The sequence below is a fragment of the Mercenaria mercenaria genome, chromosome 4 (genome assembly GCF_021730395.1).
Source record: "Mercenaria mercenaria strain notata chromosome 4, MADL_Memer_1, whole genome shotgun sequence".
NCBI classification, from domain to species: Eukaryota; Metazoa; Mollusca; class Bivalvia; order Venerida; family Veneridae; genus Mercenaria; species Mercenaria mercenaria.
The window spans coordinates 18,459,290-18,531,378 of NC_069364.1; the positions used below are offsets into that span (position 1 = coordinate 18,459,290).

Here is a 72,089-nt window from a genome sequence, read left to right on the forward strand (position 1 = left end):
TATTCAGAGTTTTCAGAAAGCACATATACTACACCATACAAAATGTCACCTATTTCAGAAAGTCTATTTGATTAGTTGAACCATAGTACATACGCACTATTTCCATCTATGACATTTATATACAGGTTTAATCTAGATTTTATTACTAAACCACTGCCACCTGATTTCTTATTTTTAAAATATTTTTTTTCTATGTTAAAAAATGGTGTCATAATATTTCGGAAATGGCGTTATCTAAACTATCCTTGTTTCTTGAAAACATATAACATGAAACCTTTGCAAATTCTCTCAGATTTTCCGAACTATTTGTTTTGATACTAGACTAATACATTTAAAGACAAAAAAAAGCCTGATTCGTTTTGATTTTTCAACGTATTTATCACTACTTATATTGGGGTCGAAACATATTTCAATACAACTCCGTGTCGTTGAGGGATTATAACGGTAAAATTTTGATTTCAATAGGAGTATAGTAGTCGCAACTTGACCGCGATGGTTGACCTTAGGCTGATTATTCATATCGATTATTTCATTGTAGAAATCAAGGGTGCTTAGGGTAGCCGTGTATATTTATATGGAATTAGTTTGTATACAGTTCAGTATCAAAGTATATAATACTTACATTTGATCAGTTAAAACTTTCCAATACACTGACTTATAATTACACAAATTTATATTTCCTTTTTCTCGTGCAGCTCGTGTTTTACGTACACTCCTTTTCAATAATAGGTTGTGCCTCATTATGTATTATAATACAAAGGTCAACCATCGGGGTCAAGTTGCGTCCACTTTTTTTTTTATACCATGTCAAATAAAAATGTCTGTCCCTATCTGGCCTATTGTCTGCTGTCTGGGCCTGACTGCACGGCCGGCTGCACTACGCTTTTCCCACGTATAGGTTGACAGTCTCTCGAGTTTTCATTCTGAAGTTCTGCCTCTATTTGAACACGTGCAGATACAGAGTTGTCACGCGATCTTTTACTGAAAATATCTTAAGTGTGTTTGTTCCTCACTGGTGATTGTTCGCGTGAATTATTGTTCAGCAATGAAGCAAACCTATTTGGGGTTGCAAAGTTAATATCTCCCTTCGCTTGCTTAACAAACAATCCTCCATGGTGCGATACGAAATATATTCTTAGACTTAAGTCGTCGACACCGAGTTCAATGTTGTATGGTGAGACAGGTGTTAAAAAATTCAGTATAGATATTGAATCCAGAATTATCACACACTGAGAGTATTTGGTTAAACCTGTTTTTCCAAACTTATCTAGCTTTTTATATAATATTATGCACTAGTGAAAATCAATTTATGTATACAAATCTTGTACTAAAACACATGTTTGAATAGATTAAAAATGTAAGAAATACTTTCATAAAATGTGGAATATACAACATAACATAGGATACTCATTATTTTGTAAATTACAGCTGGTTATCAGCCACCATTTAAGAAAAAAATTGTCAGATTTGTTTTTAATCGAGTAGTACACCAATGTTTATAAATTATTTTAAAGTGGACTTAAATTCGAATAAATTCAAAGAATATTTGTTAAAAACACAGTCAAAACTATTTAGTATGATACAATTTAGAACTAGAAGTCATAAGATGCTAGTGAAACTGGAAGCTGGAATGCTGCTGATTAAAATTTGAGAATATGTAATTGATGTAACACCAGTATTAGAGATGAGTTTCATTTTTTTTATCAGAATGCCATTTTTTTATGTTAAAAAGGAGACATTTTCTTAAATCCTAATATTTTAATCGACCAAATTAAATAAGATTTAAGTTTAATGAATATTGTACAGATCAATATGTCTGATTCCCAAAAGCTGTGTCTCTTTGTAAAAGAAATTAAATATTATTACTAGGTTTATGTAGATGTTAAAGTATGTAATTTAGTCTCCTATAATTCTATAATAGAATGGTCTTGCATATGATTTTATGTTTTTATTATAATGTAATTGTATGGAGTGCATGTATGCAAGAATGAGACGTAAATAAATAAATAAATATATATATAAAGTGAGTATATTTATGCCACATTTATGTACTCCATACGTTACTTATAGGATAGACTTAAGTAAAATGTTGTTTTCTTTCGATATGCATAATAATATCAGCTGTATTATAAATTACCATGTTTTTTCTCGTCTACGTTTGTATACGACAAGGATTATTTGTTTCTATGCCTTTTTATTGCCTGACTTATTGAAGAAATATCTGTTATACCTCGCGTTGTCATGCATCATGACCTGAGAGAAATAAATAAATTGAACTGAAAAAGGTATAATTTTGATCTAATCAAATATGATAATGCTTTTTGTGAATGGGAATTTGAACCGCAGTGTCCTTTGAAAATATAAAGGTAGTAAATGGTAAATGGCTTATACTCAATACTTTGGAAATAAAATTGATATTGAATTTGTAATTACTTTTGAGTGTCATATTAAATTGAGAAGTTGTATTTTTCATATTCATTGCTGAAAAAATAAAGGAGAAGGAAAGTGTAAATATTAAAAAACCATAGGAAAACCATTACCTTCCCCTCTAGAGAACTGCTGCAAATTACTGAAATTGGCCTCAAAACGGTAATATTCTTATGTATTTAGAGAGTTAGGATTCGATTCAATATTATCGAAAGGGATCCTGAGTAAGCGGCTTTAAAAGAATTAACAAAATCATAATAATGATTATTGTTTAAAGAAATAGTTTTTATTATTTTGAATTTGTCCTTTATGTCTGTTGTTTTGTTAGATACTGTCATAAATTTCCTAATTGTAGTTAAGAAATAATAAATCTGTTCCTATATTTTATCAGTTAATAAAATTTGGGCAGGAGTTTGGATCCGTAATAATTAAATCACGAGTGCGTAGCACGAGTGATTTAATTATTCGCATCCAAACGACTGCCCATGTTTTATTAATTGATAAAATTATTGGAACATATTTATTATTTCGATTCTTACAACGCAAATAATTCGCACTTTACAGTACTACATTTTCAGCGTAATACGTCATTCGGGTCATATGCTGTTACAATTTACCCCTTATGGTTAGAAAGTGTTGCATAGCCAGTGGAACGTATAGATATTTGTTTCCTTTTTATTAGAATTTTGAGAAGTATTCATAAATTAGTAATCTAACAGCTCGCAAACTAATTATGACCAGAATCATCAAATTAGGCGAGTTCACTCTGTGTTACGAGTGACGAGCTTAACTTTTATATGACGTCACATCATTATGACGTCATACTTTATGTCATACATTTATGACGTCACCGCTGAATCATAATTGAGTTAATTGAATTCGCTCGTAGAGATCAGAACGTGTTTTACGGACCTACACATATGACTTTTTATTATATTTATGTTTTTGAAATGCTGTTTTCAACCGTTTGGCCCTGAAATAATTCGTATGTAATGGAACTGAAGTAGAATCTCTTATGTTACAACCATAGGGGGTGAAATGTAACATCTAACCATATTTTATCGTAGATTCATGTATAGGCGATTTCGCTATATGTTTATATAGCAATTGCTGCGGATCGTGTTAGAATATTCAATAACTTTTACATTTTTCACCTTTCTTTTAAGGATCAAATCATATACATGTATGATTTTGTGATTAGTTATAGACTGTAAATGTTTCGTTTTGAATATAGCTATACCTGATGTTTAGGCTATAAATGTATGCTTTAATGCTATAAAATCTTTTTTCTTCCATTACAACAATCAATAACCAAAATATATATACATTACGCCCAACTCCCTCATCCATTATATAGCATTACGTCTAATTACGTAACATTTTGCATCATTACTTACATAAATATACATAATATACATAAGCAATTCCAGTCGGTTCACTCCAAAATCACCTCTAAACTTACCATCCTACTGCAAGACATATCTGATAAAAAACAAAACTCACCACCTGAAGACAGTCGAAACTGCCAAAGAATGCCAAATATCCATGTAAATGCCAATGGCATTGAATAGCTCAAATCAAATCTTAACTGGGCCAGACAAGATCAATCTCATCGTTCTCAAAACACTTTCAAGGAACTGTCAAGTCACCAATCCTTGAAATTATCTTTCAGAAATCCATTGATGATGGATCTATACCTTCTCAGTCGAAAAATGCAAATGTAACCCCAATCTACAAGAAGGGCGACAGGTCAGACCCAGCCAACTACAGGCCCGTATCCCTTACATGCGTACTTTGCAAAACCCTGGAACATAATTTTATAGTGTCCTTCTCAATTACAAAACACTTTACAAACCTTGGCATTCTGTACCACCTCCAACATGATTTCCGAGAAAAAAGATCCTGTGTGATACAACTAATTATGCTTTTAAATAACCTTGTCAAATCAGTGTACAACAAAAAGGTTGACCTGATACTATTAGATTTTAGCAAAGCATTTGATAAAGTGAGCCATGAGAACTCCTGTTCAAAATCCGCAACTACGATATACGTGGCGAAATCCTGAAATGGGTTAAAAGCTTCCCCGATAACCATCCTAAACGATACGAGCTCAGAACCAATACCTGTCCCTTCTGGTTTTCATCAGGGATCCGTGCTTGGGTCCCTGCTTTTTTGTGCATACATAAATGACCTCCCACAAAATGTTCAGTCTAAAGTGCGTCTATTTGCAAATGACACTGCAATATACATGTCACTTACCTCTGTCAGACAATCAAATACCCTCCAAAACGACCTTAAAACACTAGAAAAGTGGGAGCTGGATTGGGATATGAAATTCAGTCCCTCCAAGTGTCAAGTTATCCACGTTACAAGAAGGAAACATCCTATTCCGTCAAAGTACCTGCATAATACACTACTAGACTCTGTCACCTCAGCAAAATTCCTTGGCGTGGATATCTCAAACGATCTCTCGTAGGACGCCCACATAAAGGTCAACCAAAATGGCAAATTAAACACTAGGTTTCCTTCGCAGAAATATAAAGGTCAACTCAAAACCCGTAAAGTCCATGGCATACCAGAACCTCGTCGATTAGACTACAGCTTGAATATAGCTCCGAAGTCCGGTCTCCATACACACAAACCCGTTGGTCACACTTCCATTGTCACTGACATGCTACACAGTCAAAATGGCGCAGGCTAGATCTCCGGCGCATTGACTCCCGGCTCTTGTGTTTAAAATCTCAAATCAACTTTTTGCCATCCCAAAGGAAGATAATCTCACCCTCCCCTCTAACAAAGCAATGACACCATTATCATCTGCTGTCTTACAGGTTAATCTCTACAGTCACTGACTACTACAAGTACTCCTTTTCCACCAGGACCATAATCCTATGGAATAATCTTCTACCTAACATATTCTCTTTCTTCCAACCCTTGAGCAGTTCAGTGCCGCTGTTTGCAACATTGAACATACTTCACCATAACCTTGCTCTTCACCCTTGTTTTATCGTTTAAATTCTTATTAAATGTTCTTTTACATATTATTTGGCTCGCATCAAAATTGGCCGAGAGGGCTACTTTAAGACGCTTTCCTGCCGAGGTGAAGGCTCCGGGTTCGATTCCTGGCTACTCCCATTGCGGTGTGTCCTTGCGCAATGCATTTTATCACGATTGCCTCAGTCGACCCAGCTGTAAATGGGTACCAGCAAATTGCTGGGGGTAAGGTATAATTGGTTTTAACTGTTCTTAAAATTGGGTCGCTCAAAGGCTCTGCAGAGCTTATGTTCAGTGTTTCACAAAGCGACGTACGTTAAATAAAATTTACCTTTATACCTTTACCAGATTTTCGTTTATTTTCTTATAACAATCTTTGTGGCTAGACGCTCACGAATGTGTCTTAACATAACGTCACTGTAAAGGGTTAGACAGTAACGGAAGATTACTTTATTAATTATGTTCATGTAGAATTGAAGCCTGAACATCATCTAGATGCTAATTAAGCGTTGCCGCTTCTTTGGCCCATTTGTATTTTGTTTTCACAATTTGGCATTAGTCAGTTGTTGTACACAGGACACACTGAGCTAGATACACCGTTTTCCTGTTATTCTTCTATAGAAGAAATGGGTTATCGTTCTTTATTTGAATATATATCTCTGGAAACCTTATATTCCAAAATAAGTTCGAAATAACGAACAGCCTGATTTAGTGGTGTTCAGTCTTTTAGTCCGCACAAAAATGATTGTAGTCGAACGTTAAACTTTACCGGCGAAACGGTGTTGACTTACTTTTTGCTCGTTAGAAAAGTTCATTGGGCGTCCCAGATTACAAATCCAAAAATAACCAAGATAAGACGGATCCATCTCATTATGACAGAGCCTGCGCAGAAGAAAACAGCAATGTCATCTCTTGATCAGCTGAAGTCGTGCACGACAGTTGTCGCAGATTCTGGTGACATCGATGGTAAGTTAAAACTTATCGTATAGCTAAATCATACAATATTTTACATAATCAATTTGTCTTTATCGGCATTAGTGATACTGATAGTATCGTACAACTCGGCGATTTATTATGTCAGATTATTTCACTTCAAGAGGCCATAGAATGAAAGTTGATAAAAGAGAGTTAGAACAGGGTTAAGGTTTGTTCCCCAACTTCCAAAAGGGTTGTGGACATTAGTCCAAATAACAGGATGTTTCAGGCCAGCATGATGACTTGATGGAAGTGGCTAGGGGTCCTGTAACATGACCTCAAGACACAGAGTCTAGGGGTCCAGTAACATGACCTCAAGACACAGAGTCTAGAGGTCCGGTAATCAATAGAGCAAAGGAGGCAATTATCGACCCCTTAAGACCATAATCTACCGTACATATTCTTACTTTCACTTTCGGAGACAAAGTGACACATATATTTGAGACAAACTATCATTGGTCGATTTCAACCAATGAAAACACTTGTTACATTACAGAATAAGGTATGGTCTAGTATTCTGTCTCGTGACATGTGTCTGCCATTATCGACCCACTTCTGCTATTATCGACCCCCTAGTTTGTTTTTTTTAACTTTGAAAACACTGAAAATCAAGCATAATATTATTATTAACTTAATATTAAGTTAATTTTTATTTGTTCTTTATTGTCATAATTGCAATTTGAAATTATGCAACTGAGCATATAAACAAAGCATAACTTTGCTACGATTTCATGGAAAATATTATTTCATGTGTGTTTTTTTATTTATAAATTTGGTCTTTCATACTATCGCAGTTTCATATTTGGTCTTTTGACTGACAAATTGTAAATATTAGATAATAGTTATTTGTAATATAACATTAGCCACACACTAGAGATAAATAGTTCAAACATTCAAACAAAGTTGATTATCCATTATTATTTACAGCCTTAACAACATATTTTAGCATTCAATTTTTATACATTTAAAATTAACTTTTTGTAAGTCTTCTGGAGTCAGCAAGTGAAGTTCTGGTTGCTTAGTACATTTAATGTGCCACCATCCAGCGCATTCATCACAGCCTTTTCACTCATTTGGCTTCCCATTAGACTGACCACACCCCTGACATTGGTCTAAGCTGTCTGCACTGTCCATTATCATTTTGTCCATCAGAGGAATCGTAAAAATCGTCATAACTGTCAATATCATCATAAATGATAGAAACATCAGACTATGACGAACTTTCAGAGACTCTGCGCTTTTTTTCTTTTTATTTTAGGAGATTTTTAATCCTTGTGATCAACTAAAAATGTGCATTCATAACTTTATCATGAGTCATCACAGAACATTAGGGTTTCTAACTGACCAATCAGAGAGCTGCATTTTAGAGTACCTGCCAGTTTCCACTTGAGTTTAACAAAGTATATTTACAATGAACATAATAGTGACTTTAGAAATAAATATCACACTGTTTTAGAAATAAAATCAAGATTTTTCACTGCACATGCTTCAGATGATGCTACAAACAACAAAACTTTGAAGTTTCATTGAAATGTTATATTGATTTAATACCTTTATTTTAGTTAAAAGTTTGAGATTTTACACAGAGAGTCTATGATAAAGTCCGAGTAAAATGTAATCAATACCCAAGTTAAATAAGTATCATTCCACGATGTTTTGGACATGTTAAAGTTATGAATTAAGTGCTTTTCTCAAAACAACAAGAAATTATATAAATTTAATTAGTTGGGGGTCGATAATAGCAGAAGGTCATATTTTCAATCTGCTATTATCGACCCCCACATAATCTTTCCAGAAGTTGCAAGAGACTACAAAAATGGCTGATAGAAATGGGTTCTATATGTGTATAGTAGAATTAAATACAAAATTAAACTGATTCGATCCATAAAAACGGTAAATTTGATTTAACAGCAAGATACCTTCCTTAACGGACGATGTAGTGGTTGGCACTGAAATTTATCTCATGCAGTCACACTGTATGTAAACATTCAAAATGGCGCATGAAGAAAATTTGTGATGTAAAAATGACTGTGAATGACATGATCACATGATTTCTATTAATAAATGTGATTAAGTATCAATTAAGGGTGGGGGGTCGATAATAGAAGAGGGTCGATATTAGACTCATTTGCTCTATATATGGAAACAGTCGGACCATGTTCAGTAAAACAACAATTATTAAAAGTGGTCATTCATTGATCGTATACCTTTCGGATGTTTATGCAAGTACATGCATATGTGGATAGTGTTATTTATTGTGTATTGAAATTGTGCATTATTTTGACATAATTTTTTTAAATGTTCAGGAAATAATGTTGATTAATTAAGGATTTAACTCGATATAAGGATACTAAGTATACACCGTACAAACAGGTAAGTAGTTCGTTTTGTTAAGCGAAAATGCAACATTTATTTATTTAAATACGCTCTTAAGTTGGGTAAATATACACATTCTTGGCATCAGAAATTATTCGTAATATGCATAAATGTTGTTATGTCGCATACTAGTTTTCAACTGTCCGTCCGTTAGTTCGTTCGTTCGTTCGTCACAACGTTAACTTTTTGCATGAAGGCACTTTACTCGTGAACCACTGCACCCAGGACCTTCAAACTTCACATGCTGATATGCTGATAGTACTTATTGAGTAAACGACCCCTATTGACTTTGGGGTCACCAGGTCAAAGGTCAACAGATCAAAGGTCAAGGCGCTGCGGGGGCATTTGTCACCATTAGTGACAGCTCTGGTTTTTACACATGATTTTATTGTCAGAAAAACTTAAACAATTTTGGCCGAATATGCCAAATCATATATTGTCTCCCGGTTTTAATGATAAAATATAGTCTCTTCTTTGTAAATACCGTTGTCAGTATTCATATTGATTACCGGACCTTTAGTCAGCCCTGTCTGTCAACCAAATTCTGACCATTTTTTAACATAATTTGTGATCAAACAAGTATGTATTTTTTACATCTTAAGCGGCGACATAAGTCTAAATTTAATAAGTCCAAACGGCAATCCAATAATTGAAATATTTGAATTTGGTCATTTTTGCATGATTCTTAAGGCCTAAAAAATAATTCTTTGTTTCCGGTAACATGCTCAAAAAAAGTAGGGTAGGTAAGTCAGAAATGTTTTTTTCTTTTTTTTTTATTTTTTTTTTATTAAGGGAGACTTTTTGGAAATTTTTTGTGTGTCAAAAAATGAATACAAATAAGGGGGTTATGCCTTTAGAGCATTAGTAAGTTGATTTCTAACATCACTGGCCATGTTTAAATTATAAAAAGTGCAGTTTTGCAACTTTTTGTTAAAAAGTTGAAAAAAATATTCTCAAAGGCCATAAAAGCATTTAGGGTCGGGATACCAGAAACAACCAATTTTTTTTACGCCTAAGGGTAAATGGGATAGTAGTATATGTATATAGGGCAATTTTTTTCCTATGGGCAGTATTTCTTCTAACTTTGTGTACTGCAGAAAGCAGAAGGATGAAAAGACAGTTTAGGGAAACTTCGGTTTCCTGGCACACGCAGTCTTGAGTATTGAAATAGCATAAATAAAATTTGCCACAATTGTTGCTGAGTTCCATTTATGATTTCAATGGCTAGTACCACTTTTTCTTTAATAAGTGTCTATTGGTACTGGTGCATATAATCATGGGAGAGCACTGCATAGCACTGAAACAATGGTGCAATTCTGTTCTGATTGGTTTTAATTGTTTCAAATTGTTTTATTACTGAATGTTTAATACAGTTATGTCTTGTATTACCAGCAGTCATCAGTTATCAACACCTTAATTGTAAGTGTCTGTTGGTATTGCTGCCATAGTCTTAAAGCCCCAACTTTTACCACCCTGGCAGTTACTTACAGGAGAATACTATCAAATAATCACACTACTCTACTGTCTAGGCTGTCTGTCAGCTAAAAATAGCTTGCTTTCATTTATTTGCTAGCAAATGGAAACAAGGGGCAGTGTGAGAAGAAATATGAACTTTCATTTTATTGATGGTTATAAATAAATGTTATCCATATTTTGGGCAACAATAATCAAATAAATGTCACAAAAAACTCTAAATTGAGACTAGCTTTTCTCATGTAAATCAAAATTAAAATTTCATTTGACTCTTCTGTGATATAACATAGATAATCTAGAAATCAATGTAGAAATAATAAACTAATAAAGTGTTGGATGTAGAAGAATACAAACAAATTAATAGCAAGTGTCATAGCACTTGAGCACTCTACCTAGTTTCTTAAAAGAAGTGTAAAAAATTCTTGTCCATCTGTTTAGTAAATTAAAATGCTGATGTCTTACTTCTTAAATAAATAAATGTTAATACAGTCCTATCAGTTTTTCAAGCGTGGGTACAATAGTAACAAAATTTAAGTTTCGCTATTTCAGGATATGGTTAGGGTTTTCAACCAGGATATGAAGTGTAACCTGATATTTATAATGAGAAACTGTCATGAATTAGAACATATCAGTTTATCATTAAAGGATGTAAAATAATTTAAGGATGTAAAATAATTTATGAATCAGTTCACTTTTGTTGTGCAGTCAACCATCCAGGCAGGTAAAACACAAAAAATATGTTATTTCATTCAATCATGAAACACTTGATTTTTTTTTTAAACCTGTATTGGGTGATGTTACATAATGTACTGACATTCATACAGTCTTCGAATTTGGCCACTAGTCCGAAGCCCGAGGCTAGTAAAAACCTAGATCGGACTAGTATTTGTCTCTAGGTGACTAGTCCGAGAGGCTAGTAAAAAAAATCGAGAGAATACATATAAAATTACCCAAAAAAATCCATAGCGTGAATTTTCTACTAGCGCACCGTATTTGACGAGTGTAGATATTACGCGCACCAGCGGAAATAGACTGGTTAAGCGTTCCTTGCGCTGAATTATCCATAGCGAGAAGCAGAAGGAAAACCAGTCTGTTTAACCTAGCATGACCTTTACTAAAAAAGAAAAGTAAAGTAAACAAATGTTTCACCTAAAATATACACATCTATCTAATTATATATAAAAGGGGTCAGATAAAAAAAAAACTTACAAATGTATGTTTAATCAAATATCATGGGTAAGTAATAACATTTCATGAATAAAACTTTTACCATCAGATGAGTCAGAGTGTGACATGAGTGAGGATTATATCAACTCGATGCTTGAAATGTTCTCTTGTGAATAAAATGTATAATGAACCAAAATAAAAAGAAAAGAAGCTTGTTTTGCAGTTATGTTCATATATTTGCATATGTATGATAAAAATGCAATAAGCAATATCAAACAATATCACACAGAGTTTAAAAATGACACCAAACAAATAAAAAATACACCTTTAATAATTTACTGTTCGGACTACCAAAATTCCTTTCGAGCTAGTAATTTCTGCTATGTTGGTAGTCCGGCTGGCTAGTACTTTGAAAAGTTTTTCGTGAAGACTGTTCATAGATAATCTAAATTCATACTAGCAATGGCCCGATTATTATTTATACAGTCAAAGATATTTTTGATCAGTAAAATTCAAAGGACAGTACATAAATGTACATAATTTTGGTTTAAAGGTAAAGGCGACGTTGTTTCAGTGTTAGTTCCTGCTGAACGGACCTCTTAAAGTTCTTAGGGCTGTGAAAGAATTTTCAAAATTGGTTAAGAAATAAGAATGTTATGAACATTTTAATAGTTTATCAGAGTCAGTCATTTTGTTTCGATGGCAACATATGGAACATATTTTAACAGTACATGTATTTCCTTATTTCTGTAAAAACTTTTTTTAGTTTTGCTGGTCCATCAGTAGACCATTTGGTTTCCAATTAATAACTACATAATGCTTGGTCTTACAATGCTCCAACTTGATTGCCTGTGTCTAGTACATAAACACTTTTGTTCTGGTGTTTCATTAGGTCAAAGGTTAAGGTCACAGTGACCTTGAAACTGAAAACTATTTCTGCTCAAAACTACAGAATGCGTTTTTTAGTCCTCAGTCGTAATACTTCTTGGGATGATAGCCTGTGCCTGTCATTTTGTGGGTCAGAGGTCAAGGCCACTGTCACCTCACAACTGAAAATGGATTCCGATCAGTAACTATGGAATGCTTCAGCCTTTAGTCTTTCATAGGATGTCTTTCTTTATAGGATTGTTGCCTGTAGTCAGTAGATGACCCATGTTGTTTTTTTTATGTCATTTGGTCAAAGATCAAGGTTACAGCATACACAGTTACATACCCATTTGTTTGGGACAGGCCATCCTTAGTGGGGGATGGCATAATTATGTGTTTTACAAACAGCTCTGGTATTTGACAATTTACCAAGATTTCTTTGAAAGCCATGGGGACAGTGTCCGACACATAACTGTACATTACTTAGATTAAGTGACTCTATACTTGTATATTTTCAGTAATTGGACAATACAAGCCAACAGATGCCACAACAAACCCTTCTCTTATCCTGGCAGCAGCCAAGATGCCACAATACAAACATCTCATTGAAGATGCCATCACACATGCCAAGTCTGCCAGCGAGTAAGTGTTTTATATATAACCTATTGCATTGTCACAACTACAAAATTACAAATGGCAAACTTGGACTAGAAATTTGGTAACTTTAGAAATTCTGATTGAACTTTAAGTTTTTCCTGCACTTTTGACATGACATTATTTATATATACAGTCTTTTTTGTTTTTGAAAAAAAAAAACCAACAAGAGAATGAATACTCAAAAATAATTAATGTGGTATGATAATGCAATGCTGATAATTGTTATGATTTTATACCATAGGCCTAGGGGGTGGGAGATTTCAAAAAATAGTGTGTCCTTTATCATTTGTCCTGCACTTCTTGTTGAATAGGTGGCAGATTCTTCATTCAACAGTTTACTAGTTCTTTTGACTTGTACAAAATCAAGAAACACTTGCAGGCAGATTGACCACCATGTGTAATTATTGAAATACTTCAGAAAATTCAGTCTATACCCAACAATACAAACAATCTCAGTTACAAAATATATATTTATTGTTATATGTGTATGTGTTTCTTTTCAGTAATCTCTCGGGACAGCTTGAAGCTGCCATGGATAAAGTTTTCGTCAACTTTGGAAATGAGATCTTGAAAATTATTCCTGGCCGTGTGTCGACAGAGGTGGATGCCAGGTAAATTAACTCTTGGTTGTTTACTTTTCCCAACAGTCTTTCTAGTTCCACTTCTTTTGAAGAATATCTATGAGTTATTGGCTCTTGAGTGGAATGATCATGGTTCAGTTGCTCCTAAGCACAGGGTCAAGGTCAAGGTCACCATTGATAGTCAACATGCTTCATTTTTCGTTTAATTTTGTAAGATTTAATGCTAGTAAGATCAAATGATTTAACTGTGTATCAAACTGCTTTTTTCATACTTACATGCTATTTTTGTTTCTAAATCAAGTTTCATAATGCTTTTGCAAGGCAAAGACCAACAGCCTCCAACTTGTATGGCAAATCAGTATGGCTAAAAAGCCTGTCTGATATTCATTAAATGAATATAGATAGACCTACTATAAGTATATAGATAAATTTAACTAATTAATAGAAAAATATATGCTTTCCTGTGTTTAATATATATTCATTTTTACACCACAGACCAGACATCATGTATAATCATGATAATATTACAATTCCATGTTTATATAAACAAGATCAAATTGAGATCCAAATGTTCATTCAGACTTTCACTTAATAATAATATAAACTGCTGAGCTGTTAAAATGTTTATATTCTTAATTGTTTAACCCTTAGACTGCTGCAGGCGAATTTAACAGCCTTTGCAAACAGCTTGGAACCAGATCAGACGCCGATTAAATCGGCGTCTGATCAGGTTCCAAGCTGTTTGCTACTCTGACAATATTTCTTCCAATTTTGGAGCAAATTGAATGAACTTTACAATTTTAGCAGACGACATTTCCAGCAGACGACAATTTATCTAGCATGCTAAAGGTTAATATCATTTATCATCAAACAGACACTGTTCAGGTTCAAAGGCAAAACATGCTAAGCAGTATAGGTAATGTTTTTGTGACGTGTAATTACACCATTGTCAAATGTAAAACAACATTGTTAATTTAATACAATAGTAAACTTGTATAGAGTTGTAACAAGATAAACATGTATAAGTTACCTGTCTTTTGTTGACCTGAAATGGTTGATGACCTTGACCTATGAATATTTGTATTTAATAATAATGATCACAAGAGAACTGTAACAGTCCTCTATTGCTCACCTCACCTAGTTCTTAGTAGATTTTATTGAAAGTGTCAAAATTATACAAACTTTGTTATAAATAAAATTGTTGACAATGCACAGTGGAGATAGGTGTAGCACAACAGCACACCTTTATCATTTTGTGCTCAAGCAAGTTAATTTTTTTATACAAGTAGGCTTAATTTAAGGGGGAAAGACATTTGGCCATTGGCCGTTCTTTTTTGTTTTACAGTATTTTAAGTCTGCTTATGTACATCATCGTACTACATGCATGCACTATTCATGTATTTCTAAATGTTCATGTTTGTTATACCCGAACACACACACTAAATGTTCATGTTTGAAGTTAAATCTGTATTTGCAAGTAAATTGCTGTTCTGTTACATCTGAACGTAATGGATTAATTTCTTGAGTAAGCTTCAAGCTTAGGTGATAACTCAAACATAAACCTACCCTTTGATTTCATATTTATTTGATATTGATCATTCATGTATTTAAAAGTTAATAATAAATTTCTCGGTAGCATAGTGGTGGAGCACCCGCTAAGAGTGCGGGAGGTGGTGGGTTCAATCTGCCGCTGCATGATACCAAAGATGTAAAAAATAGTACTGGTAGCTTCTTCGCTTGGCGCTCAGCATTAGGAGGATAGTGCTAGGACTGGTCAGCCCGGCGTCAGTATAATGTGACTGGGTGGGGTATCATGTCACGTGTCTACGACGTGATATTTCAGTGAGGCAGCACTATAAAGTTGGGCATTGTGCATACTGCTGCAAGTAGACACCATCGATTATATGACTGAAAAATTGTTGAAAAAGATGTTAAACCCAAACACACACACGCACACACACACACACACACACGCACGCGCACGCGCACGCGCACGCACACGCACACGCACACACACACACACGCACACACAAATTTCTTCTGTCATAATATGGTGATGGGTATAGGTGATTGATGAAGTAATGTTCAAGTAGACCAACACTTGACTTTGTTGTTTTATACTTGTAAGAGTTTTTATCTTACATGAGTCTTGAAAATGTTTAGTAAATTACCACCAGTTAAGTTAAGATCATCTCAGTTATTCATATTTTATTGTAACAACAGTTCAAGATTAAGTAATGAAATGTAGATACAGACAGATTCACATTTTGCCTATTTCAGGCTGTCATTTGATAAGGATGAGATGATTAAAAGAGCCAAGAACTTTATCGATCTTTACAAGAAAGTTGGCATTGACAAAGAAAGAATTCTCATCAAATTGTCCTCAACTTGGGAGGGTATAGAAGCAGCTAGGTAAGTTGAGATGCCAAAGAAAGAATTCTCATCAAATTGTCCTCAACGTGGGAGGGTATAGAAGCAGCTAGGTAAGTTGAGATGCCCTCAATATAAGAAGGTGTTGAGGCTGTCTGGTAAGTGAAGTTGCCTCCAACATTGGAGGCTGTAGCGGCAACCAGTTAAACAGAGTTGTCCTTAACATGGGAGGCTATAAAGGCTGCATGATAAGGGAAGCTTCCAACAACATGGTATTGAGGCAGCTAGGTTAGTGAAATTGTCCTCAGCATAGAAGAACATAGATGTAGCTAGATAGGCGAAGTTTTGAGTGTATAGAGGCAGGTAGGTAAGTGAAACTGTCCCGCAACACGGGAGTATATAGGGGCAGCTAGATAAGTTGTCCTCAATGCGGGAGTTTATACAGGCAGTTAGATAAGTGAAGTTGTCCTTAATATAGGAGAGTATAAAATGGGGACATATGATAAAGGAAAATTGTCCTCAGTATGGGACAATATGATAAAGGAAAATTGCCCTCAGTATGGGACAATATGATAAAGGGAAATTGCCCTCAGTATGGGACAATATGATAAAGGGAAATTGTCTTCAATATGGGACAATATGATAAAGGGAAATTGTCTCCAGGAGAGTAAAAAGGGAAATTGTCCTCAACATGGGAAGAACAAGAGAGTATATAGAGGCAGCTAAATAAGTTGTCCTCAACACGGGAGTATATAGAGGCAGTTAGATAAGTGAAGTTGTCCTTAACATAGGAGAGTATAAAATGGGGGAGTATGATAAAGGGAAATTGTCACCAGTATGGGAGAGTAAAAAGGGAAATTGTTCTCAACATGGGAGGGTTTGGAGGATGAATGGTTTTATTAGTCTCTAATTTTTATATTTTGAAAAAAAAAAAAAACATTCAAATTTTGTTAAAAATTTGTGGCTACTATACGTTAATGGACTGACTTTATTTGAAATTTCAGGGTGCTTGAGCAGGAATATGGAATTCATTGTAACATGACTTTATTGTTCAACTTTCACCAGGTATAATTTCATATCATTTTAGCATCTTTGTTTTATTATACCCCCACAAAACGAAGTTTGGGGGGTGTATATAGTGAGCTTGGCGGTCGGTCAGTCCGTTGGTTTTGCATGGTTTCCGGATGATAACTAAAGAAAGGATTGACCAATTGAAATAATTTTTGGTACACAGGTGTAACATCAGAAAATACAGGTCAAGTTCGAATTTGGGGTCAGTAGGTCAAAGGTCAAGGTCACAGTGACCCTGAACAGTTAAACGGTTTCCGGATGATAACTTGAGAACGCTTGGGCCTGTGATCATAAATTTTGGTACACAGGTGTAACATCATGAAATGCAGGTCAATTTCGACTTTGAGGTCTGTAGGTCAAAGGTCAAGGTCACAGGGACTCGGAACAGTTAAATGGTTTCCGGATGATAACTTGAGAACGCTTGGGCCAAGGATCATAAATTTTGGTACACAGGTGTAACATCATGAAATGCAGGTCAAGTTCGACTTTGAGGTCTGTAGGTCAAAGATCAAGGTCACAGGGACTCGGAACAGTTAAATGGTTTCCGGATGATAACTTGAGAACGCTTGGGCCAAGGATCATAAATTTTAGTACACAGGTGTAACATCATGAAATACAGGTCAGGTTATACTTTGAGGTCAGTAGGTCAAAGGTCAAGGTCACAGTAACTTGGAACATTTAAACGGTTTCCGGATGATAACTTAAGAATGCTTGGGCCTAGGATTATGAAAACTGATAGGGAGGTTGGTTATGACTAGCAGATGACCCCTAATGATTTTGAGGTCAGTAGGTCACAGGTCAAGGTGACAGTGACCCGGAACATTTAAACAGTTTTCGGACAATAACTTGAGAATGCTTGGGACTAGGATCAGAAAACTTAATCTGGAGGTTGGTCATGTCAAGCAGATGACACATATTGATTTTGAGTTCCAAAGGTCAAAGGTCATTTAAACCTTTTATGGACAATAACTTGAAAACGCTTGGGCAGAGGATCATGAAACTTCAAAGGGAGGTTGATCATGACTAGCAGATGACCTCTGTTGATTTTGTGGTCAGTAGGTCAAAGGTCAAGCAAGTTCGGCTTTGACATTGGCTTAGTTCTGTGACAAGGCCATATTGTGGGGGTATAATTCGTCACTCTTGTGACAACTCTAGTTTTTCATTTAAGGTTTAGCTAAGAAAAAGTGCTGTTTACAAGTTTGTTCATATTAATGCATATAAATATCTTTTATTTATGTGTGAAAAAATCAATTAAGCAAAATATTGATCATGCCAATTAATAAGAAAAGTTTTTAAAAAATGCTTGCCCGCCTTAATAAGGGCAGCTTTGAACTTTCTGCCTAGAGGTCATATGTTTGATCCTATAGTACCTATTTTACTGAGGGTCCTAAGTGGCCAAGTGGATAAGGTTGCTGGCTTCAAAACACTTGAAACTCTCCCATGTAAAAGAATTCTTCGTGTGTGGAAGTCATCGAGCTGGCTTATTGAAGGTTGGTGGTTCTGTCTGTGTGCCCACCATTGCCTAAAATAATAGCCTAGCGTGGAACCTGGGGTCTTCCTGGGGTCTTCCTTCACCATCAAATGCTGGAAAAGATCTAAGACATACTGTATTTAGAATACAAATTGCCGTAGGTGTGTTCAGGTGACAAATGACCTAAGATGAATTTTGTTCAGATGTATATATCATGTTCAGACAAATGACGAATGGCATTCGATATATCGTGTTAAGACAAATGGCATTAGATGTATCGGGTTAAGACAAATGTCATTAGATGTATCATGTTAAGACAAATGGCATTAGATATATCGTGTTAAGACAAATGGCATTAGATGTATCGTGTTAAGACAAATGGCATTAGATGTATCGTGTTAAGACAAATGGCATTAGATGTATTGTGTTCAGATGACAATGACCTTAGATGTATTCAGGCTTTCCAGCGTTCCTACTTTTTCCTACCTTTTCCTACTTTTTTTTTAAAGTGCTATTTTTTCCTACTTTTCTATAAACCTCCTATAACTCCTACTTTCTCATAAATGTATTTTTTGAACCCCAAAATCAAAATTTTCTCCGCGAGGGAGGGAATACCCCTCCCGCACTTACCCCAAATGAATGTACGTTAACACCTTGGAAAGTTTTTGTCAATGTTCATAAAAGTATATAGTATATTCTGTGGTTTATGAAAGTAGTTTAGATTCAGTAGGTGCGTCTTTAGTGCATTCAATTGTTAACAGTGAAATGTTGTTGATTCCAGTGCAAAGGCCCTTTTTTGTCCCAAAAGCTCTTTTTATACCCCCACCAAACACATTTGGCTTGTGGGGGAGGCTATATAGCAGTTAGTTTTGTCGCATCAAGTTGCATCCTTTCCCGTCCCGAAATTTATATCTCAGTTATTACTAAATGGATTAGATTCAAACTTAAAATAGATGTTCCACTAGTGACCTTATCACCCACATCATGTGACACAAGGTCATAACTCTGACACCAATTTTTCATGAATTATGCCCCCCTTTTACTTAGAATTTAAGGTTAATTTTGATGCATTTTCACTATATCTCAGTTATTACTAAATGGATTTGATTCAAACTTAAAACAGATGTTCCACCTTATCACCCACATCATGTGACACAAGGGGCATAACTCTGACACCAATTTTTCATGAATTATGCCCCCTTTTACTTAGAGTTTAAGGTTAATTTTGATGCATTTTCACTATACCTTAGTTATTACGAAATACATTTGTTTCAAATGTGAAGTAGTTGTTCCACATCATCACCCACATCATATGACACAAGGTGCATAACTCTGACACCAATTTTTCCTGAATTATGCCCCATTTTACTTAGAATTTAAGGTTAATTTTGATGCATTTTCACTATACCTCAGTTATTACTAAATGGATTTGATTCAAACTTAAAATAGATGTTCCACCTTATCACCCACATCATGTGACACAAGGTGCATAACTCTGACACCAATTTTTCATGAATTATGCCCCATTTTACTTAGAATTTAAGGTTAATTTTGATGCATTTTCACTATACCTTAGTTATTTCGAAATGCATTTGTTTCAAACTTGAAGTAGTTGTTCCACACCATCACCAACATTATATGACATAAGGTGCATAACTCTTGCACCAATATTTCCTGAATTATGCCCCATTTTTGCTTAGAATTATACTTATATAGTGTTTTGATACACTTTATCTGTACCTCTCTTATTATTTGATATTTTTTAACACAGACTCAAGCTATTGTGCAATATTCATCCATCATTGGAGTCATTAAACACTCCAGTGACAGTTCTTGACAGATTGAAATGTTTTTGGTACACAGGTGTAACAGCATAAAATACAGGTAAAGTTCGACTTTGGCTACAGACCACTAATTTTATAAGTAGTTATGGCCCCTTTCCAACTTAAAATTTGTCAAACTCATGGTTGCCAGACAATAACTCGCGAAAGGCTCGACAGATTTAGATAAATTTTGGTACACAGGTGTAACATAATAAAATACAGGTCAAGTTCTATTTAAATTGCACCTTCTTGTGGTCATGTCTTTCTTATGGTTGTCATTCTTCTGTGACAAGACCGTATTGTGGGGGTATTCGTCACTCCTGTGACAGTTCAAGTTGTCAAAGTTTGTAGCTTACATGAACTCTGCTTTTTTCGTAAAATTTCCAATTTTTTCCTACTTTTCTATTTTTTGCCACATTTACTCCTATTTTTCTCCTACTTTTTTGTAATGGCTGTCTGGAAAGCCTGTGTATTGTGTTCAAACAAATGACAAATGGCATTAGGTGTATTGTGTTCAGATGACAAATAACCTTAGATGTATCATGTTCAGAGAAATGACCTTAGATGTATCGTGTTCAGACAAATGACAAATGACCTTAGATGTATCATGTTCAGACAAATGACAAATGGCATTAGGTATATCATGTTAAGACAATGTCATTAGATGTATTGTGTTCAGATGACAAATAACCTTAAATGTATCGTGTTCAGACAAATGTCAAATGACCTTAGATGTATCGTTTTCAGACAAATGACCTTAGATGTATCATGTTCAGACAAATGACAAAGGACATTAGGTGTATCATGTTAAGACAAAATTAATGGCATTAAATGTATTTGTGTTCAAATGACAAATAACCTTAGACATAGTATGCTGAGATGACAGATGGCCCTGGATGTATTGTTTTGAGATGAAAACAACCTTAGATGTTTTGTGGTCAAATGACAAACAGCTTTAGACATACTGATTCAGATGACAAATGATCTTAGATGTAATTTACACCTTGACCAAGATTCAAACCAGATTTGGTGTGCTCTAACAGTGAACCATACCTTCATAAGTCAGTACAGTTAATAAAAGTTATTTGTATTCTGCTCACTTGAGGGAAGCTATCATTGACTTGCTGAGAGCAGATTAGCTCTGACGAGAAACAACCAGTTTACAGCTGAAGTGACACTTTTTATGTAATGGCAGAGTTCTTTTGAAAATGGTATCACAGATCATATTTTCTTCATTTAGGCTGTAGCATGTGCAGAAGCAGGAGTGACCTTGATCTCACCTTTTGTTGGTCGTATCTTTGACTGGTATGTTCAGAACACAGGTCAGAAAGAATTTGACTACCTTGATGATCCAGGTAAATTACTAGGGTTTGCATAATGTCTTTCTTAGCTTTTTCCACTAAAAGTAGAGAGGGGATGAGATGTCCTGTATTTGCCGAAATATTTCTATAAGACATAAAGAAAATGATAAAGTCCAAAATTTGTATTATTTTGGTAGAAAATTCACAGAATTTGTTTTAAGTTACAAAGAAACAGACTTTGAAATTTTAAAAAGTGACCAAGACTAATGGAAATTGAACCTCCTGCTTTTAAAGAAAAAAAAATTCAGATCCACTTCTGTCTTAATTTGCAGTTTATTTCAATTAATAATTCAAATTTTTAATGTCTCATAGATTTTTAACTTGCCAGGATAACCTTGTTTTACATTAGATATATTTTATATGTTATCAGCTTATTTAGCAGTTTAAGTTTTAGCCTGATTCGTTCCTTTTCTTCCTCTTATGTGAGATTATAGAATAATCTTATAATATTTTGCACCTTTTTACAGTTACGACGGTACAATAACATATGCAAGTCTGTTTGCAAATACTAGCTCAAATAAATTATGAGCTACAAATGAATGAAATAGATTGGCAAGACTGCCTCCGCAAGACACAAAATAGCACATCAAGTTGAAGAGTATTATTCAACCTTTAGCTTTCTGGCGGCAAGTGATTTTGCCTTTGCGAACAGTGCAGACCATGATCAGCCTGCACGGATGTGCAGCTGATCTTGGTCTGCATTGGTCGCTATTCAGTCAGTAAATTTTCAGTAAACACCCCTTTGAATAATAAGTGGTACTGCCCAAACTGAATGATGGACCAGTCCATTTTAGAAATATAGCAGGGTAAAGGTTAATTTACAATGTTGCATAGTTACTAAAATAGCTGGTCAAACAGGCCACTTAGAATGAGCAATTTTTACATTGAAAAATTGTCTATGAAACTATTGTTATTATATGACTCCTTTATAAATTGCCGGTCCATTGCTATTGACCAGTTTGTAGTTAACACTAAATTTTGCTGTGTTAAAAGTAAAAAATTGAGAAAAAAATTGAATTTCATTTCTGTTGTCATGTAAATTAAACATTTATTTGAATGGCTTGCTGGCCAATAATCAAAACTATAAACCCTCAGTCCTTTGGACCTCGGGCAATAGATTTTACTATTGATTATAGCAAGGTATTAAAGAAGTGTATAATATTGCACATTTACTAGAATGGACCATAATCTTACACATACACCTCTAGTGCATAACACGTCACAGCTGAAAAGGGGTGTAATTGAATGCTGCAACCTGCAGTTTCAATTTTTCTTCTATTTCCTTCTAGTTGTTTGTTTCCAGTAAAAAATGGCTTCCAATTTGTCGTTAACAATATGTGTTTGGAACGTCCATTAGTCTATAAATTGTTAAGACAAGTTCTCCATGTTTCATTTAACATTTATATTCTTTCCTTCAGGAGTGAAGAGTGTTACTCGCATTTATAACTACTACAAGAAATTTGGTCATGAAACAGTTGTCATGGGAGCCTCATTCCGAAACACCAATCAAATCAAAGGTCTTGTGGGATGTGATCTACTCACAATTTCGTAAGTTAAAATATATTCATTAAAATCTTCTCTATATTTAGAAGTCAAACTTTGCCTTAGTACTTGGAGGGAAACTTGTTACAAACGTATGAAAATTAACTCAGCGCTCCAGATAAGATTCGTATAAGCGTAAATTACACCTTGAAATAATGCATAATTATACGCATGTATGGTAATTTTTATGCGTATAAAAGCGTAATTGGAATTACAGAAATGCTCGCAATTACTTTATACTAGCCTAAACAAAAACTGAATGGTCCGGATGCATCATGTAACAGAACATATGTGTGAGCATGCACCTTGCAGCCTCGCGAATATTCCCATTCTGTTCACATATAGTGACCGTGCGGTAGTGTATTTTTAAAGTCGGTTAAAATTGTCAAAAAATTGCTGTGTGCAGAAAACAATAAAATGTCATTTTCAAAGAGTTTAAAAGTAAACAAACACTCTACACATATTTAACCCTTAGACTGCTGGCGGCAAATATTTCTGCCTTTGCGACCAGTGCAGACCAAGATCAGCCTGCACTTCCATGCAGTCTGATCATGGTCTGCACTGTTCGCTATTCAGTCAACAAATTATCAGCGAACACCCCTTTGAATGATAAGTGGTATTGCCATATTGAATGATGGACCAGTCCATTTTAGAAATATAGCAGGGTAAAGGTTAAAACCAACAGAAAATGATCTCCCAAACATCGTTCTTCTTCTGGCTCTGGGAACCTTCAAAAGTCTACTATAGGTAGGCATTGTGGATCATTGCTAAGGGTGATCCTTTAAATGTAGAACCAGTGGCAGAGTACCACCTAAAACCAGCCACTCATCAGTGGGTAATACCTTGACTGCTGAATTTCAAATTAACTTCAAACAAGCCTACGGGTGTTATCGCAATAAATGTTATAAAATTGATTTCTGGGATTTTCTCATGAACAGAAATTTTTCTCATTCGCAAGAATTATGATGAGTAGATACTCATTGGCCTAAAAAGTTATCTGGAGCCCTTTTAACTGTAGATATTGTAGCCATTAACAATGAAGTAAAGGTATGGAATAAACATTTACATTTATTAATAGCAGAGTGTAAACATAACATGTCTAGTAACAACTTTGTGTTATGATTAGGCTTGGTTTAGGTCAATAGTATCTGTCTTACTGTTTCGTTATATTATATAATGAAGAAATTTGAAACAAAATAACTTAAGGCTTCAAATGAATTTGATTCTAGCAGAAAAATGTTGTTTTTTTTTTAGTGATTCTAAATAAACCTGTCACATTTATACTTGATTTTTTGTCCAAAATGACTTGACCCTCATTGCTATGAGTCAGAGGTCTTCTGGCACAAGGAATGTAGAACTTTATAATATATGAGGAAGCCATCCAGACCTACAGAAGGCTGATGTTTCTACCCATGTGCCAATGTGTGCCTGAAATAATTCCTGGAGTGGCACCTCTGGTCTTCCTTCACTATTGACACTTTTCAAAAAGTCAGTGGGAATGCTGGCATGGTGTCATTAGACAATGCTTGTTAAGTGAAAACACCAGCTTACTGACACATTGAGGTACCAGTCATGTTCTGTTTAGTTCTGTATAGAAGAGATTTATCATTTAGACAGAATAGAATTTACCTTTTGAAAGGTTTTGTGAGATATACTGGCTAAAGTTAGGTATCAGCATTTTATGATATATCTTATTGTTTCTATTTTCAGACCTTCACTGCTGGATAAGTTATCCAAATCAACTGAGGAGTTTAGTGAACAGCTAAATGCAAAAGCAGGTAAATTGTCTGTTAGATAATTATAGTCATTGTTTAAATAAAGAAATGCTTTTTTACAAGTAAATAGCCTGCTTTTTAACTACAGTTTCTTATGTAAAAGAATGGATCTGGTAGCACCATTACTTTGTAGGCGTGATTTAAGTCTTTCCGTAACATGGAATACCGTACTTGATGCCCAAGGTGTCAAATATCCAGGAGGCAGATAGTGTTTGAACTATTTGTCTGTTGGTCAGTCTATCTATCTGTTATACTGTTTTTTGTACACAACTCCTCTAGTTTCTAAGTTTCTATCTGACTCAAATGAAGAGTTCCGTTTAAGCCGGTGCTAGGGGGCGTGAGAGGTGCTGCACATTTCATTACCTCTCATGAACAGACTCGATAAAACCGAGTCTGCTATTATTCTTCTTGGTTGCATTCTTTGCTTCCAAAAGATCTTTTTACAGATTTTATTATTGGTATACATCATGAACATGAGGGGGGCATGTCCATATTAATTGGAGTTTCATATTCTGTAATATTTTCTTGAGATACAGCTTTTTGGGACTTCAAACTATTACAAATACATTTGTACCTCATGTACTTATCTCCAATTGTTTTCATCTAGTTCAACTGAAACTCAGTGCATGTCATCAATATCAAATGGACATGTTTTATGTCAATTTTTTTTTTTATATTTCAACAGCATTTTTTCATCCTGTGGTTAATTTGTGTCAAAGTCGATGACACTTTGCATACATCATCAGAAGAAAATGGCATATGCATATTATCAGAAATTTCATTTTTGATATATTTTTAGCTCACCTGAGCAGGTGAGCTTTTGTGACAGCTCAATGTCCGTCGTGTGTTGTCCGTTGTCCGTCGTGTGTCTGTCAACATTCTCTAAAAAAATCTTCTTCTTGAAAACCACTGGGCAGAATTATTACACCAAACTTCACAGGAATGATCCTTGGGTGGCCCGCTTTCAAAGTTGTTCAAAGAATTGAATTCCATGCAGAACTCTGGTTGCCGTGGCAACCGAATGGAAAAACTTAAAAAATCTTCTTGTCCAAACCGCAAGGCATAGAGCCTTGATATTTGGCATGTGACATCATCTAGTGGTCCTCTATGAAGAGTGGGGTCTCAAGTTTTACATAGACTTATATAGTAAAAAAACTTTAAAAATCTTCTTGTCTGAAACTGCAAAGGCCTAGGCTTTTGATATTTGGTTTGTTGCATTGCCTTGTGGTCCTCTACCAAAAATATTCAAATTATGCCCCTGGGGTGAAAAGAGGCTCTGCCTCAGGGGTCTCAAGTTTTACATAGACTTAATACATAGGAAAAAACTTCACAGGAATGATCCTTGGGTGGCCCGCTTTCAAAGTTGTTCAAAGAATTGAATTCCATGCAGAACTCTGGTTGCCATGGCAACCGAACGGAAAAACTTAAAAATTCTTCTTGTCCAAACCGCAAGGCATAGAGCCTTGATATTTGGCATGTGACATCATCTAGTGGTTCTCTATGAAGAGTGGGGTCTCAAGTTTTACTTAGACTTATATAGTAAAAAAACTTTAAAAATCTTCTTGCCTGAAACTGCAAGGCATAGGCTTTTGATATTTGGTATGTTGCTTTGCCTAGTGTTCCTCTACCAAAATTGTGCAAATTATGCCCCTGGGTGAAAAGAGGCCCTGCCCTGGGGGGTCCCAAATTTAACATAGACTTCTATAGGAAAAAAAAAATCTTCTTGTCTGAAAGTTCAAGGCCAAGGCCTTTGATATTTGGTATGTAGCATTGCCTAGTGGAACAAGATTGTTCAAATTATGCCCCTTGGGTGAAAAGAGGCCCCGCACTGGGGTCACTAAGGTCTTGTTAAATACTTCAAAAATTATCAGATCATATTTCCTAGACTGTTTAATTATAATTACCTGATGACCCCAAGTGATTAGGGGTCACTTGACTGTGACCTTGACCTACTTTCTCGTTTTTTACAATACAGTCTTGAAATTTGAATGAAATGTACAGTTTTGCACACCGATTTTAAAACTTACTTTCATTGACTATGAATGTGACCTACTGACCTACTTTCTAATATACGCCCGTTTGAAAAACGGGACGTATTATGGGAACACCCCTGGTGGGCGGATGGGCGGTTGGTTGGGCGGGCGGCGTCCACAGACCTTGTCCGGAGCATATCTTCTACATGCATGGAGGGATTTTGATGAAACTTGGCACAGTTGTTCACCATCATGAGACGGAGTGTCATGCGCAAGAACCAGGTCCCTAGGTCTAAGGTCAAGGTCACACTTTGAGGTCAAAGGTCAAATTCAAGAATGACTTTGTCCGGAGCATATCTTCTTCATGTATGGAGGGATTTTGATGAAAGTTGGCACAATTGTTCATCATCATGAGACGGAGTGTCATGCGCAAAAACCTGGTCCCTAGGTCTAAGGTCAAGGTCACACTTAGAGGTCAAAAGATACAAGAATGAAAAATTCAAGAATGACTTTGTCCGGAGCATATCTTCTTCATGCATGGAATGATTTTGATGTAGCTTGGCACAGTTGTTCACCATAATGAGAAGGAGTGTCATGCGCAAGAACCAGGTTCCTAGGTCTAAGGTCAAGGTCACACTTAGAGGTCAAAGGATACAAGAATGAAAACTTTGTCCGGAGCATATCTTCTTCATGCATGAAAGGACTTTGATGTAGCTTGGCAAAATTGTTCACCATCATGAGACGGAGTGTCATGCGCAAGAACCAGGTCCCTAGGGGTAAGGTCAAGGTCACACTTAGAGGTCAAAGGATACAAGAATGAAAACTTTGTCCGGAGCATTTCTTCTTCATGCATTGAGGGATTTTGATACAACTTGGCACAAATGTTCACAAGCATGAGACGGAGTGTCATGCGCAAGAACCAGGTCCCTCGATCTAAGGTCAAGGTCACACTTAAAGGTCAAAGGTCAGATACAAGAATGACTTTGTCCGGAGCATTTCTTCTTCATGCATGGAGGGATTTTGATGTAACTTGGCACAATTGTACACCATCATGAGACGGAGTGTCATGCACTGGTCCCTTCTTTTGAATTACTTCCCTTTGCTGTTACTATAAATAGCTTATATTGTAACTTTTTCATTACAAGTCGTAGGGAAAAATCGAGACCACTTTTCTGTAGTACAACATGCATGTTACATCCAATTCTGAGGTGTATTTTGAGCTATCTCTACCTGGTAAGGATTTTTGTGTGGACTTGTAATTTTTTTTTTTCGATTTTTTTTTTTTTTTTTTTTTTTTTTTTTCTCTTTAAAGATTAACTTCCCTTAGTTGTTACTATAAATAACTTACATTGTAACTTTTTTATAATTGACCGTAGGAAAAACCAAGACCACTTTTCTGTGGTACAACATTGATGTTACTTTCAAATTTTGGGTGTATTTTAAGGTATCTCTACCTGGTAAGGATTTTTTTTGTGGACTTAGAAAAATAAAAGAATTACAATAATTTCTAAAAAAAACAACATTGTAAACAACTAGAAAATTAAAATTCCATTTGCAAATACAGGTGCTAGTGTAAACAAATTTGCTGTGACGGGCGTATATTGTGACATTCTGCTCCCTTGTTTTAGCATCAGTTTGCCATTTTAAACATGTGGCTCATATTACTCAGGTGAGCAATTCAGGGTCATCATGACCCACTTGTTTTCAAGAGTTCTACCCCATTTTTAGCTCACCTGTCACGAAGTGACAAGGTGAGCTATTGTGACTGCTCGATGTCCGTCGTCAGTCGTGCGTCAACAATTTCTAAAAAAACTTCTTGAAAACCACTGGGCAGAATTACACCAAACTTCACAGGAATGATCCTTGGGTGGCCCCCTTTCAAAATTGTTCAAAGAATTGAATTCCATGCAGAACTCTGGTTGCCATGGCAACGGAAAGGAAAAACTTAAAAAATCTTCTTGTCCAAAACCACAGGGCCTAGGGCTTTGCTATCTGGTGTGTAGCATCATCTAGTGGTCCTCTACCAAAATTGTTCAAATTATCCCCCAGGGTCAAATATGGCCCCGCCCCGGGGGTCACATGGTTTATATAGACTTATATAGGGAAAACTTTGAAAATCTTCTTGTACAAAACCACATGGCCTAGGGCTTTGATATTTGGTATGTAGCATCATCTAGTGGTCCTCTACCAAGATTATTCAAATTATCCCCCTAGGGTCAAATATGGCCCCTCCCCGGGGGTCCCAAATTTTACATAGACTTATATAGGAAAAAAAGTTTAAAAATCTTCTTGTCTGAAACAACAACACTTAGACCTTTGATATTTGGTTTGTTGCATTGTCTTATGGTCCTTAACCAAAATTGGGTGAAAAAAGGCCCTGCCCTTGGGGTCCCAAGTTTTATATAGACTTATATAGGAAAAAGCTTTAAAAATCTTCTTGTCTGAAACCATTCAACCTAGGCTTTTGATATTTGGTATGATGCATTGTCTAGTACTCCTTTACCACAATTATTCAAATTATGCCCCTGGGGTTAAAAGAGGCCCCGCCCTGGGGTCACTTAGTTATTATGTGAGTTATATAGGAAAAATACATAAAAAATCATCTGATCCTATTTCAAAGACTGTTTAATTATAATTACCTGATGACCCCAAGTAATATGATGTCACTTGACTGTGACCTTGACCTACTGGCTTACTTTCCTGTTTTTTATACTACAGCCTTGAAATTTTGATGACATACACAGTTTTGCACACAAATCGTAAAACTGAATTTCATTGACCATGAATGTGACCTACTGACTTTCTTAATATTTTATCATCAGTTTGACATTTGAAACATGTAGCTCATATCACTCAGGTGAGCGATCCAGGGTCATCATGACCCTGTTGTTAAACTTTACAATATTACAACTGTATTTGTATCTTGTGTACTCAACTCAAGTTCAAAAAGAAACTTGACATACCTCATCAGCATAACTGTAACATGTGCATATTATCAGGACTTTCATGTCTGATTTCTTTTTCAAGAGTGATGACCTTTTTTTAACCTTAAAGTAAAACTGCATGTGTATCTTGTGTACTCAACTTCTGCTGCAGCTTCCATCCAGTTCAGATAAAAATAGGTATTCATTATCAACATCAGTCAAATACATATATTGTCAGGAATTTTGTGTTTATGATTTTTAGCTCAACTGAGCCAAAGGCTCATGGTGAGCTTTTGTGACGCTCAATGTACGTCGTGTCGTGCGTCGTGTGACCGTCAACATTTTCTAAAAAAATCTTCTCCTTGAAAACTACTGGGCAGAATTTCACCAAACTTCACAGGAATGATCCTTGGGTGGTCCCCTTTCAAAGTTATTCAAAGAATTTAATTCCATGCAGAACTCTGGTTGCCATGGCAACCGAAAGGAAAAACTTAAAAAATCTTCTTGTCCAAAACTGCAAGACGTAGAGCCTTGATATTTGGCATGTGACATCATCTTATGGTCCTCTATCAAGATTGTTCAAATTGTGCCCCTGGGGAGAAAAGGGGCCCCGCCCCGGGGGTCACAAGTTTTACATAGACTTATATAGGAAGAAACTTTAAAAATCTTCTTGTCTAAAACCACAAGACCTAGACCTTTGATATTTGGTATATAGCATTGCCTTGTGGTCCTCTACCAAAATTGTTCAAATTATTACCCTGGGGTAAAAAGAGACCCGGCCCCGGGGGGCCTCAAGTTTTACATAGACTTATATAGGAAAAAAACTATAAAAATCTTCTTGTCTGGAACTACAAGACCTAGGCCTTTGATATTTTGTATTTAGCAGTGCCTTGTGGTCCTCTATGAAGGTTTTTCAAATTGTGCCCCTGGGGTGAAAAGAGGCCCCGCATCGGGGGTCCCAAGTTTAACATAGACTTATATAGGAGAAAACTTTAAAAATCTTCTTGTCTGAAACTGCAAGGCCTAGGCTTTTGATATTTGCTGTGTTGCATTGCCTTGTGGTCCTCTACCAAAATTGTTCAAGTTATTACCCTGGGGTGAAAAGAGGCCCTACCCCGGGGGTCTCAAGTTTAACATAGACTTATATAGGGAAAAAAATAAAAATCTTCTTGTCTGAAAGTTCAAGGCCTAGGCCTTTGATATTTGGTATGTATCATTGCCTTGTGAACCTCTAACAGGATTGATCAAATTATGCCCCTGGGGTGAAAAGAGGCCCCACCCTGGTGGTCACTTGTTATATGAGTTATATAGGAAAAAATACTTAAAAAATTATCAGATCATATTTCCTAGACTGTTTAATTATATTTACCTGATGTACCAAAGTGATTACATGTCACCTTACTGTAACCTTGACCTCATGACCTACTTTCTTGTTTTTTGAGATACAGCCTTGAAATTTGGATGACATGTACAGTTTTGCATACCGATCTTAAGACTGACTTTCAGTTACCATGAACATGACCTGCTGACCTACTTTCTAATATCTTAGCGTCAGTTTGCCATTTATTTTTAAAGCTTTAGCTAGGAAATTTGTTCAAGCAAACAACTCTACTCAGGTGAGCGATATAGGGCCATCATGGCCCTCTTGCTTGAGGTAGTACCTTTTTTGACTTTTCGATATTACTCTATCAAGCATTTTCAAGGGGCATTTGTCATTCAGTGCAGGTGTATACTTACAGTGTACAATTATAAAAGTGATTTAAGATACTTCCCACCTGGTATTTAAGCAATGTTTAATGTAAGAATATTCTGTTTCCAGCAAAGAAGTTAGATATTGATCGTGTGGAGGTCAATGAGAAGATTTTCCGATGGGAGATGAACGAGGACACAATGGCAAACGACAAACTTTCTGACGGAATTCGAAGATTTGCTGCTGATGCTGTTAAACTGGAAACCTTGTTAAAAACATATCTTCAATAAAATAATACAAATAGACTTTAAAGTTTGAATCAACAAACTTCTGAGGGAGTGCACAGCAGCATTTTCATCTCCCTGCCAAAATCATGGGATATATTGATTGATATTTCATCAGTTGTCTTTCATTTATTTCAAAAACATTTTACAAATTTCTGTCAAGTTTTGCAACCATAGATTTTACTAAATATATGACTAAAATGTTGTTCACTTTGAAGCTAGCAATAGGCATGAACTTTTGGTATTGTGTTTTTTTTGTGTGTGATAAATTAAAAAGTTTAATTTTACATGGCTTGGTTACTGCATTAACTTAATAGCAATGGTAGAAAAAAATGGTCCCATTCTGTCAAGAGAGTCTCACCTTTTGTATTCATTAGATTTTCTTTGTAAATATGTTTGCGTATTAAATGGGTTCTTTTTATATTAAAACCTCAATGACAAATTAATATATAGAAAATGTGAAATGGTGCTCTTTGTAAAAGTAATGATAAAAACATAGATGTTTTTGTTCCTTATTTGAAATACTGGTAGCCTGTTATACTTTAAATGTCAAGTGCAGATAAGATTTGTAAGCTTGAAAACATTGTTATTTGAGCCGTGCCATGAGAAAACCAACATAGTGGGTTTGCGACCAGCATGGATCCAGACCAGCCTGCGCATCTGCGCAGTCTGGTCAGGATCCATGCTGTTCGCTTTCAAAGCCTATTGCAATTAAAGAAATCTTTAGCGAACAGCATGGATCCTGACCAGACTGCGCGGATGCGCAGGCTGGTCTGGATCCATGCTGGTCGCAAAGCCACTATGTTGGTTTTCCCATGGCACGGCTCATTTACTAATTTTCATTTAAATAGATGCAGCCATTCAACTGGTATGTTTTTCCTTCACATATACCGGTCACTATATTTAAGAGCATTTTGCTGTACGCAACAACGTGGCTGTTTCATTGTACCCTCTGCCATATTCCATTGCATGTAAAAATCAGACAGCTTATAGATATAATCCTGCAATTATTGTCCTAGGTTTCATTTTCAGCTGGATGCAGTGCATCTTGTAATTTCTTTTATCTTAATAGTTCACTGAAGAAAGGATAAAACTAAAGTGTTTCATTGTTAATTGATGCTTGATTTAAGTTTTGCATTAGTTTTGGGTCATATGTTTTACTTAAAGGAATTCATTAATTTTCTTAAAATATGAATGTCCTGATATCAGACTGTAAGACTGTTTTGGAATTTTGAAAGGTTTTACTTGTTATCTATCACAGGTTGAATTTTTGTTAGCAGTTGTACACAGATAATTCAGATATTTAATTAGTTAGGTTTTTTATTCATTGATCAGGAATACTTGACAAATTGAATTTCAGCTTTAATGATACAGTTGTATGTTGTTATTGGCGGTCTATATTCTTACAAGTGTATCACATTCCTTGTCGATATGCCTGACTTCGAGCTGGAATGAGAATTTCTTGTTTGTTATTGTTGAATTATGTCTACCACTACACCACTACACTGTAGTGGGAGACATATTGATTTACTCCTGTCTGTCTGTCTGTCCATCCGTGTGTCCGTCTGTCACAAATCTTGTCCACACTCTAAGTTGAACATTTCTCATACGATCTTCACCAAACTTGAAAAAATGTGTTTGCCAATAAGTCCTCGGCCAAGTTCGATAACTAGCCAAATCAGCCCAGGCATTTCGGAATTATGGCCTTTGAATTACCAAATATTGCTAAATATCGCTTCCAGTATCGACACTTTAAGTCATTAGTAAATCTTGTCCGCACTCTAAGGTTGAACATTTCTCATGCGATCTTCACCAAACTTGAACAGAATGTGTTTGCCAATAGGTCCTCAGCCAAATTCGATAACTAGCCAATTAAGCCCAGGTACTTCGGAATTATGGTCCTTGAATTACCAAAAATTGCTAAAAAACGCTGCCAGTATCCGCACTCTAAGTCATTGGTGCATGGTTTACTCAGATACATAGCTATTCAGATGATTAGGCAGTTGTGGGAGACATGCGCTTTTCTTAAAAGCAGCTCTAGTTTCTGCATGGATTAGTACATGTATATATAAAATTTAAAGTGCTATTTTGCAACGAAAATCTCAGTTTTATTTTTCATTTTGAAGAAAAAAGGCAGGAAGGTTTTAATCTTTACAAACAAATTATTTGCTTGATGAAATGAAGTGAGAGTTATTTTTGATCAGTATATATTTTTGCTTTGTTCAGCTTGACTTGGTACAATTTCAGGTCTTTGTAGTTGATTGTGCTAATGTTTCAACCAATTAGGTTTGTTATAAATGAATTTAGGTCAAGATTTAGGAAATTCTTTGTTACTAGTTTACGATATAATACAAATGTATATGCAAATTATGAGTTAATCAGAGAATATATTATATACTATTAGTATAATTTTTTGTGATTTCTTTATTTGATTATCTTTTTCTGAAGGATATTAAACTTTTCTATGAAATTTTATTTTTCTGCTTTTCTGTTTGTCCCATAAAGTTACATTGGTGTAAATAGATATTATCCCATACCCTGCTAAATTTCTACAATGAACTTGTCCATCTTTCAATTTGGACAATACCAGTCACTTTTAAAAGGAGTGCTTACCAAAAAGATACTGATTGAATGGTGAACAGTGCCGGTCTTGGTCAGACTGCATGGATGTGCAGTTTGATCACGATCTACACTGGTTGCAAAGGCAAAATCAATCATGTCCAGCATGATAAAAGGTTATGTCCAGAGGTAACTAGCCTATATTGCTCAAAGTTACTAGGCAATTCACAAGGCTGTGAGCTACAGCTGACTAGGCAGGATACTTGTAAATAGTTTTCTTGTCACAGACCTCTAAGAAAAAGTAGTTCATATTTTGAGGTATGATTTACTACAATGAATTTAAGATACCTTCTGACTAAAGCGGCTAACTTAGAGTGCTGCCTTAACCCAGCATGATCTTAAGGGGTTACTGATAGAGCCTGAACACTTGATTTGTCTGTACCTCTGTGATTACAGCAGGTTTGAAAATTCTCATTTCATACCTTGATACAATTGAGAATGATGTGAAACCTGAATTTTTATACCTGTTTGGTGCTGTAAAACCCAAATCAGATCAAATGAATGTCAGATTTCAGCAGTATATCATTTATGTAACAGTGGTATGTTTACTAACTAGTGTTGCTGGATTCAGTACTGACTGACTTGTTGTTTACTTAAGCTGACATTTAGATAAGTGGTGCTGGCTCACTGTTAGCAATTTCAACGGAATGATAACAATGTTAAACATATATACCACATAATGTTAAAAAACATAAAATGCACATAATATGTTATTGGATGCATAAAGTGAACAAAATTTGTTATTTGATGAATGATTTATTATAAATAATGTGTGGAATTATACCTCATTTTCCAACTTTTCCACGGCAGTTTGATAAGATCAAGGGGATATATATGTATAGATTGTGGCGACTTTGTAATGTTATTCTTAATTGTCGTAAAATTAGTTTATGCTAATTTGTTTAAGCTCGATTGTGATGAAAGCTTCAAGCTTATTGGAACCACCCTAGTAAAAATTAGAACTTTATAGTTGAACATTTCCCCTTTACAGTTTTAGTTTTTTAGCTCACCTGTCACATAGTGACAAGGTGAGCTTTTGTGATCACCCTTCGTCCGTGGTCTGTGCGTGCGTGCGTCAACAATTTCTTGTCTGCACGATGGTGATTTTATTTATGATTTTATTTTAACCAAACTTGCACACAACTTGTATCACCATAAGGTCTCGGTTCCTTTCTTGAACTGGCCAAATCCCATAATGGGTTCCAGAGTTATGGCCCCTGAAAGGGCCAAAATTAGCTATTTTGACCTTGTCTGCACAATAGCAGCTTTATTTATGATTTGATTTTTACCAAACTGGCACACAACTTGTATCACCATAAGATCTTGGTTCCTTTCTTGAACTGGCCAGATTCCTTTATGGGTTCCAGAGTTATGGCCCCTGAAAGGGCCAGAATTAGCTATTTTGACATTTTCTGCACAATAGTAGCTTCATTTATGATTTGATTTTAACCAAACTTGCACACAACTTGTATCACCATAAGATCTTGATTCCTTCCTTGAACTGGCGAGATTCCTTAATGGGTTCCAGAGTGATGGCCCCTGAAAGGGCCAAAATTAGCTATTTTGACCTTGTCTGCCCAATAGCAGCTTCATTTATGATTTGAATTTAATCAAACTTGCACAAAACTTGTGTCACCATAAGATCTCGGTTCCTTTCTTGAACTGGCTAGATCCCTTAATGGGTTCCAGAGTTATGGCCCCAGAAAGGGCCAAAATTAACTATTTTGGCCTTGTCTGCACAATAGCAGCTTCATTTATGATTTGATTTTAAGGGGACGCATACTTTGAAATTAGAAAAAAGTGGGTGGGGTATTATAAAATTTACCTGCAAAAAAGTACAAGGTTTTGGTAAATGAAATGAATACTGTTTCAACTGTTATAAGTACACAAAGGATTGCTCACTAAAATAAAAATGAGAAAAACTGAAACAAGAAAGTTTTTGTTGAATTACATAAGACTTCTTATGTACATTCAAAGTCAACAATTAAGACTTTTTGGTGTGAAAATAATAGTGCTTCACTTTGTCCAAACATTTATCAATGTCCTACAGATTCTAATTTAAAGAAAGAATGTGAAATAAGTTCACTGTCTTGCTTTTCATTTGGCATATGTGAGCTAAAACACATTATTTAGTTTGTTTACAAAGTAGTGCATAAGAAAAGATACGATGGTCAAGGAATGCCACATTACAAAACTAAAAGAGTATATTCCCCTTAATACATTAAACATTTAAGGCCTAGAAATGTTGCCATTATTAATTTTTAACTTGGTATTCATGAACTGCAATGCACTTAAATATCAAAACACATTCAACAAACTTTTGAAAATGTACTGTCTTAAAAATCCCTAAAATAAGTTATGAAATTTGGTTGAGAGGTCCAATCAATGTGTATTTGTGCAAAAGCAACATTCTAATCTTGTTCACAAAAGTTACTAATACACAGCAGGAATGTCAATGATCAAAACTGGACGAATATACAGTTATCCTCACTTTAATGTCATTTATAATTTGTCCTTGAATTCTCCACCATACTTTTCATAACTCTGTTTGCATGAATTGCACGAGAATGCTGTCATTCACGTAAAAAAATGGGGTCAAATAAGTTGTAAATGCAATATCATGTAAACGTAGATAATGGATTATGCAGTTCAAGATAAACTTTATCTCATAACGTAACGAACATGTATAAAGTTGTAACAACAACTTTACTTACACTGATTAAAGTAGCAGTCGGTTTATAAGTGACTTTATTGATTCATTTTGTGTTTTGTTATTGTTGTCAAAAGTATAACCGAAGTGCCTCACAACTGAAGCGGAAACCAGTTTGATGCGCAAAGTAGTCCACTGTAAGTAATATTTTTTGACAAATGTCCACAGAAATTAATAATTTTCTAATAGTAAAGACGAATATGTGAATAGGATTCATTATTCGATAAGAAATTATAATCATCGACATGTTTTTTTAAAAATCATCCACGTGCTGACACCTAAGTTGTCTCCCGTTGTTTATTAGAGTTACCTTTCGTCCGGCGCAGTAATACATTTGCAGTGAATCGCCGAGAAGTCGTGGGAAAATTAAAAACCATGTAAACAAACTAAAATTAACCACCTTTTCAAGATGAATTTCAAGTGATCGACATTATGCATTTAACCCGCCTGACCTGTGTAGCATCTTAGATATCTGTTCTAAGGTATTCATTGTGTAGAATGTCGTGTTACGCCCTTGCAATGCTAATCCCACTCTGATTTTTTTGTTTACATTTTTTATCAATGAGAAATACGGCGTCCATCCCGAGATGAACTGACGTGGCGTTAAATTTTTACACGTTTAAGCACACCTGGTGTGTTAGAAAGAAAATCTCATCCCTTCAACATTATTTGGAACACTGTTATTGTAAAAAACCTGTTTTTTATGCCCCCGAAGGGAGGCATATAGTTTTTGAACCGTCTGTCAGTCTGTCGGTCTGTCAGTCTGTCGGTCTGTCAGTCTGTCAGTCTGTCCGCAATTTTCCTGTCCGGTCCATATCTTTGTCATCGATGGATGGATTTTCAAATAACTTGGCATGAATGTGTACCACAGTAAGACAACGTGTCGCGCGCAAGACCCAGGTCCGTAGCTCAAAGGTCAAGGTCACACTTAGACATTAAAGGATAGTGCATTGATGGGCGTGTCCGGTCCATATCTTTGTCATCGATGGATGGATTTTCAAATAACTTGGCATGAATGTGTACCACAGTAAGACGACTTGTCGTGCGCAAGACCCAGGTCCGTAGCTCAAAGGTCAAGGTCACACTTAGACATTAAAGGATAGTGCATTGATGGGCGTGTCCGGTCCATATCTTTGTCATCGATGGATGGATTTTCAAATAACTTGGCATGAATGTGTACCACAGTAAGACGACGTGTCGCCCGCAAGACCCAGGTCCGTAGCTCAAAGGTCAAGGTCACACTTAGACATTAAAGGATAGTGCATTGATGGGCGTGTCCGGTCCATATCTTTGTCAACCATGGATGGGTTTTCAAATAACTTGGCATGAATGTGTACCACAGTAAGACGACATGTCGCCACAAGACCCAGGTCTGTAGCTCAAAGGTCAAGGTCACACTTATACGTTAAAGGTCATTTTTCATGATAGTGCATTGATGGGCGTGTCCGGTCCATATCTTTGTCATTCATGCATGGATTTTAAAATAACTACGCATGAATGTGTGGCACAGTAAGACGACGTGTCGCGCGCAAGACCCAGCTCCGTAGGTCAAAGGTCCTAAACTCTAACATCGGCCATAACTACTCATTCAAAGTGCCATCGGGGGCATATGTCATCCTATGGAGACAGCTCTTGTTCCTTATACAAAAGCTTAATATTTTGTGTTGAATGTACTTTCACAAACACCTCTGTTTTCCTATTACATTCATAGTACCACATCCTTATCCACAAAATACTGAATATTACAGGTGTCCATCAGTATTATATCAGTTTAGGAATATGTTTTTTATTTTCCCACCATCGATTTCTTGAATATGCACCCCTTCCACATTGCTGTATGAACTGTGAATGTAGCAATATGCGTCCCCTTAACCAAACTTGCACACAACTTGTATCACCACAAGGTCTTGGTTCCTCTCTTGAACTGGCCAAATTCCTTCATTGGTTCCAGGGTTATGGCCCCTTAAAGGTCCAAAATTGGCTATTTTGGCTTTTGCAGCCATATAGAGACTTCATTTATGGTTTGTTTTGATACAAACTTCCAAAATATCTTCAACAACAATAAATCTTGGATTCCATGACAAACAGATCCAATTGTAGGTTCCAGAGTTATTTTATATCTGATTACCTCCCCTGATTGTAATCAAAATGGATTTATATTAGTAAGTACTTATAGGACTTATTTGAAATTTCATTATTGTCATTAGTTGGACTGAGACAATCAGGGTAGATAACTATGGACTGATTTTATGTCAGATTACCTCCCTTTATTTCAAATTAAAATTGGTATATCTCCTTAACTAATGAAGATACTGATCTGAAATTTCATTTATGTCAACAGATTTATTTGGCAGATCCTTCTTTTGTTCACTTACAATATTTTTTTAATTACTTCCCTTTTATGTTACTATAAATAGCTTATTTTTAGTAACTTTTTTATTATTGGCCGTAGGGAAAACCGAGACCACTTTTCTGTGGTACAACATGAATGGTACCTCCAATTTTTAAATGCATTTTGACATATCTGTACCTTGTAAGAATTTTTTTTCTTTTTGGTTAAATTTCTTCCCTTTGTTGTTCCTGTCCTTTGGACTTAGATATTTTTTCTGAGGACCTTCTTGTCCTCAAGTGCAATGATAACAGGTGAGCGATATAGGGCCATCATGGCCCTCTTGTTTGAATGTTATCAGGCCAATTTTTAAAGTTGTAGACTATTATAATACTGATGCCATCGCATGAAAAGCTATATAAATAACAAGAATTTTATTCCTTCAATTCATTCCACTTTATGATGGCGGCTGTAAAGATTCCAACGTTATTGTGTGTTGGCATAGCCTTTATTGTCGGTGAGTTTTGTTTTATTATGTTGAAAACTTGAACTTTTATCAGTTTGCTTTGTGCACAGTGGCATTCATTTGATTAAAATGATTGAATTTTCTCATGGCTGTTATATATTTGCGCTTAAGATACATAGAGAGACGTCAGAACTTCAAAACTAGCGAAAAAAAGACCTATTAATTTTTTATGATTTTGAAAAGCAATATTTTTTTTAATGTACTGCTACAAATATGCCAAAATCTGATACTGTTCTCATGCATTATACCTATGATGTGGTCATTTCTGTAAGCAAGGCCGGGATACGCATTCTGGCCTATGTCAGCGGCGTCTTCATAATGTCGATTTTGTTCATGATATTTTTCATAACTACTTCAACTGTTTTTTTATCTATAAAATACACAGGTTAAAGAAAAAGAGTATTTATTTGATACGAAGGCACCAGTCTCCGATTTTGTTTGCTTTTTAGCTCGACTATTCGAAGAATAGGGGAGCTATCCTACCCGCCCCGGCGTCGGCGTAAGCGTGAGCGTCACACAAATGTTAAAGTTTGCGTACCACCCCAAATATTTTCAAAGTCCATTGAGATATTGCTTTGATATTTTGCATACTTGTTTACCATCATGACCCCAGTCTGTAAAAAGGAGGAGACAACTCGATCAAGCATTTTGACTGAATTATGGCCCCCTTTCGACTTAGAATATGCTTATTGTAATGTTAAAGTTTTACTCATAGCTTATATTATACTATCAAGCACTGAGAATAGTCGAGCGCGCTGTCCACTGACAGCTCTTGCTTATTTCTCTGGGAGTTAGAAACTTTTTTTGGGGTTCATTTTGCTTTGTTCGGTTATTGAAATTGTTGCTAACTGATGATTGTGCTGTTAACTAAAACTCTTGTTTCAACAGTGTTTTAGGAGACATCACTTAAATGTTATATATACACAGAGTTGATGTGATTTTCTATTTTAGAAATTTACTTACAGTTGCTAGCGAGCAGGTTACTAGTAGAAACGGTACCAATTATTCACAATTGCACGTACTGGGAAAAAAAAAGTTGTATAACCATTCTACGCATTTATTGAAAACCCCTTGTATTTGTTTGAGCTTAATGCCAGTTTTCTTCAGCAGTTTAAATATATTCATAAGTAGTTCTTTTCTCCCTTCCCACAAGTTACTGATAATTTTAGTGTAAGGTCGTATTTTATTTGCTACATACTGGCAATGTCGTCAGAATGTTTTAAATTTGGCATGTACGAAGAAATGACCACATCCTTCTTTTAAATAGTCACAAAATAAGCTATTTTTTATCCACAAGGAAATTGCCGTTACAGTAAATATGATAAAGTGTCAGATAAAACCTAGGAATGTCTTTGACAGTTTCGTGTGCCTTCAATAAAGGACTGGTTCCAAACGTCACTTTAGAGGTTTTACTCAGAATAAATTATAGTCTTACAAAATGTGAAATAATATTTTGAAATACATAAGTTTACTGTATTCTAACATCCACTATCCTTTCTGCTTATTCGCGGTCAGTAATTAGTTAAAAAGTAAAAATCCTTAGAAAATCTGAGCAGAGCAAACGTAACTGGAACCACATAGAGCAAATGGAGCCATAAAAGAATTAATCTTTTAGGGGATATAACAGGTCACGTGTTTTCTCGTATACCATACGAGGAATTCCAGCATTTTCACCGATTATAGGTGTAAGATGACTCTCGTGCTTTAAATGACGTATTACGAACTTCATATATGTAGATGATTAATGTAGTTATTTATATGGGAGTGATAACCCAGTACTTTGGTAGTTCCTCTTTTTTACTTTTAGTATATTTCACGATTTAAAAACGTTATTTTATCAAAAATACATAACGTTAGCTGCTAGTGGACCGAAATTGTCATTTGTCTTTGAAAAGTCATCACTTTGTCCGTCGTATACATGATCGCATTACGTCGGCAGAGTCTCGTTACCGCCTTAAACAGTTACCCTTGATCTGCACCTAAAAGCAGTGAAATATTACGTTATATACTCATCAATACAATATGTAGGGAAAGGGCAACACCATAAACCATAAAATACGATAGACGAATAAAACGATACGCCGCTGAAAATGAAAACATATGTGTGGCCTTGAAACGTGTGTGCAAAACGTATACACTGTGTACTATCCCCAATGATATCCGCCGAAACGCGAAGAGGTGTCCATTTCATGATAAGATCGAATTCTCATGAATCATGAAGATTTTTTTCAGATTGTTTTTTGTTTTTGTTTTTCATATTCGTTTTCAATTTTGGTCCCATATTTTCGTTTCTTTCTTTGACAGTATACGTATTTGCGTATGTCTTTAAATATCATGATATTATGTTCATTATTGTCTTAAGTGCATGCATTTAATTAATATCTTCTTTGATATCATGCTAAACGTTTCTGATCTGCCATATCGGCTTTAATTATTTCTCTATCGTGTTGTCACAGAGCACACTTGAAGGAATCTAAATGTTTATGCAAAAATGAAATAAGACCTAGAAGGTGTGTTTTTGTTTAAAAAAAAAAAAAACCACAACATATGTCTCCCCCCTATGTATACCTTTTGCTCTTGTGGCCATTTCGTGCAGCGAAGCGGAACGTGTCAGCGATATGCACACCTAGGCTTGGTACTGATCATTTCTGTGAAGTTTCATCGAAATCCAGCCAGCAGTTTGACCTGTGAAATCCGGGCAAGATTTTTCTATTTCTAGCTCTGGCGGCCACTTCATATCAAGTTACCGTTAGGCCATAGTATTCAATTTTTAACAAAACATGAAAGTTACAGAAAGGATTTGAAGCATTTGGTAAAGTGGTGGGTTTTTTTGCCCCCCCCCCACCCCCACCTCACCTCCCTCGTTTATGTGTGTGTGTGTGTGTGTGTGAGGGTGGAGGAGGGGGGTGGAGGGGGGCATATAGCGTTGCTGCTATCCGTATACGTACGCACGTCCGTCCGTCCGTACGTCCCGAATCTTGTGTGTCCAATTCCTCCCACATATACTGAGACTGATTTGCTTCAAACTTTCACAGATCAACAAGCTTGAAATGTAGTTGACCACAATGGAAGGAGTTTTTCTCTGCGACTATTTTTACCACAGATATGGTCTTTTGACAGTTTTTTGCTATAGGGAATATTGAGGAAAAAATTGTGTGTCCAACTCCTGCCACACTATTAGCCTGATTTGCTTCAAACTTTCACAGATAAACAAGCTTGATGTGCAGATGATCATAAAGGAAGGATTTTTTTCTGTGAATATTTTTACAGCACTTATGGCCCTTTGATATTATTTGCTATAAACAAAATTGCACAGTATGTGGGGGCATCCGTGTCCTACGGACACAATTTCTAGTTTTACAATTTGTTTGATGACATTATGACATTATTCATACAAATGCAAGAGTGATTTATTTTCTACCGTCTTTTATTTTTCGAAACAAAATATATGTAGATCTAACACTGTGAAATAATACGCTAATTCTTATTCACAACACCAAAAACAGCAAATATATGCAATGTATAGAAAGCGGTATAAAAACATTGGTAAGACAGATTGTTGCCAAGTTCTGATATAGAATCCATGCTAATTGGCCACCTTTAAGTAATCAAAATACTGTTGGAAAAACAGCATTAACCCTTAGCCTGCTGGCGGCAAGCGATTTGCCTTTGCGACCAGTGCAGACCAAGATCAGCCTGCACATCCGTGCAGTCTGATCATGATCTTCACTGTTCGATATTCAGTCAGTAAATTTTCAGTGAACACCCCTTTAGATAATAAGTGATACTGCCCAAACTGAATGATGGAAAAGTCCAATTTAGAAATTTATCAGGGTAAGGGTTAAACCCAGTAAAACCAACAACATCAAACATTTTTTCTGGTTGATTTATTTCAGCTGTCAACTGCCGGTCGCTAAGTTGTCCTTCCAGAGAAGACATTGGCTGCGTAAGTCCTCTTCCGTGCCCGCCTGACAGACCATATTTAATGACGTCATACATTACGTCGTCACAGTGTCCGGCTTGCGAGTTTTGTGTAGAATCACGTAAATATGTATTATTTAGCATAATATTGGTATAATTATTGTCAAACTGTATAGTTATAAACGAATCAAGGCTTTTAAATATCGTCTGAATTACCTTGGTTCAAAGTTTAGATGCACAGGAACTGAATCACGAGGGCGTCAGCTCAACTGGTTAAATAGCCACACATGTTAACGACATACCGTGCTAAATCAGCGATAAATCGCAAGAAGGTTTTTTGCTTAAGATACGGTGTTTGTATTTAAAGGTGGATAATCAGATTTTGGCCATGTAACGGATTTGTTCGAAACTTTAGCATCTGATCATTTACACTCATTTATGTTCACTTAACACTTAATACAAATTAGATTTTCACTGGAGGTATTTTTAAAATTTCATTTTCCTATCCTGGTTGCCCAACCAAGATAGAGTTATTTTATCATAAATATAAATTTGATAAACATACTTTGCCTAAGGAAATGTATAAATATTAGACATATTGTAATATATTTGTAAAATATTTGCATTAAAAATTATGTATTTAGATGGAATTCATTAGAAACGCAAGTTTGAAATATTATTATTACCTCCCTTTGCCTATCTTGGTTGCGCAACCAAGATAGATTGGAAATAAATAAATTCAGAAGCTACACACAGCTTTTAAACTTGCATTTTGGTTCAGATTGTTAAATAGTTGATATGTCTATCAAATGCAAATGTAAAACTAGACATTGTATCGGAACAAAAAGAAATACCCAGCTTTTTATATACTTTCATATTAAAGGGGAGTAATTACAAAATTTTATAAAAAATAAAAAAATATAGATTTCAAATAGGAATCTAACTCTATGTAATCGGTCTTTTTGTTCCTTAAATAATTCTCTACCAGAATATACAAAAAGTAAAAAATGTCATTAAATGTTGTTTAAATGTGATTGACCACCTTTAAGATGACACAAGTCCATCACTACTACCCTAATGTTTGGTGTCTGTAATTTAGTTGTTCAAACGAATTCATCACTTCTTGCTTAAGGTATATTGTCTGTATTAAAGTTGACACAAGTCCATCACTACTAACCAAATGCAGGGTATTTGTATTTCAGTTGACATAAATCCATTGCTACTACCCTAATGTATGTTTCTTTTTTGTACTTCATTTGACAGAAGTCCGTTACTATTTGTTTCAGTTGATATAAATGCGTCAATACTTGCCTAACGTATGGTTTCTAAATTTCAGTTGACGCAAGTCTATCACAGTTTGCCATTTGTAGGATGTTTGTATTTCAGTTGACACACGGCCATCACTTCTTGCCTAATGTATGATGTTCGTATTTCAGTTGACACACGGCCATCACTTCTTGCCTAATGTAGGATGTTTGTATCTCAGTTGACACACGGCCATCACTTCTTGCCTAATGTATGATGTTCGTATTTCAGTTGACACACGGCCATCACTTCTTGCCTAATGTAGGATGTTCGTATTTCAGTTGACACACGGCCATCACTTCTTGCCTAATGTTGGATGTTCGTATTTCAGTTGACATAAGTCCTTCACTACTCGCCGAATTAAAAGTGTTTTTTTTCTGTTGAAATAAATCCACCACTACTTGCTTGATGTCCGGCGTTTGTATTGCAGTTGACATTAGTCCATTACTGCTTGCTTAATGTATTAGGTTTTCAATCCAGTTAACGCATGTCCTTCACTGACGTGCTTGATGTGCTATGTTGGTATTTTCATAAAGCACTTGTCCTTCACTGTTTTGCCTGATGTCTTAAATTGTGTTTACATTTCAGTTTTCACCTTTCGTCGTTGTTGTACCAAATGTATGCTATTTATATTTCAGTTGATACATGTCCTTCACTGCCTTGTCCGATGATTCATGTGCCAGAAGGGTGCTCAGCTGAATTGTTCGGTGTTGAAATTCGGGTTGATGAGACAGTATGCTGGGAGTGTCATAACGTGAAACTCACGTGTTAAGAAGATATTCTAATAACTATCAAGAACGACCAGGCACCTGAATTCAAATGTTAGAAAATGGATTAAAACTGCTGTATTCTATTTCAAATATATTATGTCATGTAATAAAGTTATTGCGTTATTTTGACTCAGTGACATCATATAACCCCTACAATATTGTTGTGAGTTAATAACAGTGAATAAATGTCAAATAAAATGTATTATGGCTGTTCCCTAGAAGCTGTTATGTATGTCAACAAGTTAATAACACATCCTAGGTGACCGCAGCGCATAATAATCAAAGCCTTGAGACATCTGGTGTAAGCAGATTTATGGTAGATTTATTTTCTGTTTCAAGTGTTGCAATATTTTGTACCTCAGTGCCATTCATTAACCACGACAGAGCAGAGAATACCTGACTGTTAAACTGTCTATTAAAAATGTTACGTCACTTTACAAAATGTAACTTTATAAAACAAAAAGTACGCAATGTGCATGTTAATATTCACCATCTTTACATTAAAATACCTCACGTGTAAATTATCAATAATATAATTCTGATCTATTTGTAACTCTCTATTTGTAACAAAGCAAATAACAAACTATTAAAATACATGTATGAGAAACAAATACAAATGTGCCTTAAATCTAAGATGAACTCCACGGTACCTCATGAAGTTATCTAAATTGCCAACTGGAAAGCAGTGATTTAACTATAGGCTTATCATTCGTAGATCATGTAGAATCTAAATAGTCAGTGTGAATGGAGACATGCTAAATTAGGACTGCTTGATCATTGATAATTCATCCAAAATGTTCATGAATGGAACTATTTTGTGTAGCGCATAAACATCTCTTTGATGTGACCAGGTATAAAATAAAGATTCTATGATTGTCAGAAGTACACTTAACACTATGGTAGCGGATAAATCCGCCCCCAGTATCTATGCCACGTTATTGAAACTTGATAGTAAATGAAATATATATATTTTTGACGAATCGAAAGGCAGGACTAGCGCTAGCGACTCTTGGCTGATTTGCAAGACGTTCCAAAATGCGGTCTATACCCATCTAAACTCACAAGAAATGACACCAAGTTCATCAGTTCAGATTTTTACTGTAGCTTGCTACAAAATAAGTTGCTTTGTTAGCATTACGAGCCATGTCCATCGACTCTGCACTTTCGGCATGCTCGTGTCCTTTATTTTCAGTCATAGTGGCTCACACTTTAGCGTGACGTTAGGGATTTGCGGTAGCCGCCTTGCTGGATATCAGTGTTTTTCTGCGCTGCATGAATATCCAACAGGAAAAGTTACGTTTCAAAAACGCAGCCTTCCCAAAGTGTAGCCCGCAGCATGCGGACTGCACAAGACTAGCACGTATAGACAAACACACGTACACACAAAGATAAAAAACAAATGAGGACAAAAACGTCACCACTGGGGAGCTTAGACCAGTTTATGGTGCACATAACCTCACTCTAACTCCCATCATGTTCCAAAGTCACACGCCAGTGTAAACAAAAGTGTAAATAAGAGTTAGCCAGGTACCACTGACTCAAGTAATAGCAGCAGAAGGCAAGTTATGTAAAACACAAAAACGCTTTTGTAAATTCATACAAAAAGCAAAGCTTAAAAACCTAAAACGCATGTACTCTGAATGTCTTTGCAAAAGACAGAGTATCCAGAACACCATTCAGGGCCCGGTGGAAAAGGCCAGATTCGCTTAAGCCCTATCGGATTTAAGAAATATACATATATGACAAACATAGAGTCCTCCGCCTGTTCCGTCAGACACAATCAAAGATGAAAGCGTAAAGTACAACTAAGATTTAACATTAAACATGTGGTGTCTCAAGAAAGCTGGGTCTTAATCTTTGTTCATAGTGGCTGATATCTGCCATTTTTGTTCTGGCATATTGGCGCGTTTGTATAGAGCGCTGACACCCCAAGAAACAAACAAAAATTATATTTGTCGTATCGGCACATTAATTTTTATTGTTTCGGCGTGTTTGAAGAGCACCGCACGCCAACACGTCAGAACAACACATTTGCGCGCCACTACGACAAATACCGTATTTCTATCGTACTGGCTCTGACGTGTTGGCGTCGTTCCAACATGTCAGAACGATAAAATAGTTTTGTCGAACACGCCACAACGCCAAAATCGACAAATTAGTGCGTCGATACGACAGATAAGGTTTTTATTGTATTGGCGTGCTAATTTCACGTATTGGCATATTAGCGCTACACGCTAGAACAAAATGCCAGAAATCAGCCTCTGTACTTTAAATCAAACGTAAATGCAGCTGAAAATTGCCATGACACCAGATCTTATGAAGTTTTTTAACACCATCCCCATACAAAATACAGAAGGAAGTTTGCAGTTAACTGCTACAACTTCCACCAGTTACAAAAGTTAACTGTTACAACCGCCAGCAGATGCAGCAGTTAACTGCTACAACTGCTAGCAGTTACAGCAGTTAAATATAGCGAATATAATTACGAAATATCAGTGGAAATAACAAAGTTGAAAAACATTAAAGCCATCAGTTGGAATGTGACATCCACATGATTTGAAGCTGGCAGTAGAGCTGTGTTGTAGGTCCCCGTCGGTAACTGTATGAGACGAGCAATTAACGCGTTACGTGCCGACGGAAAATGGTCAAAATGGCCAGACATTTATAGAACAGATAAAAATAATAAAATAATTATAACAATGATAATAATAATAATAATAATAATATTAAAAGCAACAATAACAACGATGATGATAATGACAGTAATAACAACAATAACACATCCTAGGTGAACGCAGCGCATTATAATTAACATAAAATTATATAATAATATATTTGAATAGCAATGATAACAAAACAACCAGAACTATAGTAGACAATATAATAACAACAATTTTAGAAATAATAAAAATAATAAAATATGGAGGAAGATCTTGGGTGCTTCGCCGGACATTTATCAGGCACGTGTCAGCATTTAGGTAAAAAGTTAAAAATGTCACAAAATGTGGCTTAATTATGACCACTTGGGCATAATAATGAAAAAATGCTGATGCTAGAGGTGATGTTGCTGATGATGATGAAGACAAGATGAAAAAATATACTGAGAAATAGAAATAAAGAACTGAACAACGGAAAAGACAGACAACGGGAATACCATTAAGTAAAGCCATGATGCAGTTACATGAGCCACGCCATGAGAAAACCAACATAGTGGCTTTGCGACCAGCATGGATCCAGACCAGTCTGCGCATCCGCGCAGTCTGGTCAGGATCCATGCTGTTGGCTAACGGTTTCTCTAATTGCTATAGGCTTTGAAAGCGAACAGCATGGATCCTGACCAGACTGCGCGGATGCGCAGGCTGATCTGGATCCATGCTGGTCGCAAACCCACTACGTTGGTTTTCTCATGGCACAGCTCATCATCTTCTGCCTTATCTGTACTGTTATCTAGCAGATATTATAAATACTGTTTCAAATTAATGAAAGTTTACTTTTAAACATTTGTAAATATGACAAATACCGGATTATTTATTATTGTAACTAGTCTATGTCTTGGTGGTAAGAACAATATGTTGTAACTTGAGATTAAAAGGATACGTAAATCGTACATTTATCATGTATTATCAATTGTTTTTTTTATATCTTATATCAGCTGTCAAAACATACCTGTTGTGTGTGTATCGGTTGAATCAATCCTACAATTAGATTTCGTATGAATAAAATAGATAATTTAACTTTGCGAATGTGAAGATTCATCATGTCCACTCATAAGAATTTCAAGTTTACGTTGAAATTAATAATAAAAAAACAGCAACTCAAATTCGTTGGAATAAACTTCTTTTACACCACTAAAATATATTTTTACCATGACAGTTTCGACAACGGTCTGTTGATCGTACTGCGACGATCGGACTTGTCCGTCAGCTTCCGGTTTCGTGGAAACGACGAACAAAAGGTTGTAGACGTGGGAAAGCCTGTACGCCCCCCTCATCCCTGTTCATGACTGTGCCCGCTCTCCGAATATGAATCGCCTCATTAACTTGTATGATTCGCGGATCTGCTTCCTTATCCACTATGGTTGCCCCTCCCAATCTATTATATGATTCTCTTGCACTGACTGGTCTGTTACTGCGCTTTTATTAATTTTGTGTCTTTTCCACGAAACCGGAAACTGACAGACAAGGCCGATCGTCGCAGTACGATACTTCTTAGGAAGACAACAGACCGTTGTCGAAACTGTCATGGTAAAAATATATTTAGTAGTGTAAAAAGAACTTTATTCCAATGGATTATACCTACTCAATGAACAGCTTTTTCAAGGAAAAACTCAAATTCGTCATTAAAATGTGCACGGATGAGTAATATATTAGGTTTCAAATGAAATTTTGTTTTCCTGCTAATACTTTTTGTTTGTTTTGGGTTTAACGCCGTTTTTCAACAGTATTTCAGTCATGTAACGGCGGGCAGTTAACCTAACCAGTGTTCCTGGGTTCTGTACCAGTACAAACCTGTTCTCCGCAAGTAACTGCCAACTTCCCCACCCTGCTAATACTATACTTCTTTTTTTTAGTAAGCAATTATAATATAAGGCAAATAAAATAAAATAAAATAGTGAGTACAAGCTCTTGTCTTCCCATTTCAGTGGTGTATGCAGGTGATCTTGCATTTTGTAGTGCGGGATGGTTTGAAGTGAATGGAAGATGTTACGTTGTTATACCAATGCCGAACAACTTCGTCTCTGCTATTGTACATAGTGTTTCCTTATTCCTCAGTTTTTTCCACAACACAAATATAATTCAGAAATTTAAGATGAAACTCTAATAGAAATTGTAATATCATTGAAACCTTTGCTCACTTAGACATACTACTTACTAATTAATCAAATGTGGCAAGGATAACTGGGTAGCAAAGGACGTTTTAAACACTTTATCTTGTTTGTTAGAAGTTTGAATGAAGTTTTAATTATTTCAGAATTTTTGTCAAACCCAAATTTCTGAATAAAGTAGCTGAAATATTCGTTGATAAAATGAAATTAAATCTAAAATGAAGAATTTTGATGCCTTTGTTCGCAGGCTTTATGTAAATTTGACAGTTTTGATGGCGAGATTGTTCAGCTCGAGACCAAAGCAGAAAAGGATGCTCTCATCGGGGTTATAAGAAAGACATATGAACATAAGTTTTCTGAAATTTAGACTGCAAACAGCATTTTTTTGTAGAAGTAAGTTATTATGTTTCAAGCTAAGCAAAGAACAGCATGTAGCTCCCAGGTTGAACATTCAACTGGCTAAAATATATTATTATAATAATATGGCACTATCCGGTTCCAGGCGGACTGTCGAGACAGTAACGAGAGCCGGATAATTCTTTAATACCTCACATGAATAGTAGAAGAAAAGAAAAATGAAATTAATTGCTTTCTTTAAAGGGTTATTTCTAACAAAGTGTCTTTGCGTCAAAGCGTATTAGGAAATATATGTCCATAAACAGAAATTAGGACATATGATTTTCAAAGGAGCACAACAGCATACATTTCCAGTTTATGTTTTTACATGTAGCGTAACGGTATCTGCTTTTCTCGTATAAGAACTCATTTGAATTCAGAATTATACTAAAAGGAATTTACTATCAAGGTATTTGATTTTATCCTGTTCCATATGTAGCTCTTCATGACGTCATTTACAGCACGAGGTCGAGGGCCATATTTTCACCCAATGGCTGACGAGGATTAATTCTAGTCAGTCTACAGATTTATCTTTAGATAAAGTTAGATAAAGTTAATAATATTGCTTTTGCAGTGATATTCACTGGTCAGCTGTTCTGGGTTACTAAGGTGCTAAGGGAGGTAAGCACGTATTCTTGTGGAACAACGGAATTCCGTTGACATACGTTGATCTTATCGACGGCGGACAGCCTGTAGGGTGTCTTGCATTCGGAACGGCCACTATGGAGAAATATAAAGGCATGTACACAAAATGCTCTTCTTACCTGTGAGAAAAGGTTGGTAGATACCTATCCCATAGTGTGACTCTAGTTACCTCCCCTGGCTGAAATGAAATGAACACGAGATGACTCAAACTCCAACGCAGTGATCTCCCTTGCCGCTTCGCTCATTGATCACTGCCAACACACTGTTTTTAGCTAAAATTTATTTATTTACACGAGCGGGTAAGTATCCTGAAACGAAACTGAAAGTAAACAAACGAGTATGTCGACGCTAATCTTTGACGCCGTTCACTATTATAATGCTGTCATCTGACCCAAGCCGAAACAGATGGAGGCTTTTGAATATTTTCCTGCTGGCCAAGATATGTTATTGTCAAAAGTTTGGTATATCATAATGACATATTAATGTATAAGTTTATTTTTTAACCGATCTGACATCACGTGATGGTCACGTGAAATTTGTGGTGGCTGTGATCAATGAGAGAAGCGGCAAGGGAGATCACTGCGTTGGAGTTTGGAGATGACTAGGTAGATACGTTTGAGGATTTTTAACTTTGTAGAGTATTCTTCATTTTGTTGTCATATTTTACCGTTCATGTTTTCCCCCGAATTTTCACCCAAAACAACTAATTCGAACAGATATAGAACTATCATCGCTTGTAACATTCAACATTATTTTCTAATTCAAGAATTTATAATATTTTGCTAATGTCACTCGTACTTGAGGGATATAATATTGCAAGCGTCGTAAGACTGTCAAAGCAAGCATACCACGGCCCCACGTTGGGTGCCAAATCTCACAGGGTGAGACAATTGTACAGCCAGACCGGGACTCAAACACGGGGCCTCGAAATACCGTTCCGATGCACTACCGACTGAGCTACCTGGCCACTTAAATATTTTCTCCCCTAACGTGACAAAGTCTGTACCGTGACACTATTTAAAACAAAGTTAAAGTTATATTTGCCCAAACCCCATTTTTTGAAACATAAGAACATATCCACCTTAACACAAAAAATCCTGTTTGTAAAGTGTGTTAAATTGAAATAGCACACACTTAACAAGCCATGATATGTATTTTTACTAACGTTACAAAAAAAACGAGTAGTTTCTTTTTTATTTATTTCATTTTGTTGGGTTTAACGTCGCACCGACACAATTATAGGTAATATGGCGACTAAGTTTCTTTTTTCAGAAATGACTGTTTCTGCATGAAACTTAATTGTAAAAGCAGCGCTTCACACCTCTTATTATGCCAAGTTAAATACATTAAATTTTGATGATATGTTGAGATAAGTTACAATGTAATGTTAATAAAGTGAAAAATGGCCATAATATATCTTTAAGCCTGACCCTGCTAAATTTCTATCATGAATATGTCCATCTTTCAATTTGGACAGTACCTTTAACTGTTAAAAGGGGTGCTTACCAAAAAAAGATATTGACTGAATAGCGAACAGTGCAGATCTTGAACAGACTGCACGTATGTGCAGGCTGATCCTGATCTACACTGGTCACAAAGGCAGAATCTATCGTGTCCAGCATGCTAAGGGTTAAAGGAACTCAAAGCAAATCTTTCACTAAAATATTTTGTCTTTAGAGAATTACTTCGAATGTAGAAAATCCTTGTCTAATGAATTTGATTTACTAAATTCAGAGCTACATTCATAATTGAATGTCATGCAGTAGCAGTCAATTGTTAAAAATCTTCCAGTTTTCAGTGTAGTATGTAGTAACTTCATATTATCAAATATGAAATTTTGGTGTAGCACTTTGGAAGGATTAAGAAAGAACTCTGGCATCCTCTTTTTATTTTCTTAATTTCGTTTTTTTTTTTTGATTTTATGAAATTCTTATTTTATTTCATTTGTTGTTCTGCTTTGCTAAAATGTTGAAAAAAGAAAAGAAATTTCTCTAAGAGATGTCGATTTACAAAATGGTACTATTGAAGGCGATATGTCACACTCAATGACACGAATGTTTGCATAAGTCATTAAAAGATAATTTTGTTATTTTGTCAGTGGTAATCAGACAACGACAGCCCCGCCACTAGTCGGCTAAGAACGCAGAATGGAATCTGTTTGAAATCTATGTATTTTACTATGAATACGAAATAAAATGGATGAAATAACTGCGTTATTTCTTATGTGTATACATAGTGAATTTAAAAACGCACAATGCAGGATTTTTCAAAAATTATTTATTACGAACTATCGACGAGCTTTCAACATTTATATGAATTCTGCGAGAAATTAGATAATAAACATACCGACTGATACTTAACAAATCATTAATATGAGTCCAAAAAACAAACTAGCGCACAAGTAACACGCGATTTTTATACATTCACGGTTATTGAAAACAACTGAACCAACGGCTGACTTCGTAAAGGGGAGTAAAGTCTGGAAGCAGCGTGTGCGTACATTGTTTGGGGCAGTTCGTTTGGGGTTGGTAACTGATACAGCAAAACATACTATGGATTATATTGTATCTTTAATGCTACAAGAAGAAGTTATTAAGGAAGAAACAAGACACAGATGCCAGATGTCAGTCTGTGCAGAAATTGATATATACGTCCCTGGCAAAGCACTTCAAAAATAAAAATCATGTATTGACAGCACATGAATTGCCTTGTTTGCACACGAGTTTTCTCCCGTTAATACAAGGGCTGATCCAGTGAAAAAAGTAGTTTTTCGTATAATTTACACATTGGGGATGTATGTATATCAGTATAAAACAGCCCTTTGCGCTTCCCTGACTCTTCGGTTGGACTGATAATGGACTTTGCTTTGTCTAACATTAAGTCGTAAAACATTTTATAGACATTGTAGAATATAAGTACATATTATATTGTCTACTCTGATATGTAAGCATCATATTAATTTTCATTGACACATGGCAATATTAACGTCACGTCACATGTTATTAGACTCTATACAACATACAGATGCCAAAAAAGAATGCCACCATATTTGATCAACTTCTTTTTATCTAAAAAGATAGTATAACAGAACAGTGCTATATCAAATAAAATGTGTCAGCTATTAGGCTAGCATTATACCTCATAAGACGTCTGTACACTCCGAAATTACTCCGTGGGACGCATATCCCTTGTAGACCTTCAATTTGGAGTCACACATGCGTGAAAGAATAGTATTTGACTTGAGTTTTAGTGTATTAAAACATGTTCCTGCTAAATATTACTTCTTATATAAAATGCCTGACGATGGTTAAACATAGTTTAGTTTATTTCTCTTTGTTATATCATGTACAATACATATGAAGCAGGTCGAAATGACATTCAACATATGAGCCGTGCCATGAGAAAACCAACATAGTGGCTTTGCGACCAGCATGGATCAAGACCAGCCTGCGCATTCGCGCAGTCTGGTCAGGATCCATGCTGTTCGCTTTCAAAGTCTATTGCAATTAGAGAAACTGACAGCGAACAGCATGGATCCTGACCAGACTGCGCGGCTGCGCAGGCTGGTCTGGATCCATGCTGGTCGCAAAGCCACTATGTTGGTTTTCTCATGGCGCGGCTCATATATAAGTATCTGTAGTACAATAATAGCGGCATATTGCATGTACTATACGAGATATCTCTCTTTGTCCATACTAGATTCGAGTAGAACTGTAATTTTATTATTTCCACATGAATTAACTTCAACATATGAAAAGATGATATAACTTGAATAGTTATTACATAAATCTGTATACATCTGATTTAGATATCATACTGCTTTATTCAATCTGTACTAAAAACTATTTTTTTGCATAAAAACCACGTTCTCGTCACCAGATAGAATGACGTTCTCATCATCAGTTTCCGAAATTTACTCTCTTTGACGAGAATGAAGTTAAAGAAAATGAAAAACAACTAATAGCTAAGTAATTTTATTTTGATGCAGGAATAGCAAAAATACACTTATTTTATGCATTCACATCTTCAAAAGCCCCCGGACCGCGTTAACACTCAACTTTTACATAAAAAACTTAGCACATGTCTCGGCGGTAACGTTGTTGGCCACTTAATTAATACATGTTTGTCTGTAAAATAATATTCTTGAAAACAACAACAAATAACTACATGCGTCTTTAGCATGGTAAACATAACTTGCTAAGTCCCTAAGGATTTTGCAGTATCCTACATAAACAAAAGCTGCATTTTTAACATATTTGGTCTAATTCTGTAAAACGACTGAATGTATTTTTTTCTCAAGTTTTCATAAACTGGACATCCAAGAACTAAATGAATTTCATCTTCTATTTACCAAGTTGTAGTGTGTGGGAAGCCAGTCTTCATCTAGTCAATGCATATCTATATTTGGCGTTTTGACTTTGTATAGATATTCTTCATAAGCAAAAGAAATATATTATTACAGAATATTGCCCGAAACGATTTGCTTTGACGATCACGTAACTCTTAACTAAAAGAATCTTTAAAACGTTGTCTTAATAATGCCAAAAATTAAGAAACATTTTTAACACCTTAACCAAGCAAAACATCACTGAATTCCAAATTACGCAAACTAGTTTACCTACCCTAATTATTTTGAACATGTTACCCAAAACAAACAATCTTTCCTCGCACAGAATATAATAATCGTCTGCCTATTTATTTAACTGTTTAGAAACTTAGTAAACAATTTGCCGACAAGTACGAAGTTGCTTCAATATACAGCAAAATGAAACTCCGCGCCAAACAAAGCAGTGTACGTAGTATTGACAGAACAGAAGATGTTATAACGATACTGGTGTCTTTGTTGTAGACCCTAGGCAAACAGACAGTCTAATGGGGTTTCATGAATGTTGGAGAAAAAACATTGTAGTGTGAGCATGATTTTTATCGTTGTATTTAGTGACTTAATTATTGACTAATCATGACCCATATGCGAAAGTTACCTCTAAGTTCCGGTATATGGAATTAGATGTATTGCATACAGAAGGTTGTGCTTAAATTAAGACTTACGTAGTTGTTCATCGGAAATGACTGAGTTTCAAACTTAGCTCAGATGTTATCAAGACCATTATTCTGATAAATGGCTAATCAGGAATGTGGGCCCAAGTTAAATGACGAGGAAGGACTAAGATGTACAATGAATGAAACACAATAAACATCATTTTATCCCGCCTACGGGCGTGAAACTCACAGTTTAAAGGAACAAGAAAATTATAACCCAAGTGATTACGTTGGTGTGTTTCCTTAGAGAGTATTGTTGTTGTTGTTGTTGTTTTCTTCACCTCTTCCTTAGGAGAACAGCTTCTGAATACGCAGCAATGAATATTGACTAAACAGTTCACTACTATTAACACCTTTACCACTATATAGTAATATACTGATCAACTGGTATTTTGGAAGGACAAAAGTCAATGTTGTGCAATCAGCCACCTCTCAAGAAAGACCATTGTTCTGATATTGCTAAGGTCAGTCTGTAGGAAACCTACATTGAGATAATAGAGCAAGGATACTTTAAAAGGCAAGTCACCTTTCAAACTTTCAAAGGCCAGTTTTTGCCTTATTGTTAGGTGACATTTGTAAAAAGGTTGACTATAGTTATGCATATAAAACATAAAGCACATAAATACTGAACACAGAAAAAAAAATCAAATTTTAAGTATAAAACTAAAATATAAGACACTGTTTATGGATGTTTGTTCCAGATGTACGTACTGTGTAATACGTTTGGTGTTGATTATCGAAAAAGGAATGCGCATAGCCATGCCTACATTAAGATGACAGAGCCTTGTACGTTTAAGGAGTTGCAGAGTGTGTTACTAACTTAATACATAGAAACAACGACATAGCAACAACACAATACACATCATACCACAATCCTTAACAAATGCACAACAATCCTAAACAAATGTGTATACAGAAGTACTAGTATAAAACTTACTTGTATATATATACCAATAAAAATAACACACTAAAGTGGGTTTAAAAATAGCATACATTTAAACTTTACAAAGCAGTATCCGGAATTTCCGTTGGAATAAAAGGCCTATACCCCACTATCATATGAAATAAATGTGGCAAATAACAATGCCTACAATAAAATAAATGAATATTTGAATTAAAATTAAAAAACAACATTACACACGAAAAAGGTAACCTTCTTTCTGGCGCATTCATCAAACTGAAACCGAAAGGAATTTTCCACCTGATGTCCGACACAAATTGCTTTCTTTTCTGCTCTTTGATTTCTTTCCTGCTTCTTTTTTTCTAGTGAAACTTATTTTTCTCGTTTTTGTTGTTAAATCAGGTGCCATTAAAATGGGCCAGATCAGACATCGAAAATAAAAATTTGAAATTTTGCAAATCGAAAGGAAAAAATCGTCATTTACGAAATACAGTGCACTACACTCACAAAAAGCCATCACAATTACTCCGCGCCTGAGTACGTGGAGAATAATACTAAGGATATAATTGTATATATTATAAATTTTAAATATAGACAATTTCGGTCAACTCTTACAATCTACTTTGCGCTTTATTGTGAAACATATTAACTGCACTGTCAGTAGAATGCAAATATAAGATATTCGTGTAGAACACAATGTAGACAAACTCAGTAAAAAACGAATAATATAAGAAAATGATGAGGCTCCAATAATAAATTGCAACAACAGAATATTTAAAAATAATTCTGACAATATAAACGTGTCTATATAAAAAATAACACATTTATGACTGTTCGTAAGAAAACTAAAAACATAAAGTGTATGATAAAAGTAAATAAAAACAGACATTCTTTAACGATTAGATATGAAATGAGTATTTCTAAAAAAATTATAAATAAAAAGGGTATAAAACATTTACACATGGTCATAATGTATCAATATTGAACGTTTGCCATTACTATAAATGATGATGAAATAGTAAATTATGACTTTCAGTGAAACCGTGGACCGGCTTCGTAGATATTGAGGGACAATTTATAACTATTAATGACGTCGTTGCTAAAATGAAACAGTTGCTGATAATACCTTATATTATCCTTGTTAGTATGTGCCAATGACGTCAATACTTCTGCAGATGCACTGTAAGTATAGGTAAGGGGCATATTTATCAGTTATCATAAACAGGAAGACATTATTCTAACATAACTTTTCAGATGAGTTTACTGATTTGAAAGACAAATAACGATGAAATATATTTTAAATTATTTCGTACTAATCTGTTTTAACTCGAATGTATTGAAAGCTTCAAGCTTATTTAAACAACTCTCGAATCCGCTTCCTAAAAGCACTGGTGACATATAAGAAAGTGTGGCTGTGACCCCAGTCAGGCCTAAACCCACGAATCCAGGTTAAATGGCCGACATCCTTTAAAATAATTATATAAATGCGCGACCTTATAGAATTTTGATTTACTAAAATGCTTATAGTATGTAATAACTAAGCGAAATAAACAAAAATATAACATAATATAAAAAAGACTAAAACAAAAACTGCTGCAACATCACGACGTAACTATGTAACAGTTGCTCATTCAAGATTTAGATGTGTTGTTACATTGTTATCAAGTACAATTTGAAACAGTCTAACGGTCTTAAACTCTCGGGCGGGGCGTATGTTCTCCGTGACAATTTGATAAACGACATTGTGTCTGTAATCATTAGTCCTCCACCTCTGATTCATGTGGGGAAGCTGGCAGTTACTTGCGGAGAACAGGTTTGTACTGGTACGGAATCCAGGAACACCGGTTAGGTTAACTGCCCGCCGTTACATGACTGAAATACTGTTGAAAAACGGCGTTAAACCAAAAACAAACAAACAAACATGACTGAAATACTGTTGAAAAACGGCGCTAGACCAAAAACAAACAAACAAACATGACTGAAATACTGTTGAAAAACGGCGTTAGACCAAAAACAAACAAACAAACATGACTGAAATACTGTTGAAAAACGGCGTTAAACCAAAAACAAACAAACAAACAAACGGTCTTGAACTACACTTATAATATATGGATATGCATAACAATTGTTCTTTAGAAAGAAAACTTAAAAACAACGTATAAAAATAAAAGGTAACATTTGCATATTTACATATATATGTACGAGTAAATGTCTTGTACGAGAACCTTTTGATAAAGATACATGATTATGAAGTAATTACAAAGTAAAAACATGCCTTTTATTTCTTCCGTTTTACAAAAATTCGAATAAAGTTCATACTTGAACAGTACAGATAAAAGGTGACAAACCGGAAACTAATAGAATATATAAAATTATATTTTTCTTATGTAAAAATGACGAAACCTTTGTCAGAATTAATCTAGACAGACTTTGCAATATTGTTATCAATGTTATTCGGCTTTGTTATGGTAGTCTCCAATAATTCTGTCTTTTAATGATTTTGCAATTTTAACTACACACATATGAATATTTGTATAAAATGTATGCAAGAGCCAGACTGAAGTAAAGAATGAATATGATACACATATGCAAACTGGACACTGGAAGTAAACATTTCACATTTATGATGCAGCGAAATGCCAAGAGGAATCCAGTAAATATTGTATCTTGGTAATAACATCCGTACCTATGGTGGAAGTAGAGAAACAAGTAATTGATATACATATTTACAAAAGGGTTGTAATAGCAGCATGTATAAACTAAACAAATCTTTAAAATCAAGATGTATTTATCACAGACATTCTAGCCATTTTACTATTGGACTTGATAATTGATTATCTTTTATAAGTTTTGTCAAAATAACTGAGCTATAAATTTTACCTCCAATGATACACTGAGTGCAACAGCGAAATGGTATTAATAGCTTATACTATATACAGGATATTTGTTTGATTATGTCCTACCTATGTACATAAGTAAAACAAAAATATATACCAGAGTTATGTGCACAGTATAAGAATAATTAGAGGCCAATGAAACATTTATTTTAACAAATCTCATATGACGATGTACATTTACATATGCTAACCGATGACAAAATCTACTCAAAATGATGTGTAGTAAAACACTGCACTACAAAGTATTAGCAAAAATATGCATACAAAAGCAATATTTAAAAAAAGTCAGATTAAAGGAGAACTGAACAGCAGCTCCAATGTAGAAGATGTAAAACATATGCACATACTAAAGTATATCAATTATGATATGTGTACAAAGACACTATTTACAAAAAAAATATAGAATGTTTCTATTTAGAATTCTAAAACAGTTTTCCCCCACAAATTCTAGTAAGTTCTTTGTGCGATAGTAAAATGTTTAAAGTAGTGAAACCTTAATGACAATCGGTAATTTTCGTTCGATTACGTAATTTCCGTATGTGATTTCGGCATACTTTGGTTGTTATGAAAAATGGTTTTCTCTTATGGCCGAAGCCGAATGGTACCGAAATCGCACGGAAAGGATACGGAAACTGCCGATTGTCATAACGGGTCATTTACCTGATCGCTGTCGTTAGCTACCGTCAGTTAATTCGGCTTTATGACAGTATAAAATATCATTACATTCAGATTCCACTATATATTAAAGTGTGCACTTGCTATCCTCATACTTCCCCGTGTCGATACGGGCCGGCGCAACGCCACGTCTGAACTCACAAGAAGCAGATTTATGTTTAGGAGGTTGAACCATGAAACAATAGGTCTTAATTAAATTAAAAGGTACACGACGTCTTAAGTTATTGCCACCAGGACCTGATTATCTGAAACTATGTTAAGGCTCATCATCCACTCATTAACATATTTAGCCATGACATGTTTTCTGCATTATCGAATACAAATTTCAGTGAAACAGAAAAATGCATTGGCCTACAGAAAAATAAGAAGACCATCACAGCAACGGTAAAAAAGCGATTCATGCAATACATGTAATGCAAAACACACATTCATGTTTTTTTTTCTACAACCCGCTCCCGGAGAATATTGTAAAATAATTTCATCACTTCGTGTTTTATAGTCTACAACAGAAACGCTTTGAAACACCTAGAACACAGAGCAAATCCCAGAGCAAATCACTGTTTGAGATTGATTATTTCGATTGTATCACGTCCGTGCATCCTTGACGACACCCAGCATATATTTGCCTGTTTTGTGTGGGTTTCTTTTTCAATGCTCCAGTATGACGCTTGACGCTGCGACGTAATAGTTGTGATATACAGACAGTGAGTTGTATATTATAGTCTTCTTTGGGTAAAAGGAAAACAAATCTCGTTGTGTGAGAATTAGCTTTTAACGAAGATAAACTAAAGGTAACACCGACGTTATCCGCAATGCTTGCAACTAAACATTAACCGAAACATTGACATACTATGGTAACCTTTCCGAAAACGAATGAGAAAGGTTTATGCATTCAATTTGAAAGAAGAATCATAATGGAAAACTGCGTTCATTTTATCAGTCCTTCAGTGATACGTATTTTGTTTCTGTTTGTGATTTACATGTTATGTGTACACATTTTATTCACTGACTTGTACGCTTCTGGTATACACGTGCGGGGTTATATATCATTTTTCATCTCGGACTATTCTAAGATTCACAGATACATAGAACAACCTCACAACATATTTGCCTGATCCTTCCTGGTCACACTGTTTTCGGTTTTTATCTGAATTCAAATAACAAGCGATATAGGGCAGGAGGTAATTCCCTCAACTATTTTTCGAGCAAATCTCTGCAGACATTGACATTTCTTTTCAGTTAATTAGTTTCATCTTCTTATTTGCGTAGTTTATGCGATGCTTTTAAATGTTTCTTGTAATTCTGTATATATGCCATACATGTAAAAGCATTTAAGGCAAATTAGGCACAGCTAATGCGTGTACATAGATCTATATACAAACATGCATGATAGATACATAACAAAAGCGCCGCTAACAACAATACTAACGGCACACTGTGATATATAACGTTACTACATCATACTAACTTTAAATATTACACAGTGTTTTTACGAAAAGTCGTCGTAATTTGTCCATTGACTGTGCTTTAGAATAATTACTACTCAGCAATATATAGCGACAGTACATCTTTTTATACTCATTTTCACGAAAACTGGTCACTGTATGTGTTCCTCTTAAAATCACATGTTTTATAACAGATGATTATGGGTTTGATATACTTAGACGCAATACAGTAAGAAATTTACACCAGGAATGTTCTAATCTTCTGTCTGATGTTTTTCCTACAAACTGGACACTCCGTTAGTGGTTCTGCACATTCCATGCACACACGGTGATGCGTGCACGGAATGAACAAAGTGTTCACGTTGTTTTTGCCACATGACATGCAGATTACAAAACTTTTCAGACGCAAGTTTTCTTCAAGAGGCGTTTCTGAAATATAGGAAAATCAATAGTAAATATAATCGACCAAATATGTACAGTTATTCAACACATTTCAGTTTTTACTACACACATTTCGGTGTAGAAGTAGGGCATTTAAGGTTAGTTTACGAAAGATAAAAGCTAAGGGTAGATTTCACAGTAACACGGAGCAGCCAAATACAGCAATAGAGCCTTTTATACCGAAATGCATGTAACAACAACTGCTTGCGCTCATGAACATCTGTTGAAGTTTCCTGCTGGAATATTTGTAATTTCTAAGATGAAAAGTAAAAGTAAAAAATGAAATATTCAGTGCAATTATTGTACCAGTGAACAAGTGTACGCTTCAAATATATGTACACTTGTATTAGTGTAGGTTTTACAACATGGCACATCGATTTGAAAAATACAAGCTAGTTATTTGAATATTTAACATGCGTCGGTCATACGCTAAACCATTAATATACTTCTGTTTATATATCTCTGTATCCTCATGTGTAATGTCAGTTTTTGTAAACTACATATGAAGTTTTCTTTAAATAGAATAAAAGTGTTCAGAATATGAAATTGTGCGGAGATCAGCAAAAAGTAGCTTAATTAATTACGATACAATATTACCTTTTTCAGTTCAGTAAACGTGTATACGTCCATTAAAAGCTCGAATTAAACAATAAATGCAGTCCCAAACACTACTATATTTGATCCTATCTCTTTGAATCCATTGCAGTAATAAACTCTTGCCCCTAATCGTGTTTGATTAACATTTTTACTGTTATTTTGGAAATGGGCAATAGCTAAGTATTATTCGACTGAAGCAAAATATATTTAAACACACAATTTACCAAAATGGCTCTGTTCTAGTTCAGCTGCTCTTTGCTGGCTTTGTTTCCTCTCTTGTACAACCTCCACCATGTCAAGAATCTCATCTAGTGTTGGCCTGATAATACCTTTAAACATATATATTACTCCATGCATATTGACACCAGATAGTGTACCATTAATTGCTAATAAGATATAAAGTTCAAGATACTAATAATAACTGCACTACTCTAAACACTGACATCTAAATAGATACATTACTCCATGCACATTGACACCTGATAGTGTACCATTAATTGCTAATAAGATATAAAGTTCAAGATACTAATAATAACTGCACTACTCTAAACATTGACATCTAAATAGATACATTACTGCATGCACATTGACACCAGATAGTGTACCATCAATTGCTAATAAGATATAAAGTTCAAGATACTAATAATAACTGCACTACTCTAAACATTGACATCTAAATAGATACATTACTGCATGCACATTGACACCAAAAGGATTTCAATCAATTGCCAATAAAAAGTTCAAGTTCATGTTACTAGATACAATACTCCATGCACATAGACAACAAAAGGACAGCCAGACAGACAGACAGACAGACGGATAAAGGAAAACTTAAATCACCCACCCCCAACACGTACAAAAGAAAATAGAGAAAGTGGTTGCGTGGTGCACAAAAAGCAGTGTCACCCAGATGCAAGGTATGGATTATAATTTCAAAATTAAACGTTAGAAAATGTGAAACGGTATTTATAGAAACAATAGAAACGCCAACATTGTATAAATGTACTTCTTTTGTCTTGAAGTTCACCGTTTCATCTGACAATGGATGGTCTTGTACATGTTCATTGCATTAGATTGTGGTTAGATTTTGGTCACATTTTAAATTTTCTTTACGCATATTCTCATTTTTGTTTTCTTCTGTAACTTCACTTCGATAAATTTGCACCAAACTGAAAGGATATATCATGCGCTCATAACTTATAAAAACCAACATATGAAACACAGTGGAATTTAAATGTGAAACTTGCTCAGCTTGGACTAACCCATGTTTCTCAAATCCTCCACAGCTGCGTTAAAGTCTCCCAACTCATATCCCATCTCTAGACATGCATTTTTATGTTCATCTAGAACAGCCTTCAGAGCTGGATCTCTAAGTGTCATCTGCTCAATTGCACGTACTAGACCTTGACTACCAGTACCTTCCTCGTTTGTAAGGTTTTCTGGTTCCTGCAGGAAATAAACATACTATGTTAGGTATGTCACGTATTAACATACATACATACAGAATTGTATTTCTTTTTCTCACTTAAAGTTGAAATTTATAATTTAAGTTACCTCAGTCGAAGCTTGTACAAGGGCAATAAATTCATCGCCTTTCTTCTCCCTGGCATATTGACAAGCCGGGAACCATCGGCAATGCTCTGTCCAAGGATCATCCTCTGCGTCCCAGCGCCGTAACCCGCCATCACACGTGAAACAGCGGACATGGTCCTCAAATCCTGTTTTCAAAGAGAGAAATCTTGAATAAATTATGCAAGTCAATTATTAGTTTTGTATGTTTGCTTCATTTAGGTTTCAACGCCGTTTTGCCATCGATATTTCAATGCCACAGGGAACTATATGAACAACCTGAAAGTTTTATGAGATAAAAAGCGAAGCGTCTTATAAAAGAGAAAAGAAACGAAATTACCAGTGTAGAAAAGTCCAGACTCTGCTAACACTTCCGGTTTCTGAGTTAGATTATTCGGCCAGCCAGCGAAGGATGAAACACGGGCTTCATAGGTCTGATACTGAGGATGTCGACAATGCACGCTTGATCCTGGATATACATGAATTCGTACTGTTAATTCTTTATACATATATGAGTTTCATTGATTGCTTTTCAATAATGATCTGATCACAGCTGTGTAGTTTATCAAATCTTCGAAAAATCGCCTTTCACAATTTATTTTATTAGTTGTGTTTTCTCTGTAAAATATAAGGATCTGTACAGTCACAATATAAATATTATGTATAAGTTTGATAGCGATAATATTTTCCGTTTACTTTATCTATAGTTTCACGTATTTTATATTCATAGTAATGTACAGGAAACCGGAAATTTTCCTTGAAAAAAGAGTGATTTTACAAAGTACTGATAAAATCAGCTAATGCTAGTTATACCAAACTACATGCATCGTGAATTTCGACTTCACTTTGCATGCAAGACTCAGATAGAATTTTAACATCATTCTGGAGGTTTCAATAACTGGAAGTTTCAATTAAAATATTCCCGATGATGAAAAATATGAGATCTGAATTTTTAAAACACTTTACAGGGAAAAGTAAATTTTACGCTGACTAAGATATCCATCAATCCGTCATCAGGAAAGACAAACTTGAAAATTATTTTGTTTTGGGCAGAATGGCTAATATCATTTCAAAACCTTTTTTGATAAAAGGTTCAAAACTGATCAAAATACTTTGAAGAATAGAGACATTTCTATTACGACAACGTCATGGTTTACATATCAAATTGATGACATAGTCTTTCATTTGAAGAGAGATCGCTGGAAAATGCTGTTACGGAAAATTGGACTCTTTCTTTATACATAAAACAATACATTTTCATAATAACTAGACAAAATGTAAATGACTTACTTCGTTGTTCAGAAGCCTCTGCTTGCTTCGCCTGACACTTCGTCTGTAGATTGATTAAAATAAAAGTAATGACAAATAGCAAAGTCTCGTACATCAAACATATATTATGTATTAATAAGAGTGACTGTTAATTGACATATATAAGACAGACATAGAATTTGCGTTGTGTAGTATATTATAACCGCTCACGCCCCTAGCACCGACTTAAGTGGTATTCTATTACACAGATATTGAATGAACTCTATGAACTCCAAGAAAAAGAAATATAACAACACTGAATCAAAGTACGGATAGATCGTTTTAGGCTTCCACACGACACATAAAGTTTGCTGTTGTAATAGTTAATACAATCTATTAGAAAATTCTTTGGAAGCGCAGGATGCAACCAAGATGTCCATCAGAGGTAATGCAAATTGCAACGCCCTCACGCCCCTAGCACCGAGATAAGCGAATTCTAATACAAATAAATATATTATACTGAAAACGATAAAGGGGCTCCCGTAGCCGAGTGGTTAAGGTCGCTGACTTCAAATCACTTGCCTCTAATCCATGTGGGTTCAAGCTTCACTCGGAGCGTTGAATTCTTCATGTGAGGAAGCCATCCAGCTGGCTTAAAGAAGGTCGGTGGTTCTACCCAGGTGCCCGCTCGTGATGAAATAATGCACGGAGGGGCACCTTGTGTCTTCCTTCACCATCAAAGCTTAAAAAAATCGCCATATGACCTATAAATGTGTTGGTGAGACGTTAAACCCAACAAAATAGAGTAAATCTAACCCAGGTGGGTTCGAGCCTCTCGCGGGGCGTTGAAAACTTCGAGTGAGGAAGCCATCCAGCTGGCTTACGGAAGGTCGGTGCTTCTACCCAGATGCCAGCTCGTGATGAAATAATTATAATGCACAGTGGGGCACCTGGGTTCTTCTTCCACTATCAAAGCTGGAAGGCCGTCAAGACCATTGATTGTGTCGATGCGACGTGAAACCAAACAAAATACAATAAAGAAATTAAAAAAACAACAACAATAAATTAACTCCTGTCTTCCTCTGATTTACGGTTTTTATAACCTGGTTTAGGATTTGATAAGACTGACTGTGTAAAATCACTTTAAATAAAAATTATATACATCAGCTTTACACACATAGTTTGAATCTGAGAAAACCTTTTAAACGCTAGGAAGGAAACAGTCTACCTTTATAGCCGATATCCCAGCAGTTCCGAGATATTCAAGAAGGTATGGACAATCGCCGGAATATCGTACATGTTCCAGTAGCGGATCGTCCCCTTCCGAGAAATCTTTTAGACCAATACCACATTGGAAACAACGTACCAAATCACCTTGATCTAAAATAAAAAGTGGTAATAACTCCTCTATCAAAAAATAATATCACATGTATTGTTACCAGCAAGTCTTTACTAAAATATACAAGAATAGATCGAAAATCGGAAAGCATTTTAACTAATAAGAACTATACGTTAATTGAATGTAAAGTACTGTTCAGTTTATTTTTATTAGTGTGTATATCATGCAACGTCATCAGCTGCAATTGTTAACCTTACTTGTAAAGAAAAAGCCAGCTTCACAAAGGCAGGCTGGACCTGGACTCGAACGAATCCATCTAGCGTAGGATCTAAGTCTTTGACTGTAATCTATATACTCGGGATGTCTTGCCGGTCTCGCTGGTCTTCGAGTAGCTATCGATGTTTCCACGGAATGTGTATATGCTAATTGCTGTTGCCCAGTTGCATCTAAGAAACCATTTCTTACAAGATGGTGTTCAGTATTTACAAAAGAACCATCCGTTGCAGAAAACGAAGGGAACGATGCTCCATTAGAAAATGCAATTTCACTTCGGTCTCGGCTAGCTTGATCGGTTGAAACCTGCTGCGGAAATTCGTTTCTTACAAAGTTAGCCATAGCGAGACATTTGAATATGAACTGGACAGAAGAGTTTAACCATAAACTTTTATTGCACTAGTTTTGTTAGCCCCGGGCCAATAAATTTGAAGTTTATTAATGATATGTTTTACATGAAAATTCAAGTCGGTGCAATTTAAAAGCTCCTCCCTCTGTCTAGGGTTCGCTTATTTAGCATAGGGGGTGAGCCATCACTGCCACTGGTATACAAATGACTGGAATATGCTTCACAAATATCACGAACAATCATATGCTGTGTTTTCTTGACAATTTTCCATTCTGATCGAAACAAGCCTCTTGTGTCATAAATACGATGTTTGAAGAAATTGTTTCTTTTGTATATTGCTATTAGGTCTGTTTTAGAAATATATTTAGCATCTCTGTATTTTGTCCTGTGCGAAACCATTTTGTTGCATGGTATTCCCTCTAAAGTGTGATATATAGACATATGACGTAACTGAAATAAACAAAATAACAATATTGATATATTGCTCATGGAAACATGATGTTAAGGCATTTCGAGAGTAGATAAAGTATGGATTTCAGTTAATGTAAAACAAGTAAATTGTGGTATACCAGAAAACAAAGTTTGGTTTCATGTTCACAAAGTATACATTAAATTACAAACTAACAAAAATAACATAAATAGAAGACAGGCTTAAACACTTAACACTGTACGTTGGAACGATTAATAGTGGCATGTATCTAGTTCGCACTGTACTAATAGACATTTTTACAGGGAGCTACTTCCTTGGCAACGGGAAACAATTTTCGCGCATGCGTACTCTACGTAGGGCAAAAAGACATGACTGCACAATATAAATAACGTTAGAGTTACATTGTATTTTAATCTATTCGATCAATAATGAGTTTGTTTTATAGTAAATATCCACCGTAAGGCAAAGGAAAATATATGTATATATTTGCAAACCAATAGATTTAACTAATTCGCATTATCATTGATGATTTTGGATTAATGGACTATTTATTCGGCACGTATGATCTCGACAAATTAAGGTTCAGTAAAATGAAAAAAAATCCATGAATTAATAAAGTAATAACAAAGATTTTGTTTTTTTCCTAACGTGGTCTCAAATAACTTACAACGTGTCGCAGTTACCATACATGTAGTTAAAAGTCGAGCTTGAAAATAAAATGTTCAATTAACAAAGTTCAGCCTATGGTTTTATGTCCAATTATACTCCAATGGGGATCAATTCATTCAGTATTCAAAAACAAAGAGCTATAAAATTTTATAGTTCTTTGTCAAAAATAACAATAATCATCTTAAAAAAGTTATTTTTTATTTCTGTTGTTTCTTCGAATTTGCAAGTTTTGTATTTGACAATGGAGAGTTTGAGATTTCAACCTTTGCCTTCCCCTTCAACGTCTCTTGCGAAGTTAACGTATGAAGTTGAATTCCGATTAAAATTCCTTGAGATTTCAAATTTTAGAATGAACCTTACTTCATTTAATCCGCCTATTCAATTTGTCCGTAATTATGATCGTTTTTCTCGTGCATTTTGATATCAATTGTCCAAAAGGGCACGGTTTTTACAAGAGGTTTTAAAAATGAAAATTTAATAAAAACATTTCAATTAATATAATTACCGCATGGGTATTAGTGCGATTACGATAAAAAGCGAAACAATGTGAACAATGTAAAAACTCGTTGTTGTTGCTCCAAACATTTAGCTTTTATATAAAATGATGTCAGTATACAATGTACGATTGTAAATCATACATAAGAGGAAATAAAAATGATAACCATATCAACGTATTCTATTGCTGATGGTATTCTTGAAAGATAATGCAGTTAATATTTTTCAAACAAAAACATGAAAAACCAACTATTTCAAATGCATTTGTCGAACTACTTTAAAATTTTAAAATTAAGTTAAATATATGTGATAAATCAAACACAAAAGGCATGACCATAAAATATAAATGACAGATTCATCCGTCATGCTGTTGACTAGTAATTCATAGTTTTTCTTAAAAGATTTTTTTCACTTTGAATTGGTACTTTTTACATCAAATTCCTTAAAAGACGCGTTTCACTTGTAGACACTCATAAACAATGTACCTGATGAAAGTTTAACCTTTTATAAGATATGTTGATAACATGAGTCAATATACACAAGTTATGAATACATGTAACAAGCGCATTGAAACAAAATGTAAGATACTCTCGTCATATCATACGTGTTGGCATCTTGACACTCTGCATGACACTTTATAATGCCAAACTCTCAGACATATAATCGTGCCAAGTCACCATGTGTCTAGCGAAACAGTCAAGAAATATTAGGTGGAGACGGAAATTGCCGCACAAAATATTATGTTGGCATATACATGTAAAATGTAAGAATCAAAGGGGTGATTGACCCACAATGCCCCTCTGCCAGGCTCTTGGTCCGTGCATGTAAAGAATGGAGTTATCACATACGGCTAACAGGACACTTCTCGCAGCATGATCTCATAGATCTGAAATTGTCTGATACTTCAGAAGAATTTTCCGTCTTACTAGTACCATTTTATGTTTATAATTAAAACGCAACTATCGTGTCAGACAGAAACGGAATTTTTTTATCTGGAACTGAAAATAAAATTTTCCACAAAATGATAATCGCGCGTAATTATTTATTTTTCAAGTACAATGACTGTCCTGCCATGTGCCTCCATCCAGATTTCAGTCTTTGATGCCGAGTATGGGGACAGAATAGATGAAAAAAGACTGAAGTTTTGACTTTTGTGATATCACATCTTCGGGCGTTCAAAACTTCACTTCGTACGGCAAAAAGGTCCATCTAGTATAATCAATACCGCCTGGGGACACAAATATGCCGTAGAAGTTAAAGTTTGAACAAAATCTCAATGCTTCTCAAAATCAGTTGATAACTTCATACTTCCAGGTTCAATTCAATGTATTTAGTTAAAATTATTAAACATACAAAACTTCATCATTCTTATACTTATTGATAGTGTTTCGCATCAAATTTAGTCAAATTATACATATGGATAATCAAACAACTTCATAAGCAGAAATCCTGAAACAAAGCTTTTTATTTCACATAGTAATAAAGAGAAGTCTTAGGCTTACTTGATATTACAAGGAAAACTTTAGTAGCAACGTCTGATTTAAATAAAATACACGCATATCGGTGACGTTTTACCCAAAATATATATGCGAGACGTTGAAGGGGAAGGCGAAGGTTAAAATCTCAAACTCTCTATTATCAAACTGGCCGAATGGTCAATGCAGCGGTAAGATTTGATAGAAAGGGGGCGAGTAGCGGGGAGGGGTGTTCTACACTTACATTCTTTATTTGTTCTATTCTTTGCGGAATTCAAGTTTATCATAATTATTCTAAATCACGGATAATGACTTCTTTGCGCGATACATTTTCGATATGAAAATGATCCAGCATGAAAACATAAAAAAATAAATATTTACATCAGGCATTTTCCTTCA

General features: G+C 35.3%; 3 protein-coding genes across 4 annotated transcripts in view; 2 read left to right on the top strand and 1 right to left on the bottom strand.

Moving 5' to 3' along the window:
* Positions 1-6,205: 6,205 nt before the first annotated feature.
* Positions 6,206-34,276, top strand: LOC123551107 (transaldolase-like). Its single transcript, XM_053540593.1, has 9 exons — positions 6,206-6,387; positions 12,798-12,921; positions 13,440-13,547; positions 15,798-15,929; positions 16,892-16,952; positions 21,493-21,607; positions 23,032-23,161; positions 24,866-24,933; positions 31,647-34,276. Exons 1-9 carry the CDS (start codon positions 6,294-6,296, stop codon positions 31,805-31,807), a joined length of 993 nt encoding a protein of 330 aa, XP_053396568.1. The 5' UTR covers positions 6,206-6,293; the 3' UTR covers positions 31,808-34,276.
* A 5,541-nt stretch (positions 34,277-39,817) lies between these two features.
* On the top strand, positions 39,818-46,104 carry LOC123551109 (uncharacterized). Its single transcript, XM_045339809.2, has 3 exons — positions 39,818-39,976; positions 43,882-44,028; positions 45,850-46,104. Exons 1-3 carry the CDS (start codon positions 39,919-39,921, stop codon positions 45,981-45,983), a joined length of 339 nt encoding a protein of 112 aa, XP_045195744.1. The 5' UTR covers positions 39,818-39,918; the 3' UTR covers positions 45,984-46,104.
* A 16,114-nt stretch (positions 46,105-62,218) lies between these two features.
* Positions 62,219-72,089, bottom strand: part of LOC123544440 (baculoviral IAP repeat-containing protein 3-like) — a 15,395-nt gene continuing 5,524 nt past the window's right edge. For both annotated transcript variants that reach the window (XM_053540594.1, XM_053540595.1), the window contains exons 2-9: positions 68,257-69,071; positions 67,889-68,040; positions 66,703-66,745; positions 65,753-65,881; positions 65,398-65,561; positions 65,106-65,289; positions 64,068-64,172; positions 62,219-63,234 (exon numbers count right to left, since the gene is read on the bottom strand). In XM_053540594.1, coding sequence (XP_053396569.1) covers positions 63,044-63,234; positions 64,068-64,172; positions 65,106-65,289; positions 65,398-65,561; positions 65,753-65,881; positions 66,703-66,745; positions 67,889-68,040; positions 68,257-68,614 — 1,326 coding nt within the window. In that variant the 5' untranslated portion in view covers positions 68,615-69,071 and the 3' untranslated portion in view covers positions 62,219-63,043. The remainder of the gene's footprint in view (positions 63,235-64,067; positions 64,173-65,105; positions 65,290-65,397; positions 65,562-65,752; positions 65,882-66,702; positions 66,746-67,888; positions 68,041-68,256; positions 69,072-72,089) is intronic.

Coding starts and splice junctions, on each gene's coding strand:
- LOC123551109 (XM_045339809.2), top strand. CDS start 39,919: ATGATGGCGGCTGTAAAGATTCCAACGTTATTGTGTGTTGGCATAGCC. Junction 39,977..43,881: donor TGGCATAGCCTTTATTGTCG/GTGAGTTTTGTT, acceptor GATTTATTTCAG/CTGTCAACTGCCGGTCGCTA. Junction 44,029..45,849: donor CGAGTTTTGTGTAGAATCAC/GTAAATATGTAT, acceptor TTTATATTTCAG/TTGATACATGTCCTTCACTG.
- LOC123551107 (XM_053540593.1), top strand. CDS start 6,294: ATGACAGAGCCTGCGCAGAAGAAAACAGCAATGTCATCTCTTGATCAG. Junction 12,922..13,439: donor CATGCCAAGTCTGCCAGCGA/GTAAGTGTTTTA, acceptor GTTTCTTTTCAG/TAATCTCTCGGGACAGCTTG. Junction 16,953..21,492: donor TATTGTTCAACTTTCACCAG/GTATAATTTCAT, acceptor TTCTTCATTTAG/GCTGTAGCATGTGCAGAAGC.